General features: G+C 39.6%; 3 protein-coding genes across 7 annotated transcripts; 2 read left to right on the top strand and 1 right to left on the bottom strand.

Annotated features, from left to right (window-relative positions):
• Positions 1-10,850: 10,850 nt before the first annotated feature.
• Positions 10,851-22,388, top strand: FAM118A (family with sequence similarity 118 member A). Of its 4 annotated transcripts, none has more exons than XM_056514665.1 (8): positions 10,851-11,028; positions 13,909-13,964; positions 15,193-15,445; positions 16,387-16,608; positions 17,233-17,361; positions 18,124-18,409; positions 20,757-20,789; positions 22,135-22,388. In XM_056514665.1, the coding sequence occupies exons 2-8, from the start codon at positions 13,918-13,920 to the stop codon at positions 22,236-22,238; spliced, it is 1,074 nt and encodes a 357-aa protein (XP_056370640.1). In that variant the 5' UTR covers positions 10,851-11,028; positions 13,909-13,917; the 3' UTR covers positions 22,239-22,388. The 4 variants fall into 4 exon arrangements, with proteins under 4 accessions (XP_056370640.1, XP_056370656.1, XP_056370648.1 ...); XM_056514681.1 differs by lacking the exon at positions 10,851-11,028 and adding an exon at positions 11,503-11,982; XM_056514673.1 differs by lacking the exon at positions 10,851-11,028 and adding an exon at positions 12,012-12,474.
• Positions 22,389-23,890: 1,502 nt separating this feature from the next.
• Positions 23,891-53,809, bottom strand: SMC1B (structural maintenance of chromosomes 1B). The gene is made up of 25 exons (XM_056514623.1): positions 53,474-53,809; positions 52,291-52,479; positions 51,683-51,795; positions 50,774-50,977; positions 50,147-50,385; positions 49,419-49,677; positions 48,307-48,447; positions 46,437-46,519; positions 45,865-46,072; positions 43,485-43,670; positions 40,900-41,079; positions 39,968-40,114; positions 39,251-39,388; positions 38,654-38,770; positions 36,076-36,182; positions 35,190-35,331; positions 34,277-34,422; positions 33,205-33,358; positions 32,019-32,108; positions 30,957-31,113; positions 30,102-30,256; positions 28,632-28,783; positions 28,172-28,241; positions 25,452-25,562; positions 23,891-25,210 (listed from the first exon to the last, which is right to left on the bottom strand). The coding sequence occupies exons 1-25, from the start codon at positions 53,580-53,582 to the stop codon at positions 25,100-25,102; spliced, it is 3,708 nt and encodes a 1,235-aa protein (XP_056370598.1). The 5' UTR covers positions 53,583-53,809; the 3' UTR covers positions 23,891-25,099.
• On the top strand, positions 53,565-70,786 carry RIBC2 (RIB43A domain with coiled-coils 2). Of its 2 annotated transcripts, none has more exons than XM_056514644.1 (8): positions 53,565-54,332; positions 57,691-57,772; positions 59,183-59,527; positions 60,112-60,230; positions 64,777-65,004; positions 66,368-66,534; positions 67,641-67,755; positions 70,537-70,786. In XM_056514644.1, exons 1-7 carry the CDS (start codon positions 54,216-54,218, stop codon positions 67,720-67,722), a joined length of 1,140 nt encoding a protein of 379 aa, XP_056370619.1. In that variant the 5' UTR covers positions 53,565-54,215; the 3' UTR covers positions 67,723-67,755; positions 70,537-70,786. The 2 variants fall into 2 exon arrangements, with proteins under 2 accessions (XP_056370619.1, XP_056370611.1); XM_056514636.1 differs by lacking the exon at positions 70,537-70,786 and adding an exon at positions 69,842-69,891 and having other exon boundaries at positions 53,797-54,332.
• Positions 70,787-71,072: the final 286 nt, after the last annotated feature.

Raw genomic sequence — 71,072 nt, 5'->3', positions numbered from 1 at the left:
CATGGAGCAGTTTGCCACACTCTTCATCTAGTCAAGACTGCAAGGTGGTCATGTAGAATTTTGTCTGAGTGATAAATTCTGAATTTTCTTGATGGCTATGAATGTAAAAAAAAATAAAATTCAGCCTTGAAATCAAAAATTTTCTTGTGATTGTGGGCCTTAAGCTGCTGGTTCTTGAAAATGGTATTTTTCCCCTGCTCAGCTGCAATTTGCATCCCCTTTTTATGGTTTAATGTTGTTTGTTAGAATAGCCTGATCCTCCCTTTTGAACCAGAGCTTTCAGGGGGAAGAGGAGAAAGTTGTTGGGTTTTTTGTTGCTGCTGTTGTTTTTGGGATTTTTTAATAAATATGTTTTTTGGTAACTTTCTTTTTTAGATCAAAGCCCGAAGCCTCAAACTGCATCCTCAAACTGCAGGCCCTCAGTTTGCTACAGTTCCACTCTTACTGCAGTTGCTCTAGAAAAACTTTTTGTATGTTTGACAACTCATAATAAATAATAATAATAATAAACCTAATCATCCACTTGCATGCAGTGAAGGAATCAGGTGAGTGTCTTGCATTGTGCCTCTCTGGAAGGTAACTACATGATGTGACCTTTGCATGAAAGCGTTCACATATGCAAAGGAGTCAGTTTGAATGGGTAAAAAGAGAAAAATCTCTAACTGTAAGACACACAGAACTGAGCCTCTGGTCTTGGTTTTCTTTAGGGTGCTATTATAAAATATAACACAAATACTTTAGTGGTGCTAAAGTAGAGTACTGATACACCGTGCTAGCTGACCTAAGTATGTGTGGAGCAGCACTATTAGCTAACAATGTTTGCCCAGATCTTGCTCATCAAACCAATTGCTCCACATTCTACCTTGTCTTTGTCTAAACATGTAAAAGCCTGAATTCCTCTAAGCAAACCTGCTGAGAGATATTGGGTAGCTGCTGCTGTTTGCTTCATAGAGTAGCTAGCCCTTGCAAGGACTAATTGATTTATCTTTTTTCCAGGTGAAGGCAAGTCATGCTAGACCTGTGGTCAGAGATGCCTGCCACGTGGCTTCATTCATAAAGTGAGTTTCATAACTCTTGGCAGTGACACCACTGGCAAGTGAGTAAGAGCTGCCTTCCCTGTTCCCCACGTTCTGGCACTGTGCAAATGCCACTTAGAGCTCCTCTGTGAGCTGATAGAAATTAAGGCCTTTCTTATTTCACACCCTCTTCCTTGAATGTTGTATGCAGCCTCCTTTTTTGGAGGGGCACAAAGAAAAGACTTTGAGGGGGCAGCAATGAAATTGTTCTGTCTGTTTGCCAATCTTAAAACGTTCACTGCTGGTTGTTGCCACTTTGGATCAAGAGGAAAGAGTAAGCCCTGGCTGGTTGGAAGCTGTAACCACAGACACCATCCCATACAGTCAACACAGACAGTTGTGAATGTGTGGTATTCTGGGATACATCCTGTGTATCACATCTTTATTTGTCTAAGCCAGGCTGCAACAGTATTAGAATTACAAATGAAAGTCTGCTGATAAGTAGTTATAGCTGCAAATATGGTTTGTGTTAGAAATTGCTTCAACCACCTCATCTGCAAATTCTGTGGTGAAAACTTTCTATGCAAATGAGTGAATCTATACCAAATGGAATACTTACAGAGAAATATCTTGTGCTGCTTTTTAAGGCAAGCAGATGCAAACTTGTAACTTGGCAGATTGGGAGAAAATTTGCTTGGATTTGTCTCTGGTCTCTGTCCCTTGTTTGGTCTGCAGGGGAGCACATTGGCTCACCCTTAGATGCCTCCTGGAGCAGAAGGAAAAAATTGAAGAAAACGAAATTTTAATAGCTTATGTTCAGCTTAATTGTAAGAAAATGCATCAGCACACTAAAAAGCGGAGGGTATGAGAAATTTCTGGAAAAGTACTATAACTTTTGGCTCTATCCTTCTTAATGTTACTATCACACTTTACTAACCTAGTCAAGTTAAAAAACAAAAGACTAACACCACTCCAAAAACCTCCCTATTTCTGATTTACCAGAGCCAGGCTAAGAGTTACTGAAGTGGACTGTGAGAGAGCAGGAAGACCTAGTTGTAAGAAGTATTAAAATTTGGGAAAGTAAGCTTAAAGAAAGAGCACGTTTTGGGTAGTATCTGTTTACATGCTATTGGCTCCCATTAAAGACAGGGGTGTCAGAACTTCACTAACTTGAGCACTGACCTCAAGTTATATTTCTAAGCTGTGCCAGAAACTTTTCCCTTCTAAAACAAATTTAATTTTGCATTAGATCAGAGCTAAAAGCATCTCACAACCAACCAGTTGCAGGAACCCTTCTCCAGGAGTACAGCAGAATGCTTTCAAACACAAACTGTTCCCAATGTACCACAGCTTTGGAAAATCTGCCATTCCTCCACTGCTGACTGCACTGAACAGCTGAAGGAGGCTATCAAGAAAAAAAACCCAAAAAACTCCCAGTTATAAAGCTTAAGAGTTGTGCCTTGACTATGCAGCAGAGGAGGTTTCAGAGTTGCATCTAAGCTTGCAAAGGATGCAGTCACGCTTTGCTAGAAGCTGTGAGGGCCTTCAAATGCCACTGGAAGTGCTGGTGCTCCTGGCTGGCCAGAAATGGAGAACCCACACATTGTGATCCTGGGAGCTCCAGGTGCTGTGAGACCAGAGGCCAAAGGGCTGTGCCAAGAGATTAATTGTGACTACAGGAACTCTGTCTTGGCTAAGGGATTAAGTCTGAAAAGGCAGGACTTGCTGGTTTTTCACTGGAGCCATAGATGGGGGAGGGGGGCAGGAGGAGGAGCTGCCTTTGCCACCCTCCTTCCTACTCCAACAGATTCTCTTTGGGAAAGAGGAATCTGAGGAGGATAGCTGCTAAAAACTATTGCTCTGAGTTACACTGAGATCGTTTACAGTTCTGAGGGATAATTGTAAAGAGCTTCACCAACAAATTTACAGGAAGGGGTAGGTTCACTACACAGCCAAACTGGTAACTGATTTTTCATTTGTCTTGGGACTGTTTAAGGGTAAAAGCTAAAGATGCCAATTAAGTACATGGTGAATAGAAAGGCCTAAACTTATTCTAATAGCCTTGTTAAAAAGATCTCTCCTGCAGCAAGTGCAAGAAACTCCATGATGACAGACAGCAGCAGCAAAGTGCTTGACAGCACCTTCCAGCGAGCAAGTGGGGGCAGCTTGGACTTTACAAGGCTGATCTGTTCTGCATACGTAATTTGGGAATTGCCTCCCAGACTTGTAGATGCAGGAGATGTCAGCAAAATTTCTGATACCTCTTCAGAGTGGGGAATGATAGGACTTGCTTGTATGACCCAAACTTTCTAGATGTCTGTAACCCACCTCCTGCATCAGATAAAAAAATTGCAGGTATAATCGTTACTTCTTAAAAGTTGATTTCTGCTCTCAAAACACAGTAGGAAGTAGCAGTGACTGTGTAATGTTCCTTTTAAAGGTAAAATGTGAATTACTTGCCCCTAGCTGAAATGCTCCATTACACATGTAGCTATGAAGGTGTCTGGCTTTGGTCTACAACCTGCTGTGTGATGCTCCAGCAGTGCTGAGCTAGCGCAAGCAAAATTCATTGGCCAGTAGGAAAATTCATATGTGAACTGCTAGATCTGTTTCTATGCTGGCACAGGTCATCTGGTGAGAGCATCCAAGGCAGGTCCCACTCAGAGGGAGGTGCTGGCACAGCCACTGCCACCCAGGAGAACTCAAAGTGTCTCATTCAGGACTGTTGTTTACAGGGTCCCAAGACTGTTGACTTTGGTCACCAGTAAGTTTCCATCCTGGACATAACCTAATAATTGGTAATTACTGGGCTTCTATTCCCAAAGTACAGGAACAATGGTGCCACCCCACTTCAGTCAGGTAAATGGCTTACCAGGGCTATAAAGGATAATTGCTTATCCTTTGTTTCTTGGGAAGCTGATTCTTCCTACCTCTGCCATGCTAGAGCTCCTGGTATGGTCAGGGAGTGCCTCACAGCTGGATTGGTTCACTCACAGGACTCTTCATTCCTCAGACAATTCAGTCAAGGCTTATCAGAAGCCTCTGAGACCCTAGAGCAGGCCCAAGGATGAGAGGAGCATGCGTGCATGCACCCCCAGACCATCACAAGTATCTGTGCATTTAGAGCAAGTTAACTTCTCTAATGTTGCCAGTTCCTTTCTTCACTTCATTGACAAAGGTCCTTGAATTGCCTCTAAAGTCTTACGCACTGAAAACACAGAGTTGAATTTCTTCTGTTTGTCTTGCATAACCTTACCTTACACTTGCAGCAGTGCTAAAAGAATGCTATGGCTGCAAAGTCAAGTTAGTTAAGAGTATAAATCTGTATTACAGATATTTCTGCAATATTCATTTAGCACGTTGTAGGTGTTACGGTACTATTTTGAATTACAGTCACAAATTATTTCTTCTGCATGCTTCTGTGTCTGCTGATCAATCCAATCTGTGTGCCAGATAACACGGCTTTCAATAAGGAATGAAAAAAAAAAATTACAGTCTTGAAGTTCTGGCTACCCATCCCTCCTTGGGAGACAGATTTGGTCTCTTCACTTATCATGGAGTTCTGGTCCTACACTGGACAAAAACACCTGCACAGATTTTCTTTTTTTTTTTGTGATCAGCAAATTGTTATCTGGATCAAAGCCTGAGGATCCAGCTGTGATTTGGAGAAACAATTGAGACAGCTACTGCTGTAGTCAGTGAGAAGCACCTTGAGTATTTAGGGTACTATAATATGCAAAGCAGTAGTACAAAACAGACTCTAGTAAATGGGCAACCAAATTAAGAAATATTATTTTAATTTAACTTCTATATGAATCATTTCCTCTTATCTCACAGGAAGTTTAAAATAAATGGCTTAATAGATTTCATTGCAAATAAATAAGTAGCTTCATCTCCAGCAATGGTTTAGAGAATATGCACTATATTAAGCACAAAAGTTGTACATTTCACAATAATGAGAATTTTTTTGAAGTAAGAACCATCCATCCTGTGTACTAAAAGACAAAGCAGTAGGATGGGGGAAAGAAATATGTGTTCCTATAAAATCCTATCATAGTGTAAATCTGTGGTGAAGCAAATCAGGGATGAACAGATAATGGTGACTTTTATATCTCCTGTCTTCTTAGTAACTGAGCTGGAACCTCACAGTAATGTTCTTGTAAACCTTTTGCAATGGATCTACTTAAATTTGCTTACATTAGCATAGAAACCTTGCAGTAGATTTCTCTAAGACAGTCTGTGTTTTCAGCCTCTAGTTAAACCATTTATTCTCACTCACATTCAGTAACTTAAAATAAATTACCTTTTTTATATTAATATTGAGCATATTTACATAAATGCTCCCATTCAGAGGCATTTAAATCAAATAGTGACTGCTGTATTAAACTCAGTTACTTGTTGTTTAACAATATAGCTAAAATACAGAACTGAACTTGTAAATCCAAGGGATTCTTTCTAAACCTGCACAAAAATTCTTTTGACTCCGGCATCCTGTAGTGTGCAGTGCTTGTATTTGTTCCAGCTAACAGGTGAGGAGAAACTGAGTGAAAAGGAACAATTAGCCACAAAGAGATTTAAGCCTTGGGAAATTCCTCTTAGTCAAACCTTTTTACTTAAAACATATCTTTCACAAAAATCAGGACTAACACTTAGGTAAAACTACCTATAGGTATCTGAATTTCCTCCAAAGGAAATTTTCCACCCAGAACACAGTGCAGAGTTTTGTTTTTTCACTTGGTTTCATGTCTGCTGCTATGAGTCACTGTAAGGGATGTAGCAGGAGGAGGCAGCAATGTATTAGAAAGCTGATTTTTAAAAAGCCACCCATAAACTCACTAGCATTTTCTATATTCAAGACTGCATTAGTAGAATAAACCTAATTCTACTTTTATTGTTTATTATCAGGAATGGGGAATTCTGGAGAGAGCCACATTGCAATATGAGTCAATATTGGAGTGATAACTTGCTCCACAAATCCAGTAAAACTGGAGATTACAGCCTTTTATGCTTTATCTAGTTAAAAAGACTTAGAGAGAGCTAATGAAATAACAGACTAAAAATTTCTTACAGAAACTACTTATTGCCATATATGCTAGAAAAATATTAAAACTCAAAAATATCCTTACAGGTATTTTCTTTCTTTTGTAGAATGCAAGACCTTCATATTATAACTTTTTGAACTTTTCTGGGTTATATAGTGTTCAAATAGTTAAAGATGAGGTCTGAAGACATTGGTGTGATAATTTTGCCTGAAAACTTCTTCCAGTGATACAGGATCTAGGTGGTTCTGAATGAAGGCACAGGTTTTTAAATGTAAAGCAGAAGTCCAATTATCTCTGGGCAGGAATCTGTAATATGTAATGGAATAACAGCATATTTTATATTTTATATATATTTTATAGCAAACCACTTTGTTACAACATGCATTAAAAGAGATTATAACTGAGATCTCACACCAAAAATCATTTACAGTACATAATCTGTTTCTCAGCTGTTGGTGGTGTTAATCCAAGCAAGCATGATGTAAATGAGATACAATGCTTCATTTCTCTTTAGGCATGCTAGGGGGCATAGGGCATAGTAGTTGCTGGATAGACAACTTTCCTTCTGAAGTAAAATTTCTTTTGGATTACATCCCTGGGCTCACAGCTTCCCTTGTAGGCTGGATGCTGACTTCACAGGAATTACAAAGACAGCTACACCCCAGATCAGGAGTTTGCAGAACTATCTAGGCTAGAGGAGAGATCACATTAGCAACCATGTCAAAGCAAAGGTTTGTTTACTGGAAAACTGATGAGTGTTGGCCATTCAGTATCTTTATTCTACAGTTGCACAGTGACCATCAGCACACTGAGTCAGACAGCCAGACTGACTGACCATCACTGTGTAGGCTCACAGGCTCCTGTCCTCAGGGCTTCCTTGTGCTGCACTTCCAGAGAACTCCAAGGTCTTAACCTCTGTCTCTGCACTGCATTCTGCACTTGTGCTGGTTCCTGTTTGTATAAGCTCTCAGTTTGCTGATGTGCAGCTGTGCCTTAGGCTTGTTAAATTCATGCCTGGGTAGAAGAAGTAGCCATTGCACTAAAAAACCCACCAGGCAGGAAAAAACCCACTTTATTATTTAATACCATAGCTGATCTGTTCTAACAGAGCAGAGTAACACCTCTACTTTGTCCCTCATTTATACAGATATTATTTATGAAATTATTTTGGCCAACAGTTTAAATGTCTAATTTTTGACAAACAGAAAAGAGTGTTTTACCAGTTCACCAAAAAGTTAATATGATAATATTCCCAAGGCTCATTTCCCTGACCTAGTTAAGTTCTTTAAGAATAGCAACTTTTTCAAGCAGAATTTGAGTATTTGCAACTTCCTGACTGGCTTTTTCTCTCCCCATTCTTTACAGTACTATGTTTGGTTTAAATCCATTCCTTCCAGGCTTCAGAATGTTTTATTTCTTTTTACCTTCTTTCTCTCTCTCTTTTTTGTTGTTGTTGTTTTGTGTGTGTGTGTGTGTGTGTGTGTGTGTGTGTGTGTGTGTGTGTCTTCTCTCTGGTTTTGTTTTGCTCCCTTTTTCCATTACAGTTCTGCCTCTCTGCAGTGGTTTTCCTCCCTTTCCCACTGCTGCACACATTGCTGCTGTTCAAAACATAAAAACCTTGTGACAGAGTTTCCTTGTTGTTTCGTTGTTGTTGGGGTTTTTTTGTCAGAAAAATGCTCAATACAAACTCTTTAATCAAAGGATACCCCCATTTAGTTACATTCCTTAGTTTTTCATAGCAAACTCATGTATTCAGACTTCCTTATATACAAGTTCAAACTAAAGTCAAGGTCAGAAAGAGGGCAGTTAGCAGAGTTCATTTCCCCTCACATTTACCCTTTTAATATGTACTTTTTTACATGTGATGTACTGAAATGATCACACTTTCAATGTTGCTAATAGAAGGCAGGTGTGAGAGAGGCAGGTGCAAAGTAAAGCAAAACGTGATGGTAATTACACCCTGTTGGGTAAGAGCTGACAGTAGTGAGACCTTGTTGGTGCAAATGTGTTAAACACTTGCAGATTTAAAAATACAGTTGCAGTCACATCCAGAGTTATTTTACAGATCATGTCACTCTGCAGGGCATACACACAAATAGGGCTGCAAGTCAAAGGTTATCTTTGAAAATTAATCTTTACATTCTACCATGTTGAACTGACCATGTGAACTGGCATTGGCTTTTGAGAACATACTTTGAATTTCTGAAAGTATCTTTCTTCTTCACGGTATTTTATAAACTATTCTGTTTACCAAGATGACAAACTAGCAAAATCCAGCCAGCTCCAAGTTAGAAAAGAGTAATCCCCTAATGGGGAGGAACTGGCAGTTCCATTGTGCAAGGAATTTTATCTCAATCAACAGGGGCAGATTGGCTTCCTGCTGTGGAAAAAAATAAGGCACAAGTTAGTTTAAAAATACCTTTTAGCCAGCTCAATATGCTTTCATTATGAGTTTTGCTTGGTTTATTTCAAACCAGCAGGATCTGGCATAATGTAGCCTTGGATTTACTTTATCATAACTTCTCAAAGAGCAAGATGTCAAACATGTAATGTAATCAACATTACATCTCAGTTCATAGAACCACAGCTGAATAATCAGATGCATTGCTTCTTGCAGCCAAAACCAACCAGCTGCACTTCTCAGCCTGATTACATCCTTTTGAGTGTTATTTCCAAAGTTGGCAACAAACCCCCAAATAAGAAACTGCCTTAATGTGTTGTTTAGTACACTTGGACAAGCAGATTTACTATCAGAGATAAATCTGAGGTTGAATCAAGCGTTGAACTGGTGTAGTTATTTGTTTTAAGTGTGTTTTACCTCTCAGACATCCTCAATTGCCTTTCTTTGTTGCTTCTTGAAAGAAACCCCTTTATTTTTCAAAGTTCATGGGTTTCAACTCACTTCACAATTCTTGTTTTCACTGTGACTTTTTGCTCCTGAACTTTGTCAGTTTTCTCATAATGGTGTTGGTCTGTCACTGTCATTAATTGTTCATATTTTAAAATAATAACATGAAGATTTAATGGATAATAACACATTATTACTTCTTATTGTACATTTGGAAAAGTATCTAAGCCTCCTTTTGATTTTACTTTATGTAGTTAATTTTGTACTGTGGAAAGTATTTGGTTGGAAAGTATTGGTATTCTTTGTCCCTAGTAAATTCCCAACTCCTTGCAGGGGAATCCAGAGCTTACAAAAAGTACTGTTGTTTGACTGCTCTTGGGGTTTTAAAATAATAGTGTAGTTTAAGAATATGAAAGGAGCATGGCTTACAGGAAAAGATAATAACACCAGATTAATTGATTCAGACTGAAAAATGGAAAGGCTTCCAAAGGCCTTTCTTCACAAAAATTTCCTCTCACGTTTCTTTTTAAATGAATGTGAAATAAAGAATATTATCCTTTCTAAATATACAGGATGGGCCAGACGTTGAGCCACAAGCTCAGGCAAATATTTAGCAAGTCTTTGTAATTCCTATCTACAGCTGAAAAAATATTCTAAGATAGGCAAGAAATTCTTTAGTAATACACTCCAGCGTTAGTACAATACAGTGTCAAATAGCATTCCAAACTGGATTTCATACATAGTTGCTGGGTTTAGAGAGAAGAATATCACCTAGTTCTTTTAAAACACAGTGTCTTTGACCTTCAGGTTTACAAAACCCTCAATATCAGCATGTTGAAATTCCTTGCTGCTTGACTGGCAGCAGTGAAGGGTGGAAGGCAAAGAGCTGGAAAAACTTTAGAGTTTCCCCAACTCAATCATGTGTCCGTTTTCAGGTGAGGCTACTCACATTCTTCCTTTCCTTCCCTGTTCTCATTGATTCTACCCTCCATCTACCTTTTGCTAGGAATACAATTCTCCAAATATTTGTCTAGCCTTTCCAGAGGTTGCAATATAGCAATATAAGACTAATAGCAAAGCAAGAACTGTTGTCTGGGACTATAAATAACACAGACAGTTCACAAGGACACAGTGTTCTTACACAGACTGAAAGTCAGTGATTTCACAGTGCTCAATACAATTGTTCTCTTCAAAACACTGGATATGGAGTAAAAACTGTGCTTATATGTCATCTTTAAACCTGGGTATAATCACCAAAATTCTTCCTAAAACTATTACAGAATATCAATCCAACTCTGGCATTTCATGAACATAACAGAATGGTCAAATCTATCACATGGACATGCAAAACCTGTGCGTCCTGACTGTACCCAAAAACAATGGAAATGGCTGACTAGAGAAACAAAGGAAAGGGGGAACCTTGTGCCAAGAAATTCCTCAGGTCTTCAAAAGTCTATAAAATGGTATCATGAGCAGAATCATAAAATCACAGACTGGTTGGTATTGGAAGGGACTTTAAAGCTCATCTTGTTCCACCCTCTGCCATGGATACCTTTCATTATCCCAGGTTGCTCCAAGCCCTGTTCTTGGACACTGCCAGGGATGGGGCAGCCACAGCTTCTCTGGGCAACTTGTCCCAGGGCCTTATTAGCCTCACAGCAAAGAATTCCTTCTGCACATAGTTTTGAAAACTCCAGTTATGGAATTAAAACCGGAGAACTATGCATTTTCAATGCAGCTTTGCAACTGGAATTTGGGGGTACAGGTCTGTTACAGCCTCCTTTGGAACAATCACAGCCCTTACCCACCCGACTGCCGGGATTAAAGCAAGGCGCTTCAAAGGGAGGTGGGACCTGGAAGCTTTTTTACACTCTGGCTTTAAGATACTAAAAACTTAACGAAAAAAAAAAAAAAAAAAAAAAGAGGGTTGGAAGGGAGGAGGCGCTGTGGGTGTGACTCGCTGAGGAGAGGCAGCTGTGTGGGCGCCGCGCTGCCCCGCTGTCCTGCTCTCCTCGCAGGTGGCCGTGCCCGCTGGCCCGTGTCACCGCTGTCACAGCGCCCGCCTCACGATGCCGCGGCCGCCCCCGCCAGCCCCGCCGTGCCGCCGCTAGAGCCGTCCAAGGTAACGCGGCCGTCTAGCCCTTCTTTTTTTTTCTTTTTTTGGTTTTGTTTTGCATTCTCCTCACCGCAATGTTTTTCATCTAAAACGCCTCTATCACCAGTACGTTTTCAGACTACTAACTGCTTAACGTGCGGGTTACCCAGTTCGCTTTTTCCTGTAAGAGAGCTGGCTGCTGGGTTTCACACAGAGCCGCACTGGGTGCTCTTGCCTCTCAGGGCGTTTTTAGGGAGCGCGGACAGTCCTGTGCCCGTTCCCGGACTGGAACCTAGGGGACAGACCCGTTCACCTCCCCGCCGACAGCCCCGGGGGTTTGAGGAACGATTTTAATTGGAATGTGCATTTCGGAGCCGTGCGGAACCTCGGCGGCGGGGCTGCTGTTTCCCGGTCGGAGGGAAGGCTGGGCACAGAGCCCGTCCGGGTCGCTCCCGGAAGCCGTCAGGGAATTGGGGCCGGCGGGAGCAGCGGCCCCGGCCCTGCTTTTCCTCAGAGGAATTACGAGGCGTTCTTTTCCCGCGGCTGCCTTTGCGGTCAATTTTTAGGCCGTTTTCAGATATGAAAGTGCCTGGAAGCACTCGCTTCGTCGAGTCAGCCCGGTGACCCGGAGTTTCAACCGGTGAACAGAGCTATTTTTTCACTGATACAAACGGAGTGTGTGGAGCAGGAACGATGTGAGATTAAAAGTTGTTCCGATACCCCTCGTTGTGCTGGATAAGGAGCCAGCTCCCATCCCGGCTGTCAGGCATCCCTGGATCACAGCGGGCTCACGCTCCCAGCCTGCCGCGAGGAATCCTTGTGGGAACACTGTTGTCAGAGTTTCAGTGTTTCCTTGTGGAAAAGCGGCTGCGGTGTCCGGAGCAGCTCCGGACGACCGGGAGATTTGACCTCCATCGCTTTGATGCCTAGAGAGGCTGACCTGGAGCAGAGACTAGACAGAGCAAAAAAAGAATAAAATAGGTATTGAAAGGCCTTGGGCAGTGCAAGATCCTGGCCGGGGCTACACCCAGGATGGATCCAAGATGGATCCCAGTCACAAGTTTTTACACTTTTATAAGTTTTGGTTCATCTACGTATTGGGGTTAATTATCCAACCACAGCCCCAGGCCATGAAGTCTCAACCCCCTGGTTTACCCCTTCCCTTCACCAGTTATGGTTTTTGGGTAAGGATTGTCCTTGATTCTCTAGCTGGGAAGGGATTGTTGTGTCTAACTATCCTGGGAAGAGAACTCACTAACACCTGATATGAAGTTTCACAGTTACATACCAGGCACCAGATAATCTGAAAAATGTAAAAGCTAAAACCCAAGGCATCAGCTTATGGCAGCTATTTCTCTGTGAGGATTGAGGGAACATTGCTCCCACTTCCTTGCACATCGGGCCTTCCAGAAAGCACCTTTGGGGGCTAAAAGGGAACAGCGAGGTCTGAAATGCTATTGACAGCAGCCCGTGGTGAGATGCTTTTATTAAATTTGGGGAGTTGTAATTAATAAAGCTTTCTTGAATGGGGTTAGAAAATAAGAACTATCTTTTCCAGAAAAGTAAGCTGCCCTTCCTTCCTGTGTTGTTTTTGCATTGTGCACTCATAATGTTCCCATGTGTGAAGGAGTCTTGTGGCACCTGGGAGCATGTTTTATGGTGATTATGGTGATGCAAGGGTGGTGGCCTTGATGACCTGGAAGGTTTCTGCCAGCCTTGATGGTTCTGTGTGATTTTGAAGTGCTTTGCCCTAGAAGATTATTGTCCTTATTTTTGGATATGCTAATAATCAAAGTGGGGTACCTCCGTAGGATACTATGGGTCAGGGAAGGGAGTACAGAGAAAATGAGTATTACAAGGAAATATTTTTCCACCTTAAAAGACACCCTGAGTGCATTTGCTGAAGACATCTGTGGTTTAGGGGTGGGTTTTTTTGTTTGTTTGTTTTTGGGGGAGGTTGTTTTGGCTTTTTTAGTGGGTTGGTTAGTTGGAGGTTTTTTGTGAGTTTTTAAATTTTGGTTTTTTTGTGTAGGGGGGTCAGAGTAGTTTGCTTTTTTTTTTTTTTTTTTTTTTTTTTTGTTAGGTTTGGGGATTTTTGTTAGTCAAATACTCTCTGAACTTGGAGCCTCTTGCTTCCAGATTATCTTTCAGCACATGCATGTGAGAGCTGGCAACTACCTTAGGAGCCCTAAGGTCTGGCACAATGTTTATTTGAGGGATTAGGGACTGCAGTTTGCCATCACCACCACCAAAAACTATCACAAAGCCAAACAACAAATACATCCTCATAAAAAAATAAATCCATGTAATGAAACTTGGGGATTTCTAAATAATGATCCCATAGCCAGTTCTCCTGCCAAAGACAGAGTCTTTCTCGCATTTCAGACAAAATAGATGATACAGAAATAAGTTGTTTTTTTCTCAGCAAGTATTTTAAATAAAATATCCTGCAGTCTGGTCATGTAGCCAGGTGGCTCTCAGAGGACTTCTTGTGAGCAGGATGTCATGTGGAAGTCTGATTTCCACAAACTGGATTGAATAAACTGCTGAAAAAAAAAAAAAAATCAAGGAACTCATTCATTGACTTGAAATTACTTGTCGTTTTAGTGAGTATGATAAATTTTATCTTGAATTTAGACACAAGTATTTTTTAGCTGCATGAATAGCTGCATCTCTGTTGTCTCAGTCCTATGGCATTTGGAAGCTTAACTGGAGCTGTGCTGAGTTTGCACGCTTGTCCTTTGGTAGGTTTGTTTCCATCAGTGCCTTGCTTGACTGGAATGTGTCACATGGAGCCTTGATACTAAAATAGTTGATAGGAATAAAGAGAAAAATACATCTGATTTTGGTTTTGGCTTTTTCTAAGGTAGAAGCATTACGAATTATTTTACTTTTTGTTTTATTCAGGGCTCAGAGATGGATTCACCAGAAGGGGCCACAATTAGAAGTGAGCAGAAATTCAGGTAACTTGTATTAGAGTTGATACAAAACTGTCTTTTAATGCAAATCTGAAACCATGGTGGGAATAAACTACTGGATATTGAATGCAAGAACAACATCATGCCTGAAAACTTGAAATTATCCTGGAAGCTACTAGCTTCTTCACTGACCAAGTACTTCATGCTCACTGAAGTTGTTTATGAGGAATAAATAATCTGAGGAAACAATTTGGGCTAAATGTAGCAGGAAGGCATGGTGTCATCAAACACATTTCATTTGTAGGCACTAGCTGGCAGCCATACCTACATGTTTATTGCTTTGCCTGAGGCTGTTTCAAGTTGAACATTATAGTTTGACCTAGACAGTTTCAGGGGATTGTGAAATAAGAGGTGTTAATAATCTTTATTACCATGTTACCAGGAACTGAAAATCTGTAACAGTAGTTTGGAAAGTCAGGGGAGTTCTGTGTTTCTGTACTACTGAAATCCTTGTTTGTACAGAAGTGATTTTGCTATATGGTTTATATGCATTTTCACTTCTTTGCTGAGTAATCATGAAAGGCAGATTTTTCTCACAGTTCCCTGTGCAGATTTGTGCAGAGACTATGGATGTAACACCAACACACCTCTGAGAGGGATCTGTGGGTAGTAATGTCTAAATAGTGAGTTGGATGAACCTTTGATCTGAAGCAGCATGACTGCTATGTTCACATATCGTACAGGGATCATAAATGAGAATAAAATATTTCACTTTTTCCCAGAAAAAGCCCAAAGGTTTGTTTTCTTGAAACATTGTGACTTGTCCCTTTGAAATAGTTCTACTTCCTTTCTATCACATGTTTTAGTTCAGTCAGTGGACAATCTTTTGCCTACTTCTTTCAATATTTCATTGGAAGTGGTGTTTGGCTTGCCCAGTGGCCTGGAAATTGGCAATTGTGAATTTGTATTTCAGAGATAGTAGTGATTTGAAGTTGTTGCCATTTTTTTGGCTGGCATTGACCATTCACATTTATTTGTCTGAAATGGCAAAAAGGCTTCAAGGTTATTGTTGGTTAGGGAGAGGCCTTGAGCTTCTTGTGGCTGCCCATTTCATTCCTTGTGTAGGAATGGAGAACTCTGTTCCTGTTGGTTGGTTGGTGTTTTGCAGAAGCTTTAATGGCTCAGGTGAACTTCTGGAATCAGTCCCTGAGCTCCTCAGGCAAGCCAGGAAACACGCTGTGAACAATGAACACTTTTGTTTTCTGTGTTCAAGAAAATTCTTAAAAAGTCTCGTAAGAAAGCAGCCTCGGGACCTTCTCCTGGTGATTGGGACTGGGGTGAGTGCTGCAGTAGCCCCAGGAATCCCAGCACTCTGTTCCTGGAGAAGCTGCATTGAGGCTGTCCTTGGAGCAGCTGAGCAGCTGGAGGTGCTGCACCCGGGGGATGTTGCTGAATTCCGTAAGAAAGTAATCAAAGAGAGAGACCTGCTTGTGGTTGCACATGATCTCATCAGGAAGATGTCACCAGTGAGTATGTTTATAACATCTGTTAATTTCTACACCTAGTTTGTACATACTAGTTCTGTATAACAGAACTTTTGTTCTAAGGAAGCACTACTTCCAAAAGTTGAATATTTTCTAGTAAAAATGGAAATTTTGTGAGTAATCATACAGCACATTGTACATTTTGGGGAGGCTGAAAAATCCCTGAGTTTTAGTATAAGTAACTATTCATCAGAATTAATGCAAACAAGAGTCCTGACTATTAAATATTTGAAGTGAAAGAGGAATTTCTATATCTGTGGCTATAACAGGAGAGACCCTGGAAGTGCATGTTGACCTTGAGCCACACATTGAGAATCACCGGTGCAGCTCACACTTCCCTGAGGACACCTCATGCATGCCCAGTCTCAGTCATCCGAGTTTCCAGAGGTTTTCAAACTGTGTTAAACTTTGCCAAGTCTTCCTTCCAGCTGAAATAATCTGGGTGACAGACATAGTGCTTAACTGTAGGCTGGGCCTCTCAACAGGCCGAGTGTGACAATAAGTCTGCATGTGTTCATAGCAGATTTAATCATTAATAAAGTTTTCTCAACCAGGAATGAAAAAACAGAAACCTCCCCCTCTCCCTTTAATAGTATATCCCAGGGATATCCAGGATATATTGAATAGCTGAATACTGATAAAACACAGGTATGTCTGAATCCAGGGTAAGCTAATTTTAGTGTTGTTTTATTGTACTTGTATTACAAGCTCTCTTGAGACACCCAGACAATTGTTTGGAGCTACACTAAAAAGAGGCAAGAGCACTGGAACAAACAGAGATTTGTTTTGGGTGATTTTGGTTGGTGTGCTGTTCAAGGCCTCTCTTAAAGGAATGCTGTGGCATTAAGTAGCCCGATGGTGTGGATTCCTATGGGAGGCAGTTGTAACAGAGCCTGATGGATGTTCCTCTCCTCTTTCCTCAGCGTACCGGAGACACGAAGCCCAACTTCTTCCAGGATTGCTTAATGGAGGTGTTTGATAATTTAGAACAACACATTCAGAACCCTGTGGTTCTGCAATCCATCCTGAGGCTGATGGAGAGAGGCACAATGGTTCTGACTACAAACTATGATAATTTGCTTGAAATATTTGGTCAGCAACAGGGTAAACCTATGGAATCTTTAGACCTTAAAGATAAGGATAAGGTATGATGAGAGCAGTAACATCATTAGATTTAATATATGACAAGTTAGCACATAAGCTGCACTGAAAGATGTTTTCCTGTTTAAAGAATCAAGACTAAAAGTTGTTAATTATTAAAGCATGTCTATAAGCTACAGCAGATGCCCAAACATTTCTTTTACGTATCTCTTTATTATGAATAATCTGGTAACAGTTACCAAGGAGAATTTCATGTGACATACTTGTTAACCAGTTCCCTGTCATTTACTGGGAAAAACCCACAAATTGCTTAACTTATATAAAGTCATTGTTAAAATTCCAAATAGAATTTCATCTGGCTGGTAGTTAATTTGCTGTTCATACCTTTTCTGTCAGTGCTCCTGGAAGTTGCTTCTTGGTTGACTGGCTGTTTAACCCAAAAAGCCAAAGACAGCTGCAGTATCAGCCATCACCTTTTTGTTATGATTTAAAGTGAGCTGTGTAATTGGTAATTGCAATCTCTTGCTGTAGGAAAGTGCAAAAGGACTTATTTCTGCTTTAAGGACTTTAAGGACTTGTTTAAGTCAGTTCAGTTGTATAGTTTCGCAGATTCATGGTGAATGTGGCATATTATAACAAAGGGATGTATCTTGCATGATCTGTTTTAGGTTCTTCAGTGGGCAAGGGGCCATGTAAAATATGGAGTTCTTCATATTCACGGCTTATATACAGATCCCTGTGGAATGGTGCTTGATCCCTCGGGATATAAAGATGTTACTCAAGATCCTGAAGTCATGGTTTGTGTGATTTTTAAGATTTTGACTATGTTTTGCAAAACAGTTCTCTTGTAATCACTGCAGACAAGATACATAAGGCTCTGTGGGATCATATAAATCAGAGGGAGACCAGAGGGATTATTCAGAAAGGTGACTCTGTTGCAAGGGCAATCTATGCCCTTGGGTACTGTGGCTGTGTAAATCACAACCAAACCCCTCAGCTGGATGTCAGAGTTTGTATTTATCCTTTGAAAGAACAGGACCCTCAAAATACTGGACACCAGGACAAGGATTCATCATCATATGATTGCTAGGTTTCTTAGGGGGTTTCAACTGGTATCAGCTCTGGATCCTGGACTTAATGTTGTCTTAGCTGTCATAGGAAGTGAAACTTTTGGTCAAGAATATTAATTTTCCTTATTTAGAGACTGACCTAACAGGATCACTGTATTCTGTCACCCTAATTCTTTCCATTTAAATTCCCTTGCTGGCAACACTTACATGCCTATTGAAATTCCATGGAATGGCTTGGGTTGGAAGGGGCCTTAAAGATCATCCTGTTGCAACAAAATTGTATTTGCATTATAATTTTGCCTTTTTTGTGTAGGAACAGTGGTTATGAAATGTCAGTTTGGCCTGGTCCTAAAACATTTGTTTTTTTCAGGTCACTAGTGAGGTTCTGCTCTGCTGGTCCTTTTCTGGCTGATGTACTTTAAAAGTTCTGACCTTGGCTTTTGTCTGCTGAAGTAAATGTGACTCTTCTTTGTTTCTATTCCTTCTCAGGAGGTTCTTCAGAACTTGTACCGAAGCAAATCTTTTTTGTTTTTGGGTTGTGGAGAGACTCTGCGTGACCAGATATTCCAAGCTCTTTTTCTTTACACAGTAAAGAACAAAGTGGATCTAGAACATTACATGTTGGTGCTTAAAGAAAATGAAGACCACTTTTTTAAGCTGCAGGCAGATATGCTGCTGCATGGAATAAAAGTGGTGTCCTATGGGGACTGCTTCCAACAATTCCCAGAGTATGTCCAGGATCTGACTGCTCAAATCTGCAAACAGAGAAGTCCAGGTAATGTGGCCTCTTCAACAGCACAATCTGGAACAAGTACTGGGCAGTTTGCCCTGCCTGAGCACTGCAGCTGATCTGAGGCACTCGTGTGCAGCTTTGTTGCTTGTGGGGGACATGCAGAGTTGAAACATGTGGCCAAACTGTAATTTTTTTTTTTAAATCTGTGGATTTTGGAGGTCTGTGGATTCATGCAAATTTCATCTTGAATTCTGGATTTGTCTCTTTGTTAGTATTTGGTAAAGGTATTTACTTAACATGTATTTATAATGTGAACTGCTTCCAGAAATCTGACTTGTCAGGGACAGAGACTAGGAATTGAAGGGATTAAATGGTGGGATAAGCTGGTTGAGCTACAGTATCTGACTGAGCATGGAATGGGAAATTAAATCAGTGCATCCAGTAAGCATTTGGCTTAGTACACTAAGAGTTACAAAGAGAATGAAGAGAAACAGCTGTATGTCTAAAGAAGGAGATTTCTTTAATGTTTTCCAAACAAGGACAATTCTGTTTTGGTTTATCCAGAGAACAGAGGAAAATAACTAAATGACCTTGGGAAGCATTGCTATTTGACAGCTCTTTTATTTATAATTTCAGTGAAACTGTTTTTTCCAAAATTATTTCTAGGTGGTGCATAGCAGGAACCTTTTCCTGAAAGTTAATCACCAAATTAATATCCTCGTTTTTGTGACTTGATGAATATTCCAATTAGACTGCATTATGTTCTTTCCATGAAGGCTAGAAAAAAATATTTATCATACAAGTGAGATTTGAGGCAGTTTGACTTGCAAGAGGAGGGACCTTACTCAGATTTAAAAATCTCATCTCATTTACAAGTCAAGATCCCAAGCAAAACTATTTTCAGGTGTGCAGAACTGCTCTGTACATCAACAGTCAGGGTTTGGTTTTTTATGCCTGTTTACAAACTCTCTTCTAAAATGTAGCAAGAAGAGTTTGTTAAAAGTGTTATATTAAAGAAATGAGAAACGCAGAACCAAAATAAGCCTGATGCACACTGGGGGGACTACAGGGCCCTGGACACTCACTGGGAAAGGAACATAGGAAACCACAGGCAGTCCAGGAATCCTGGAATGCCTTGAGGACCACTTCCTAGGAGAGGTAATGGAGAGCTCAACAGAGAGGCTCAGCTGGACCTGAGGTCAGGGTTGGTAGTAGCCTGGGCTGGAGTAACCATGTCCTGGTGGAATTCTCAATCTGCTAAGCCATGATGAAGTTGCTTAGCCATATTTGAAAAGTTGTGTCAACTGGGGAAGTTCCCACTGACTGAAAACGGGAAACGTAACCTCCACTTTTAAAAGGGGAAAAAAGAAAGACTTGGGGGATGTGGTAAAAAATGGGCTTGATGGTCACACTGTGATCAATGGTTTTATGTGTGGATGGAAACTGATGGAAGCTGTCTCCCAGGAGTCTGTATTAGGACCAGGACCATGTAATGGCTTTGATTGGTATGTAGACTATGAGCTCATGTGTGTCCTCAGCAGATAACAGCAAGCTGAGGGCTGTGATTGTAGGGAAGGGCTCACATCAGGGAGACCTGGATAGGCTGGAGAGGGAGGGCTGTGCAATCACCAAGTTTAGCAAGGCCAAGGTTCTGCAGCTGGGTCAGAGCAATTGCAAGCACAAATCCAGGCTGGGGATGAGCAGATGGAGCAACCCTGGGTGGGGGGGGGACTTGGGGGTGCTGGTGGCTGAGAGCTGGACAGGCCCCATCCCAGAAACTCCCCTGTGCTGGGCTGAGACCCCAGCGTGGGCAGAGGGGGCTTTCTGCTCCTCTGCCCTGCTCAGGTGAGACCCCACCTGCAGAGCTGCACATCAGACATGGAGCTGCTGAAGTGGGTCCAGAGGTGAGCAGTAAAGATTATCAGAGGCTGGAGTACCTCTGCTTTGGAAACAGCCTGTGAGAACCTAGGGTGTTCAGCCTGGAGAAGGCTCTAGGGAGATCTTAACAGCAGCCTTCCAGTGCCTAAAGGGGCAACCAGAGAGTTGGAGAGGAACTTTTGGACAAGGACAAATGGCTGCAAACTGAAAGAGCATAGATTTAGATTAAAGAGGATGTGTTTGTACGACCAGAGTGGTGGGACCCTGGCACAGGTTGCCTAGAGAAGCTGTGGCTGCCCATCCCTGCCAGGCTGGATGGGGCTTAGAGCAACCTGGAATAATGTCCCTGCCCATGGCAGGTTGGGTGGAACTGGATGAGTTTTAACATCTCTTTCAACCTAGACTATTCTGAGATTCTAAATACAAGTTTGCTGTTTTGGGATGGTGCATAAAAGTATAAAAACTTCCTGGATGCTCATGTGAGTTGCTGATGTCTCTTACACTTCTCTAGATGCTGATCGGGTGGACAGCACAACGCTGTTGGGTAAGTAACATTTTTATTTCACAGACAGCTCCACAATCCTACCAACACCAGAAAAATACCCCTCTTATTTCCAAAGTAATTTGTGTCCAGAGCTCTGATTTAGCTCTTGAAGTTTGCTAAAGGCTCTTTTTTTACTCTCTGGTTTTCTTCCTGCCTAGCAGCAGGTAGCTGATGGCCTTTTCAGGTCTATCAAATGACAAATTATAGTATTACCACAGAGTACTCTGGTCGATGTTAGTAACTTTTCATATACCTTTTCTGGAGCTTTTACATGCTAACATCATTAATATATTAGGCTTAGATTTCCAAATACAGGTTTCTGTTCTAAAGGCCTTCCTTAAGGGGGTCAGGAAGAGTGAATCTCAAGGGTGTGGTTCAGATTTCTTTGTGGTATTTCTGTGAATAACCTGAGTAATAATACATTCTAATTGACAGAAAAAATACAGCAAACTAATTTTAAAAGATTCCACTTCTGAGAGATCTGTGCTGCTGCAGCCAACATCAGAATTGTATAGAAACACCATCCGGTACTGCATGTAAGGGTCTTTCACCTCCTGCACTGCCAAAAACCCCTGCTCTTTCCCAATAAAGAAAGTACACAAGCTCTAATACACTTGTGTGCAGGTGTAAAGCCTCAGATTAGTTTTGTAATTTCAGTGGGATTTTATACTTACCCTTCTCTCAACTGAGTTCATAAATTCCATTTTCAATAAAGTACAATTGGGTAGAAAAGAAACCAAAACCTTGAGTACAATTTATTGGAGTTCTTCTTAACATCCCTCTTAACAGTCTTTAGTAACTTGTTAGCACCATCTTTAGGCAGTTTTAGCACCTGTTTACTTGTAGTTCAGAATACAGACCAAGCAAAAAACCCAAGAGGATTACTGTGCATAATACTCCCTAAAATGTAAGCTAATGTTCTGGTTTTGAAGAAATTTTTATTCCATCCATGTTACTCTCTCTTTACACTGTTTATGTACTTCCAACAGCAGCTTACACCGAGGATTTTTATTGCAGACTTCAGGAATGGTCAATTTGGGACCACTGGAGTAATCTATTTCAACCCTCCAGCTCAAGCTGGGGCATCTGAATAAGGGATCCAGACTCAAATGTGAGCTCCACAAGCGTTAGCTTTGGCAAAAGGCAGCTGAATCCTGAGCTGTTTTTTGTGTCAGTACTAGAGACCAGTTTGGGGGGGAAGAGCTTGAGCCCAGAATCCAAGTATGAGAACCTCAGGGGAACCAGGATTGTGTTTATCTTGCTAGCTGGTGCTTATAATAAAAAATACACCAAGCACATGGATGTAGGAGTATTAATGTGTTTTCTTTCCCCTCTCTCACCCCAGGAACTTCATGTGTGGACTGTGCTAAAAGGAAGTTAGGAGAAAGCAGCACTGATTCTCCTAAGAGGGTCAAGCAGCCAGATAATGATATACCCAGTCTTGAATGAAAAAGCCCCAAGCGCACAAGGCCCACCCCAGAAGCTTTTTTACAGCAGGTGTTTTACATCTGCTGCATGGAAAGTTTTGAGTTGGTATTTCCATGATTTTATGTGGAATAAAATTGTACATACTAGCTTTCTCTTTTCTAAAGCCATAAATGTGTCACGTGTGTAAAGCTTGAGAGTCAAGTGAGTCATTCCCCCTGGCACTGCGAGACCACTCGGGCAGGACCTGCAGGGTCAGACAAAAGCAGATGCAACTTCTTTTTGCGTTTATGTGAAGCCACCTGGACCAAATTCTTCCAAACAACATTTGAATCTGTCAGAAGTGCCTCGAAAAAGAGGGGCTTCAGTTCTCCCAGCAGCTGGTGTGTTTCTAGATTCTTCAGGGGTCTTGCAGGCTTTAGTCTCTGAACTCCAAGTCCTGCAGAACAGTGCTGTTCCACATTTATGGAACCTACAGCATGATGACCCATCTGCTTTCCACTTTTGACATGAGGATTTTTTTTTTCCTTTGATAAGGCACAAGTTCACCTGGGGAGGGAAGGCTGGAAGAGAGCTGCATCTGCAGGGACAGACTACAGGGCAGGCACACCCTGACTTCTCTGCAGTGGGTTCCTGTGGAAATATTTTAAATACTGCTACATCACAGACTGTGCTGCCTTCTGCTTGGACAGTACATAACAGTCTTGCAGTGGAATGAAACCCAGTCAGTATCAAAGGATCCATCTGCAGGTAATTCCTAGTAAGTTTGCCTTTGGTTGAACTGCTCCCAGGGTGAAGGGCGATGCCCAGCAGTACCTGCTACTTCCCCCATCTACATCATCCTGGCAAAATGACAGAATTCCCACTGCAGCTGCCAGCACTGGTACACACCTGTAGCTTCCCAGTCAGCTGGCTCTCACCTCAGTGAATACAGGAGAACATGTCCAGGGCTGTTCATTGTGCTGATGCCAGCACATGTACCAGGCAGGACTGAAGGATTACTCCTGTCAGGTTTTCCTGTGGCTGTTTCCTAAGGATTTCTGTAATGCCTCCTGAGAGCAGGTCACATGGTATTGGGATTTTACAGGAAGGGCAAGGGGTGGGTCTGGCAGGTGATCTTTTTCTCTGAACTGTGGTTTGGCAGGTCTTAACTCCCTTGTCAAACAAGCACTTTCTACAGCTCCCTGGGACAAAAAGCTTCAGTGAGGTGCACTGTTAGGATGCTGCTGTGCTCCTGCAGACCTTCAGGCAGCCCACAGCCACCCTGTTCCTCTTAAAGGATCTATTTACACAAAGATCACTTCTGAAAGTTGTCTTTTAGCATCACAGAGTATTATCTGTGAGATTAGCCTCTAACATAAACTTCTGCAGCATGAACAGGCTGCTTTGGAAACTTGATAATCAAGCTCTTTTGAATCCTGATGATCAGCTCAGAACACTTCACCTGTTGCTTCAAGCTGAAGCAAAATCCATCACTACCACTGGGGTATTTATGACCCTGGTTTACTACCACTATTTAAACACTAAAGTTGTGCAACTCCTTATCATGTGCTTGAAGCTGGGTGACAGTAGGAAATCCCTCCCCTTTGGTAAAGATCAGCTTACACCCACCCAGCACTGGTGATTCTTCCCTTACAGATACTGCTGCACTGTAGCTTGTCAAGCAGCCTCCCATCTCGAGGGCCATCTATTTTATCCTCAAAAGCAGAAGAACAAGGGGTCATTTAATCTCCTAACACCTCTGTTATGGACTCTGAATTAAGGCACTGATGCTGACTCATGCCTCAGAGTAAATTTATTCAATGAAGTGTAGCAATAACACAAGTATTTGATGAACATCTGTATTCCTGTGAAACATGTTAACACTCCTGCTCAGATAATCTTCCTCCCTGGGGCTGGATCCCCACAGGCCCAGCACAAGCCAGGGCTCATAGCACATGACAAGACAGGTATGTGTAAGCAACCCCCAAGGAACCTGCTCAGTGAACACAAGATATAATTATTATGAACAACCACAAACCAAGGGAAGCTCTTCAGCACACACAGAGGTGGAACATAAGCCAGATAAAGTGATTCCAGCTTTCAGTTTTCTTTAACCAACTTCAATTTCTTTAATCAACTTTAGATGAAAAGTTCCTTAACTTTCATCGCTTAGATGAAAAAGTAACCAGCAAAATAACTTCAGTGTACTGGGACAACTGCATAATAACATTACGTTTTTCTATATTTCATATATATTTCATTTGCCTCTATAGCATCTGACTCATTCTTTCCAATTCTGGTGAGGTGAAATAGCTCAAAGGTGAAATTTTTCAAGGTTACATTGCAGCTCTAGAGCTGCATTGCAAGTTTTTGTACAGTTAACTAATACTTGTTTAAGACTGCAGTAGTAAAGTCTTTGTGGTTGTCAGAGAAGTCACCCAAGATAATGAACACATTCCATTACCTTACTCTTTAGAAAAGTGGAAATAATCCTATCTGAAGGCAACCAGATGCAGCTACAAAACAAAAGGTCCTCACTGGAGCAGTGAGCACCTGAACAGTGCTATGGTGCTATGGACTATTCCTAAGAGAAGCAAGACGCTTGTTCTTTGGGATACTGTACTTATGGAACTGAACCTGCAGCCCTTCGTACAGCTGAAATACTCAGAATGCAAGCTTTGGGTACCAGTGTGCACACCTCAGAAATAGCCTCGCTAATAGCCTCTATAACAAAACTGCATCAAGGAGTAGCAGTTGATTCCCTTAATATTTTGCAAAACTGCTTCCCTTGAAAAGCAAACATTTCCTTGTCAACTTCTAATAGCCACATTCAAACTCAGATTTGTAACAATCAGCTGTGAACCCAGTTCCTGTTGTCACCTGGCCCTAACACCATCCATGCACTATTCGAAGAGAGAACCATGGCTGGGCTGCTCTGCTGTATCTTGCTCTTCCTCCTCTTGGTACTCAGTAAGATCCAACGTCAGGACTTGGCTGAACATAATATCATCGTGCTGAGAAGAAGGAGAATCACACTATGTAACACACTTCTGGTACATGAAATAAAGATTTCATAACTATTAGATGCAATCATGAGTTTGAGCTCCCCAAAGGATGTTCCCTGGAGCCAGTGCCTACACATCAAGACACAGCCAGGCACCAACTGTGTGTGCATGATTCACTGGAGCAACACTTCAGGTGCAACCCAGTACTTCAACAACCCCATGTGCATTATTTACCATAATTAATTGTTACCTCAGGACACACTCCTATCAATGCATCTGCCTTGCAAAAAAACTCTTCCTTCAGGGAAATGACTATCATTTGGGACTGTTCATGTGCCTGTTCTCTAATGAAACGCGAGACCTTTGGAGAGAAACCAAGTATTTCAGTTAGTTCTGGCAACCTGAAACAATGCTGTAATTAGGGAATGGTGAGGGAAGAACTGAACTGTGCTAGCTGCAGAATTCCATCATGAAATAAGACTGCTAAAATGAGAAATAAATCAGTATTAAAAGCCAGGTATTTTGCATGGTTTTAAGACAAGCCCCCTCAGTTGTGCTGCTTTTTGAAAACATTTAAGAAAATAATCGTTCAGTCCAATGAATAAAGCTACAAAAAACACCAGTGCCAATGAACAACAATTTTACTTTCTGTAACTAGAGAGGAAGGTGGAAATTCCTAAGTAAGTTTTTTTTTAAAAGGTGAAAAGTTTGCTACTGGCTGTGTAAGAACTTAAATTAGTTCACTGCAGACAGCAGCAAGTTTCTCAATGATAATGCAACTTAAAGGTACAAAATTTAAGTTACTAATGAGTATTCAATGTCCCCCAATATAAATGAAATGCTGCATAAAGGAAAACCAGTACATTTTTAATGAGCCCTCTGCCTGCACAGTTCTATCTATATGACATGGCAATTAGTTTAACAGAAGACCTGTTAGTAAGTTACAGGAAGAACTGTTGTTAGTAACTTACAAACTTCTATTTGTTCTATTATTTTTATCATAATTTCAGAGTATAGTTCCAATTATGAGAGATCTGCTTTAATACATCATCAATCAAAGAAAGGAAAGAAACAGATTAATTTCTTATGATAAAAAATGGATGCCAATGAGTACCAGCAACAATCTTTCACAGATCAGTTTTGCTCACTTGCAGTATTTAATTTTAGCTCTCTTTGAATTGAGAAATCCAGGTGCATAGAGGCAAAATCACCTCTGTTTCCAGTACTTTGACAAGAATGGTGCTTAGCACATCCTTAGGTGTGAAGGGGACTTCTCTTCTGCCAGGCAGAATGAGTCTCCTCAGAGAGGCAAAGTACGGCAAAGTGCCTAGTGCACTCTACCATCAGATCTGTTAATGCATCACAGGTAGCCTGTATGGAAAGCTGGCAACATCCCAGAAATCCTCACCTTCATTCAATGTGTACAGGATTGGGGCATGTCTAACTGCAAAAGGAACTTATTTAGATTAGTAAAGTCATCCAGGTAACAACCAGGCAAGGGCATGATCCAGGTCCCTGTCCAGCTCCAAGACACAGCTAGGAAACACGCCAGCCAGCCACCCCAGAGAGCGCAGAGATGGGCAGTGCTCATCACCTGGCACACCACAGCTTCCATGAAAAGCAGAAATGAAGTCCAGCAGTAAATGATGTAACACCAAAGGAAAGCCTGGAATCAGCTTGCACTGCTGCAAGTCATCAGCCTTGAGACATCTGAGTCCAGAAAGAAAGCAACACAGAAAACACAACACTGGTATTTAACCAGAATCCATCATCTTAGAGTGGTCCCAACTGAGACTCATCAGCAGAGCAGCATCTGACAGAAGCTCAGCTCACAGAGGTTCTTTAATCTTGTTTTTGCTCATGTCACTGAGAGCCAAACCCTAATGCTTCCTTAGGGATCTTCATTATAGCCACACTACATCCCATCTAATGCTGCTGAAACACCGCACCAGGATAAAACAACCTCAGAGGCAGGGTAACCCTTGTGGACTTGCATCCCAAGGATTATTTAGGGAATTCAGGTTCAGGAACATCTCAGTGAGTCAGTAATCTCCAAGAAGGAACTGAATTCTATCTGGCAGACAAGTGGTAGAGCTTCCCAGCTAACTATTCCAGAGGTACCCTCCAAGCAAGCTCTGGGGTACTCGGTGCATCATAGTTAATGCCATAAGGGGAAAAACTAAAATGTTTGGTGTTGAAACAACTGCTTTTGTTTGTTAGGCTCTACCAAGACTGACATTAGCAGTAATGCTAGTAGAAATACTGAAATTCTGGAAAAAAAAAAAAAGCTTCCTCAGAAGAAAATCCAGGCTTATGTGGAAAGCTTGAAGAGTCCTCCCTACAAACAATCCCCCCTGTTCTGAGCCTCCTCCTCCCAGGGGCTGCCACGCACAGCTTCAATCTCTGCTGTTTGTCCTCCAGCCTCAGTTCTTGTTACATTGAACTGTTATCGGCAAAAAGGGAAGGATAAATTGAGAGGGTGGGAAGGTGTTTTAATCAAGAAAAGTCATGTGACTAAAATGACTGGAGCAACAGCTTAATTGGTGCTAATGCAAAAAATAGTTACTAAGCCAATTATATGAAACACTCCAGTGACAGAACGACTTAGTTTCCACATGCAGATGCTTCTTGGAGCCAAGGGAACTCCAAGGCCTTACCAATTCTAAGCAGCACAATTCCCAGGTGCCCTCCAGATCAGACTGCCACATGGGGCTACAGAACATACCTGTACACCTTCACACTCCTCACCACCTCCTCTCATCTTTGCAATTTAGAGACCAGTCAAACACACTTGAATTAAGCATTTAAATTTTTCCCATATCCCACAGACTCATTACTTCAGCCCTAATACAATCTAATCTAAAACAGGTTCAGTCAGGCTAATCAATCTTTGTATCCCAACACCCTGCAATGGAAGTAGCCACCCTTCTGCAAAAGTTACCAGATATTATCAGCAGAAGAGCAACTTACTTTATCAATGTTTGTGTTGTCCAGTGGAGCATCTATCTCATCCAAAACGAAAAAAGGAGCTGGACGAAAGCTGCAGAAGACAAGACAATATTTTGAACTGAAATACTAAAATGTTAATCAACATTCTAATTACTTACTTATTCCATAAATAAAGTTGATAGTATTTTGCAATATTAGTCTCATATTATATTTATTATAATTAAATAAGTATCATCTAACATTTAATATTAAATAATATACAAGAAATTAACAGTTAATATTTTAATTGACATGAAATTCTACACTGAATATATAAACTAACAACAGATAAAGGACTTCAGCAATGCTTGATTTAGGAGAATTTTTTTAACATGTGTAAATGCAACACCGTCTATTTCTACCACCTACTTGGCCAGACACTTGGAGAATACCCTAGTATTTCTTTTTTTCCCCCTGGATAATCCCAGAACAGTTCTTTTACCTGTGTATGGCAAACACAAGAGCCAGGGCTGCCACTGTTCTTTCCCCTCCTGACAAACTGTCCATTGGCATGAAGCGCTTGCCCGGAGCCACACAGTGAAAGCCAATGCCTTCCAGATAGGGCTCCTCAGGATTTTCAAGACTAAGGAATGCCTGAAACAAATACATTTAATTGTTAATAGTGAGATTTATCAAAGTATTTAGAAAGGTATTTTTTAGGTTTAAATACTGCCTGAGCTAGTGAGGAAACCAGTGAGTTTGCTTCATTTTTAGAGAACCCGCTCATCCATTCTGAGAGCAACAGTATCCAGTTCCCAGAGAATATGGTGCCACATATTTGTTAATTCCAAACTTTCAACTACTGAACAAACTTGATTTTATCACTTTTTATGTAACTGCTTTGATTTTTTTAGTTATTAAAATGTTAAGACTTCAGAAGCAGATTTCTTCTTTTCTGGCCTGGAGGACAGTATTTTTGCAAAACTGCCCTTTTTTGGTGAATTTGGTGAAAGGTTAGCTTTACAGAACCTAGCTTTGAGTTGGACAAAGACTGCTTGTATTAAAGTCTTTCTCTGTACTTTATATCCCAGCTCCCAGGGACAAAATTTAAAAGCATTATTTTAAAGGAACCACATTTTTCCTAACCACTAAAGGTATGATGGGCAAGATCTTTCCTACATGGTTTATTTTTCTCATTAACAGAATAGACAAAATAATACAGATTCTTCCCCTTCACACACAGGTAAGAAAAATTTCCTTACTTCACCCTCATTTCAAATGTCTCCTCTCAGATTACAGATATCATGAAAGAAAATCGAACCGACACAACATGCTGAAGGAAAACACAGAATCTCAAGACAGATGAGAGTTCAATCCTTTAAACATTTCCACAGTCCACAGAATTTGACATAACCAAAGCATTTGGGAGTTCCCTCTTGACTTCTGGTATTAATACAGGAACAGTAACAGAAGATAATTGTGAGACAATTTTTCTACATGTTTCTTAAAAGTTGCAAACTATTATGTCTTTTTATGTTTTCTAAATATTTAAGTGGGGTAGAAGGCACTTCAAGACCTTGTACAAAACACTGGCACTGATTTACACTTTTCAGTTGTTTATACTAATTATTATTATTTGTGTAACTTGATGTGTAAGCCAATGTTATTTTTAAATGAAGTACTCAATTACATTTCACACTTATGTACTGATAATTTACAAGTCTGCTAAAAGCAAAGAGTAAAACTAAACCAAGCTGAATAGTTCCCAATTTTGCTTGCACATTACCTCTAATGTCAAGCATACTTAGGCTTATGCCTATTCTTTCCCTGACCCTAAACTTCTGTAGTCCTTATTTCTGTAATTTTCTTTTTAAGGACTGAGACTGTCTTTGGAAACCACAAGTGCTATTTTATTCTAGGTAACAAAGCATCCAGTAAGGCTTTTAAGGCAAAGCCCCTGAGCACTACACACCTGAGCACTATTGTCCCTGCAAAGCCTCTTGTAGATCTTGTCAATGGCTACGGAGGCATGCTCAAAGCACCGGGTAAACTGCTCATATCTCCTTTTTTGCACCTCTACAAATTCCTGCTTGCATATTCTGGCCTCTCTTCTGCTGGTCTCAAAAGCTACAGAAAAAAATAAAATCATAGGAATTGAATTAAGGAGTCTGAGCAAATACACAGAACAAATATATACTGGGTACAATGAGCAGCATCCAAGAAAACCTTATTGCAGAAAAAGGAACAGAGCAATGTAACATGAGTTTCCTTCCAGATTTCAAATGGAGGATCCACAAACCAGCAAAGTTGTCATGGATTCAATCTGCTCTGTGCCACATTTGTCTGGAGCAAGGAACCATATTCTCCTAATTCCTTTCAGGAGCCAGGTAGCCCTAAGCAGCATCAGCACTGACCTGGTACAGGTCCAGAACCCCTTAAGGTTCTTACATTGTTAATATCTTCAAAACTCTCTGAAGGTAGTAATTTTGCAGAAATGCTCACATCTGAGTTTTGGACAACATACACAGTTCCTTCAGTTATATAAGAAAAATTTAAGCAATTTCAACACTGAAGTCAGTACTTCTCAGAAACCAAGTAAAGCTTTATGATGTCACATGGGGATAAAGTATCTTCCCAATCATTCCAACTGTATTTCAAGAAACTACTGCACACTCATGTGTACGTTAATGAATTGTGTACATATAATTAAAAAGATAACTGAGGATAAACACTTGAGCACAAAATCAGCAGGACCAACCCCAAGAAGAGGAATTTCAATTAGGATGAAATCACAAAAGTAACTGACATGAAAGACACTAAGTGTTACCGTCTATTGATTCTTGAAACTTGTCCCGAGCTATCTGTAACTTCTCTCCTGCTCTCAGGTTTGGAGCAGCTGTCTTCATCAATGCGACCTCTTTAGATTTGATTTCCTGCTGCATTTGCTTCACATGATCCTCAATATCTTCATCAGATTCTAGTTCCTAAAGAAAAACAAAAAAAAAAAACCAAAAAAAACAGAGCAATCTAATTTGCTTTTAGGCCAAGACATTTCAATACATACAGCAAGCTATCATGGTTCCTGAAATAATTAGCCCACTCATTAATAGTTCAAACTTGAAACACAACTCACAACTGAGAATGCCACCCAGGTCTTAGTTCTTGAAATGAATCTACCAGGCCCTCATTCTTCTTCCCCAAGACCTTTAAAAACAGGGAGCCAATTATTTTCTCTTGATTCTGTTTTTAAAATACAACATAGGAGCAGGATTAGTGCTTCACTGCTTGATTTTTAAAGACTAGGTTCTCAGTGAATTCTTTGAGATAAGTTCAAGAGATGACAGATTCATCCTTTGCTTTGTGCTTAGCCGCTGACATTCAACTATTTTCCTCAAGATTAAAAAGGAGAAAGTATTACAAAACCTGCTGAGAAAATGTTACCTAATGGGATTGTTAGACAGGGAAGGATGGAAAGTCTCAGACTCTGTAAATACCACAAACAGAAGGCAAACAACCCCCCACAGCCATCCTCGGGTTCTGGAGTTTTCAGATGTAACATACAAAGTAGGAACTTCAAGGAAAAAAGTGAAGGAGGAAGAGGAAAAAAAAAAAAAAAAAAAATCAAGGCTATATTAAGTATTTTTGTGTTTCAGGTAAGTGGAAGTTAAAGCCAGTTATATGGGAAACTGACCTATCTAGAAATCCCACACATCAACACTATGTCACGAGTACAAAGCCAGAGCACATACACATGCACTTCAGCTTGGAAGTGGTTTTACCAAGTATCACTTAAAGACCAGGGGTGAAGAACAAAATAAACAATAAAATATTTCACAAAAATAAAAATCAAACACTCCATTCTCCAGTAACTTCTGACAGAAAACATTACCTTTAGATTGACTTCCAGGGTGCTGTAGTCTATCTGAATTCCCTCTTCCCTTTCATAGATCCCTGATGGAGTCTGGGTTTCAGTTCCTAGCTACAAGATGAAGGACATTCCAGTTCACAAAAGTAACAGTTAACTTTGAAACTGCAAAATCAATTCATTAAAAGGTTTTAAGATTAAGAGTCAGTGGTAATAAGGTACAAGGTAAGCTTAATTCACAGCTCTTCCCCTGGCCCAAATGGAGTGAACAGTTTAGATCTCATGAGCCTAACACACACACCTGTTAAATGAAGATGAAAACCATCTGCAAAAACTCAGCTTGAAACTATGTTAAAAGCAGCAGCAATCTGTTTATTGCATATTTACAACACTGTACATCTCCTGACTGGAAAGATGTACACTGCCTGATACCTCAATCCCTTCCAAGGGAAGGCTGAAGTATGTATGCTGAGGCATTTCTTCCACTCTTAACTCAAAAGAATAGAGGAGCTTCAGTTCTATATGGCATAAGCAGAGAATCTTCTACTCCTCGTAGCCTGAATTTCAGTCACTTTCCCTCAAATATAACATGGGCTATCTCTCATTACTTTCCAAATTCACACACTTTTACAAGTTCTTCAAAACCCACAGCTCATTTCTTTTGCAACAGCGCAGAAAGTTTATTTCTCCTCACAAAAGGTATATTGGAAAAAGAGGGAAGATGGAGACAAATAGTAAGGGGCAGTCATCAGATAGAAGCAATGTTTCTGTTTTAGCCTATCCCTGATTTCTGTGAATATCTACATCTACTGAACACAAAAGGATGATTCTACATACAGCATTTATTTTATGGATGACAGACCAAATATGATCCCAACCCTCCCATGTGCCATACTTATTTACATTTCCGAACTGACCCCCACATATCCTCTTACTTATCTTTATACCCATTTTCTTGTACCACAAGATTTTATATATTTCACAAGAGTATGTTTCAAGCACAAGCAAAAACACTTGCAAAAAGTATTTCTGTCTACAAAAATAAAAGTAAGTCCTTCTTTTGAATGAAAGAGACCTGATCAAAAGAATAGAGTGTATTGGTTTGAACATTACTATGTAAGAGAAACACAGTCTTGTAAGGAAAGTAAAGGATCTTTAAATTCCTAAGTGTTCCTCCATGATATCTATCTTCTGTAAACACTTTAAGTACCTCTACTTCACTGATGTCATCCAGTGATCCAAACAGTAACTGGATTTTCAGGTCCTGCACCTTGCATTCAAGCAGCAGATTATGTCTCCTTAATCTCTTCTCTTCCAGAGTGGTTTCTAGAGCTGCAGCTTTCCTCTGCAACTCTGTGGCTTCTCTACACGCACAAACCACAGAAAACAACTCAAGAGTGGAAACACCACTGCTAATAACATCCACAGACATACGACATGATAAATGCAGCATAGAAAACAGATTGCAAGCACCAAGAGGGTTGTTTTCTCTGCTATAATAAACCCCATCAAACATAAAGGAAAATGGAGCTGTACTTCTGCCATCCCTTCCATTCTCCCGAATTACACCAGAGGAAGCCTCAGTCTCAGTATATTGCCAAGCTCACTTCAAAGCACATTCAAATACTCATCTTTCCTAATTACAGCCTACCTCTGTTCAACTCTAGTGAACATGTATGGAGATTTGATCTTTTAACATGTAATCAAGTATATTTATCATTACTCTCCTTGAAACAGCTTGATTCTTTGCAACCAATTTCTCTGACAGCATCAAGTTACCATCAGCATAAACTGTCCACAAAGGAGCTGATTTAATATAACAGTACGACAAAATAATGACCTAAAGTTAGTATCAGTTTAAGGTATCCAACACATGAAAAGTCTGCAAAAATAACAGTGAAATTAGAAAATAAAATTCTTCCCATTAGTCAGACCCACTGTACAGCTCAAACTAAATTCAAACTATGATGGAAGTTCACGTATCCCCAGTCAAGATGTAAGCTACTATATACTCACCAAAAGAGATGAGAGATCTGTGGTCAGAGATCACAGTGAGACTTAAGACTGGGTAGATATAAAATATTTCTATATGATTTATGGCATGGGTCTCTTGAAATACTCTCCTTCACACTGAATTAGTAATACTGTCAAACTACAGATGCAAATCACTGTCTCTAATAAATCTTTCACAAGAAAACAAGAGAAATCCAAACATGTGATCAGTAAATCCCTTATAAATATTATCCCTTTTATCATCTCCCTGGAGTAGAAGTCAGAATTACCTATTAAGAGCTAACACTGTCTTTCTGAACTCTTCAACTTCTTTTTGGCTTTTTGTAAGCTCAGATTTATGAACACTTAATCTCTCCTTAAGTTGTTGCTGCTCCTCCAACAGGTCATTCACTTTTTTTAGAAGCTTTTCCTCATCCTGCATAGAAATATTTAAAATTTTAACCTCCCACCAAGAATCTAGATCTGGAAACTCTACTATACAGAAAAAAGGAGTTAAAGTTTAAACTTGTTACATTCAAACATGTTATAGCACAAGATCTGAAAGGCACTGGGGAGGGAGGGTTTTCCCCACTTTGTGACACTTTAATACATTTCACTTCTTGGTTTTTGTTCAAAGCACAGATTTTCTCCTTCCCTTTTCTGTGAACAAGCACAAGCTTGTTTCTTTAACAAGCACCATCAGCAAAATGCACAATAAAGAACACTGTGAAGGAGGAACCCATACATATTACTTCAACTAAAAATCCAACTTGGTTTCATAGCCTTATTTTAAATGTATTAGTGGCTGTGAAGTAGCTTAAAGATGTAAAGAGTTGTTTGCTCTTCGTCGTAAAATCTTCTGCTGAACCTGAGCCACCTGCTGCCGGTTTTATCTATAGTTGTATGTTGCCTTTTTGTATCAACAGAACACATTAACTGAACAAAATGTAAACTAATACTGTACAGATGTAAACCAGAACTTAACTCTTAGTAAGATTATTATTAATAATAACTAAGCATCCAAATACGGCAGTTTATTCTAAGGTTAAAATGCAATATGCATCTGCATTTTTCTATGTAATTACAAAGTCAACACTGAACTGACCCCTTGAAAAATTAATCCACAACATCAACTACATTCATTCAAAACTGGAGCTGAGAGGAACGAATGCACTGAATTAGAGAAATTGATTTCATTATTACCTTCTGCAGCTTGATAATCTCGGCTTCATCTTTATGAACTGTCTCCCTCAACTTGCTGACTGAGTTTGTTAATTTTTGTAGATGATCACGATTATATTCCAGCTGAATGTTCAGTCGCGTCCTCTGATTTTCAAACTCCAGTCTAGTCAAAGTACAGAATTTAAAACCAGTTCTTACCAAGCAGGCTACTAACTGTGATTGAACTCTATGTGAACACAAATATCTGCATTACATTGATTCTACTACATCCTGCAGATATATGGGAAATCACAAAGATATAGCAATACTGGTTTGAACAACTACAATACAGAATATGGCCACATTAATACAGAACGTGACACTAACTTCAATCATCAGTTCATTTTAGTAATCTCCTAAGACACAAATCTGTGGTGAAGAGACATGTCTGTGAGAGAAACACTAGCTGAGGCTGCCTGTGAAAAACTCAAGAACCTGTTTTCCTTATACGAGTATGCTCTTATACCAAACACCTGCATCTTACACCCAGTTCTTAACATTTTTCACACATGAGCAACCCTTCATGCTATTCTCAATCTGGGACACTGCCATTTTTCAATGTGGGTATTAGATAACTATATTTTTCTATTTTTACAATTGTGTACCAAAATATTAAATGTTACCTTTCAAGTTTGTTGCAAGCTGTCACTGACTCAGTCTAACAAACCCAACCCATAGCAGTGATCTAACTAATCCTTGTTTAACTAATCTATAGCCTAACTAATAGCACTGGCCTAACTACAGTGACAGGGAGAACCTTCTACATTTTCCTAGGACTTCATGTTGTTTCCTGGGATGAAGTTTCTCAAGTACCAGTGTGCCCAATCTAATACCAACCACTGGTTTACATTTAATTGATATATACCACCTTTTCTTATCAATCTCCTCTTGTTGTCTCACATGTTCTTGCTCATACACACGAATATTTTCTATACCAATTTCTTCACAGAATTCTTGGAAAACATCATCTTCAACCTTTGAAAACAGAAATGAAACAAAAAAAAGATTATACTATTTTGAAAGTCACAGATGTAAAATATCCAATCACTTCATGCTACAGACTAGATTTTTAAGGTACTTCAAGAAAACAGTTAACAACTATGGAGAAGTAACTTGTACTCAAAATTTTCAAATAACACTCTCAGTCCAAATGCCATCTATAAGGCATATGTGCCTGTGATCTACCAAGTGAAACTCTAATCTGAGCTCTTCTTGACAGCACCTAGCTATTCTGAAGACAAAAGTCATCTTATTGTAACCAGCCTCCCTGGTTTTACCTGTTCCCAGAGAGCTGAAAAAGAGAAAGTTGGACAGGACATTAATTAGATACACCAGATTTCTTGGGGGTGTAGTTCATTTCTTTAATTTGAATCCTTTCAAGAGACCCATAAATATTAACTACTGTGCTCTGTTTATAGAAAAGGCATAGGCACAAGCTCTGCCATGGAATATCTCATTTCTAATTATACAGTAGATACAAACAAAAGCATCAGACAAAACCAATTCTAAAATTTTAAAGAAAAAATCAAGCAGGCAAATACTAGGTACAGTGTATATGATTGGACTGAAGGAAAAAATAGCAACAGTCCATTCCTATAAATTCCTATTTAAAAGGAAACTCAATGGACTGAACAAAATTTTAAGAGAACTCTACAGGTCAAAGCCTAGTATTGTTAATAATGTTTTAGTATTCAGGCTTTTTTAGCCAGGTAGCAAATATTACATCAAACCAAGTTATACTATCCAAGTTACACTACTCTTGGTTCCAAATGATAGCCTCTATGTTTTTGTTTTTTCAGAACAAGCAAAAGAAAAGTTCCTGTATCTGGAATTCCTACACGGTTAACCATCAGTGACTTTCTCAGTGTTTGCAGATGACAGACATCTGCACTCCCTCATGCCTGCACCCCAAGCAAGACAGAGAACAGGCAGCAATTTTGGCTTGTTCTTACATGTAGAATTCCAGTCATGGATTAATCCCAGACTGACTGATGAGAATTGGGTCAGAAGCCAGGAACTAAATTACAGATGTACGATACAGCCTGCGTTACTGCAAACGGTGGTGAGGAATCTCTCCTTTTCCAGCAATATACATTTACACCAGCATCTAAGTCCTGGGCTGTGAACTTTCCAGATAAAACTGAAGTACCATTTTACCACAACTTATACCAGATTTCTTTGTTTGACAAGAGTAGGAACAAAGGCAGCCTCAAGATACAGGTAGAGATGAGGTGCCTATTTCCCCAAGAGGTCAGTTACTGCCTACTCTAGCAGAAGACAGCAGGAAACCTCTCTTGGCATCACATTAGGCTTTACTAACATTCCTTTCACTGAATGCCTTTAGTCTCTTCATGACAACCCTGCTCTAAAATCTAAAATACACTGTCTGTATAAACTGTTCTGGGGATCACTGGAAGACTAGTAAATGACAGAAACTGAGGGATGAGATGGCAGAAGTGTCTACACAAAAAATAGCTCAGAAACCTAAGTGGTGGATCACGTACCACAGAACTTTTCCTGCTGCTGGTAAGAAGCAGACAGGAGCAGATTCTAAAGACAAAACTGTTTAGTACCATAACAGATAACAAATTTGGACAGGTGGGGATAGAACAAGATCTCCATGTTCTACATCACCTACACCTTTAAAGAGAGAATGAGCAAAGAACACTCAGTTATATCACAAGCTAGCTTCATTTTCCACAAACTGGACTTGAATACAGGTATACAACGGTCCTAAAAAACCCCCAAAACCAACAAAATACTAAAAACAAGCCCCAAAAACCACAATATACAAAAAGAACCTTCTTCCCACCCAGCAAAGAAAAAACCAAACAAAATAATCACAAAAAGAAAACCTCTACAGAAACAAACAAATCCCCCAAAAAAGTGAAATAGGAATTTGCTGACAACCATCATGCACACCTCAGCCATTCTCCCAGGGTAATGACAGCACAGAGAAAAATGAACAAATACCAGCTACTTCCCAAGAGAAAGGAACCTTCAGACTATGCTATTTTTCATCTACTTTCCAAGCATACAGGCCATCCCCCAGACATGTCACCTGTAGAGTTCAGAACAAAGCCCTCTCACAGCACTGAGGACTGTTTTTAGCTCTAGAAAGCTGTGTATATTAAGCAAAGCTTCATCTGTTTGAGACATAGATGGATTTGGTTGGTTGGATTTGTGTTTAGCACTTGACAGTCACAGAACTTTGACTCTAAGGAAACTGATTTGCAAAGCTATGACTCGTATACACTAACATTCTCTGTTCACAGATACCTTGGTAAGAAAGTTAGAGGATGTGGAGAGATTGCTGGAAGAATGTACAAGCCTTGCTGACAAAGCAGTTTTCAAAGTTAAAAGTTGTCCAGGTCTAAACAACAGTAAAACTTAAGTTTCTGTAGCCTAACAGTATGAGCTCTCAAAGCTCTGACAAAAGGCATTACCTCGTTAATTTTTCTCTGAAATTCTTCTATTTTTTCTTTTCTTTGTACTATTCCTTCATTCAGCATATCATACTGAGCCTCAATATTTACCAGTTCACTTTCCAGTTTTGATTTTTCCTAGACAGAGAGGAAAAAGATGGTAATTTTTCTTAATAGGATGATTAACATTCTAGAAACTGGGACAGCTCTGTTTCAGGTTAACTGTTTTTTCTGATTAAAAACATTAAATATTTTCTTCTCAAATGGCACTTAGCCACTTTTATTGCCAATCTGCATGTTACAATTACAGTTTTAATGAGTGAAAAGCAAACCTAAAAAAGCACATAAAGTGCACTTTGACTTACAGACCTCTGAAGGTTACTAAATGATAAACTAAGCTTATCCAGAAAACCAAGTTATAAAACCACAATAGAAAAAAGCCTCATGTAAAGTACACTGCAATCTTGTTTTTTATATTTTAACAATTCCTCAGTTGTAACTGCTTATGTAAAACTTCAACTGAACTTTAAAAACTATGTAAGGAAGTAGCATTACTTGATCAGGAGTTGTTAAAACAAAATAATTAAACATGAAAATTATAAAGTATTAATACTATACCATGAAGAGATTAGCAAGATGTTTCTTTTTAATAAGGTCTAATTCACTCTGTGAATATTTAAGTCGTGTCTGAGTTCCTTGGCACTGAGCATGCAATTGCTTCAAGTCAGCCTCCTTCCGTCTGATCTTCATTAAGCCCTGCAAAAGTGTTATGGTGGGAGAAAAAGCTTTTTAAACAGAAAGTGAACTACTTGAAAATTATTTATTTTCAGATTTTAAAGCTAGCCTCACTGACATAGGCCTCATTCAAGGTAAAGCCTGATAGCACAGGTCACATTCAATATTAATACTATAATGGACTTATCTCTCCCAAGAAAGCAGCCACTCACAGATTACATTACACCTCCACCCCTCTTAAAAAAAGCCAACACTAACGGTATGACAAATCATTTCACACTGGCAGATTTTGGTTCATGCTAACATTCCCATTTTGACACAATCACATTGTCATTTTCACTACAAGTCTTTAGGCACTCTTATCTTATTCCTGAAGGGAGCTTGGACCAACAGTGTCATCCTGTATTTCTGCCTGCAAACTGAGAACCACAGCTCAGAACACAGATGCAGAGTTCATTATTAACTCGAAGAGGATGAACAGCTTTTATGTCCTGTCTGCATCTTCTAGAAGCTTTGCAAATTACATTTTTAGAAAATCACCTTCCCAGAACTGTTAGACACAGCATGACTTCTGCTGTTAAGTGCTTTTAAGAGACCTACCTTTAACTCATTAATCAAGCTATCTCTTCTTTCTTTCATTTTAGTAATTTCCTTCTCATCCCAACATCTAGCTTTAACTCTTAAATCACTTGATCCTCCAGAAATAACTCCAGATTTCAGAAATAAAGTTCCATCAAGAGCCACTGTCTGGAAGAAAATAATATATATCCAAATAAATCTGAAAAAACCTCAGCTGAAATACCCCATGCACTAGCAACCAAGATATGGTAGTTAAACAAGTAACAAGCACATCTAAGTTAGACTCAAATTGTTTTCTCTTCCAAACCTGCTAACACAAGACATTTGAAGAGAAATTCTGTTTTACTTTCTTCTGTTTCCTCCAAAGAGGAGTTCTTAATTTCAAATAAAAATGACACTCACCTTCAACTTAAAGCTGTCTTCATTAAAATTTTACATAGTTTATTATTAGTTTATTTTAGAAAGAATAAAACACTGTGTGCAGCAATAGAGACATGAATAAGAAGAAACTGCAGGAAGTGACAGAGAAGCTTCCAGCCCTTCACATGATTTATATCTACAACCAAGAAATTCTGGCAGATATTTTAAAGAATTTTGAAAGCATTTCTTCGAAGAAAATCTTGCAAGATAAAGTCTGTATTTTTAAATCAGACAGTTTTATAAGTAGGATTATCTATCCCTCCTACTCTTCATCACAAGGACCATATCAAGAATTATATTTGTACACTAACTATCCTTTCATTTGCCTTTTCCCAGGACACTGCTTCAACTTACTATCAGAGGAAAACACAGCCATGTGAAGCACCTAGTGCTTTGTTTCTGTGGGATTAGATAGCATAGTACAAACTCTGTGTTTATCTGCAATACTCCGGCATGCTTACGGAAGAATTATTTAATGGCATCAAACATGTAACTGCTGCAATGAAAAATGTATGCAACAAACTTTGGCTTACTTTCAACCTCACTGGTCCATCAAATGCAATGTGTTTTGCTTCCTTAACAGTTTCACAAATCAAGGCATTCCCACTCACAAACTGAATCACTTTTTTCAGCGCAGGAAATTGTGTTTGTACAACATCCACCATCATTTTAGCTCCTCTTATCTCCCTTAGCTTCTCATTAATTGGTTTAACCTGTAAAGCAAACAAGCAGTGATTAGAATCCATGTTGTTAGAGCAAAGCATGTCCAAATCTGAGTAGTCTGGGGACAGGATGTACAGATGTATGCAACAAGGGAGCTCAATCACTGCAAGGCTAGAAACAGATCTGCACCACTGTCCCTCAATCTGTGTAACCTATGGATTACTATTTATGATGCATTAAGATACTATTGTATAACCTAGGCATCTCAAAGGACACCAGTACACGGAGAATAAACAAGGGAGTTCAAGATGTCTGTGGTTGCAGTGCTACCACCTTGTCCAGAGAAGCTGTGGCTTCCCCATCCCTTCAAGTGTTCAAGGTCAGGGAGTAGGAGCAACCTGGTCTAGTGGAAGGTGTCCCTGCCCATGGAAGGCGTGGAACAGGATGAGCTTTAAGATCCATCCTAAACCAGTCTGTGATTATATGATTTTTTGGGGTCAAGAAGACATGGTCAGATAGTTCCTAGAGCTGGAGCTGTGCCATGGAGGAAAACAGGCTTTTTGGGAAGACAGGTGAGGTGGTGACGAGGAGGTGAAGTTCCCCTTTATGTGAGAGAACAGCTGGAATGCATGGAGGTTTTCCTGGGGAAAGAAGATGACCCATTTGGGAGCTCATAGGTGAGGACTGAGGGGCCTGGTAAAGGCAACACTGCAATGGGTGTCTGCTACATGCTGCCTGATCAGGAAGGACAAATGAATGAGGCTTTTAAGAGACAGCTAAAAGAACAACAAGAAAGGGCATAAGCAATCCATGATGTTCCTGAGAAGCACTGATGACCAGTTCCTTGCTCAAACAGCAGATATGCTGGAAGGTGGGAACATGAGGTGTGCTAGACCTCACAGTCAAATGGGAAAGGCTTGTAGGGGATGGGAAAGCCAAAAGCAGTCCTGGCTGCAGTAAGCATGACACAAAAGGGTTCAGCATCCTGAGAGTAGGCACCAGGGCAAAAGGCAAGCTCAGAGCCCTGGACTTTGGCATCTTCATGGAACAAGACCTCCAAATGAAGACAGGCCCAAGAATCCTGTTCAGTGTTCCAGGATCAGCTCCTCCAGTCTTAAGAGTGTTAACATACCAACAAGAAAGAAGTCAGGCAAAAATGCCACGAGGATAAAGAGTGAGCTCCTGGCAAAACTCAGATGCAAAAAGGAAACAAACAAAAGGTGGAAGCAGGAACAGGTAGTCTCAAAGGAATCCAGAAGCACTGTATAAGCATGCAAGTATGAGGTTAAAAAAGCCAAAACTCAGCTGAAACCAAATGTGACAAGGGATGTTGAAGAAATGGCATCTCTAAATGCACTTTTGGCACTGTAAATACACAGTGATAAAAGCAAAACTAAGGAAGATGCGAGCTTGCTACTGAATGAGGCAGAGGCCTTGGTGGCACAGCATATAGAACAGATTAAGGTACTGAATTCTTTACACCTCTGTCTTTACTTGCAAGACTAGCCTCTGGGAATCCAGGCAAGAGCTCAAGGGGGAGTCTAGAACAAGGAATACATATTCTTGCAAGGAAAGAGTCTGTCAGGCAAACTTTAGCAAACTGGACGCATGTAAATGCGCATGCCCTGGTGCAATGTGACCAGCAGAGCTGAAGGATGTCATTACAAGGTCACTTTCACTGCACCTTTGAATGATTATGGCAACTGAAAGAGGTGCCTAAGGATTAGGGGAAAACAATTGTCACTCCTGTGCTCAAGAAGGGGCAAGGAAGTAGACCAAGAAACTACAGGATGATCAGCCTCATGTTGATCAAGGAAAAGATGACAGAGCAACTTATCCTACAAACCAGTTCTAGGCATATAAACACAAAACTCTTGAAGAAGTAGTCAGCATGGACTCATCATGTCAGTCATGCATTATTAACAGCCTAACAATAGAAATGACTGGCCTGGCAGACCAAGGGAGAACAGTGAATATTATCTACCTAGACTCTAAACAGGCTTTTAACACTGTCTCCCCTAAGATCATCACGGAGAAGCTGATGAAATAGGGCCTGGATGAACAGTGAGGTGCAGTGAACACTGTCAGAACAGCCAAGCCCACAGGGTGCTGACTGGTAGCACAGCTGGAGGCCAGTAGGTAGCCATGCCAATACTGGGACAGATCCTGTTTAATGTCTTCATTAATCACGTGGATGACGCAGAAGAATGCACCCTCAGCGTTTGCTGATCACAAACAACTGGGAGGAATGGCTGATATGCCAGATGGTCACACCACCATCCAGAGGGACCTCCAGCTGGCTGGCAAAGTGGGCCAACAGGAGCCTCACAAAATTCACTCCCCAAGTCCTGTGCCTTAACAATTAAGCTGCTTTTAGCTAAACTTAAATGAGTCAGTATCAAGACTTACAAGTGTATTAGCTTCCTGATGACAGGAGAAAGAAAAACATACTTACATCAAGGTAATCCAAAGCAAGGAAAGTTTCAGGTTCAGCTCGTTCTTGTTTTAGAAACTGAATGCAATCTCTTGCTGTTTTCTCAGTGGCAACAACAATAGCAGTCATGTACTTGCTGAATACCTTGGTAACAGCAAGCTGGTATTTTTTATGAATAGGATGACACAGGTCAAGCAATCTTCCAAACTGAAGATTAAAATATAGAGAGATAATATTTTAGATATCAAAAATGGTTTTGCATACAAGATACGTTTCCCTCTTACTGCTTCAGTATTACTTATCAGCTGCACTCTCACAACAGATGTACATCAGAAAAAACTGAAATCATAGCAGTCATCAACCCAACTTATAAAGTGTACCTTAAAAATCTGAAAGGATCTCTTTTTCTCTAAGGTTACAGGTACATATCAATGTTTTACTCAGAATCTCTCATGCACTTCTAGAAGCATGACAGAGTGACAAAGTGAGCTAAGCACACTTTCTGGAGAGTAAGAAAGTAAGACTAAGTAACATCTTAAAATGACAATAACATCTTAGATAAACAGACTCATTACCTGCAAAATGGCAGCAAGAGGTACCATTTCAGTTTCAACACAAAAATGAAGAAGCATGAAATTAAAAAAAACTACTTTTCTTGTACTGTATAGTCCAAATGATCAAACCTCTTTTTCCATGTGTTGAAATAACATCTCCAGAGAGAAAATTATAGTTTTGTTGTACATGCTTCCTAAAGGTTTCTTTTCTGTAATTATAGTCAGAGCTGAACTTTCTCTGAATGTGCATCAGTAGATCATTCTGAATATTATTACCTGTGAATTCATGCAAAAACAATTTTCCTGCTTCTTGACGTGTAGCTACTCACCTCTTCTTGCACAACTACAGTGTTATTCTTATCAAATTTACTACTTGCAATGTTCACTCACCATTATAAGCATGTTTTAACAGAACAGAAGCTCTAAGATAGATGTAGGAATTGAACATTTAGAAGCTGTCTGCCATTTCTACCCATGAAATCCAGAAGACCAACACAAAGATTTCCTTCAGTTCTGCCAGCAGACAAAATGTATCTTCACCCTTCTGTCCTAAAACTGTGATTTAGGTTGTGTTCACTCATCTGGAAGTAGTACACCCAAGCATTAAGAAGCAGTTCAGAAACAACTACATTGCGTCAGTATGCTGATGTCAGGAAAACTACTGCAGGAACAAGGGTAACCGAAGCAGGCAACACTAAGCCTTCCTGTAACAGGATAAGTTTATGTAATGGACTGCACTTCTCATTTTTGTTAGAAGCCATCCTATCTCTAAGTACTCTCAAATTTGCAGTTCCTACAAGAAAAATCACAAAATATTCCTCAACACCAACCTTCCCTAAGCCAATGAGGCATGACCATCTGATCCAGGTCTTTTCCAACAGGGATATAAAACTAGAAGTAAGCAAAAAGAGATATGAAAGACTTGATTTGCTTTTTTTTGCACCATCTTGCTAAGTTGGAGGGACAAAATTCTAAAGAGCAGCTGAAAAGCAAATTTCTTACTCTCTGGAGAAAATAACAGGATCAAATGCTTGCCATGTTCTGAGGAGGTTTTTGCAAAAGACCAAGAAGCAAAAAGCATTTTAATTTTCATGTTCTAAAGGCAACACTTGAAAGCTGAGTAAACATTAAAAAAAGATTTCCAGCTTGTACATCTCATATGACTATGCATATCAAAAGGGACCAATTACACTGAGTCATACTCACAGACCAACTATTTAATTGACTATATTTATTAAAAATTTTTTAACTGAAATGGCTTTAAGTGTTGGAGTCCGTCTACCTTTTTGATGCCACTAAAAAGATGTAAAGGTGCTTCATAAACCAGTTAATGTCTGCTGACAATTCAGAATCAATAGACAAAACCCTTAATGGCATTACTGAAGTTTAATTTAGGGGAAATATGTAAAATATCCTAACTTACAAAGACAGACCATTTGATAATATAAAAAACTGTCTTTCAGAAGTACTTGTTCCAGAACAAATGGTCTCATGGCTAACCTTCCCATTAATTTGTTCAAAATAATGAAGTCAAAAAGGAGAACATAAGAAAACAAAAGCAGATAAGGAAAAAATTAATTAATTAAACACCACTAAATCATATGAGATCAAAATTACTATTTGATGTGAGCAATAATCCTTTCATTTTTGGAACCTGTGAAAAAATAATGCCAGTATATGTTCCAATTCTTCCAGTAATACTATTTCATCAAATACACTCAAGCCAGAACAAAATTTAAAAGGATATTCCAGATCATCCAATTTACTCCAGCTGTTTACTTAGTCTAATGCAGACCTTGTAAGTCTTAACTCTAAAATAAAGCATGTAAATGATGCCATCCCATTACCACAGAATCCGGATATAGCCTTTTTAGACTTTCCAGGATCTCTGCTCTCATCTGCTCACGCCTTCCTTCATGGTAATCAATTTTGGCATTCTGCAGTTCATCAACTACTTGGTTCAAGTCTTTGTTGACTTCAGCCATTTGTATTGTTGCATTCTCAATTTCCTTAGCCAGCACTTCCTCCTGCTGTTTTTTTTCTGTTAATGATCCCCTTTGAACAGGAGCAAAAATAATAAGCAACTCACAATTTTATTTATACACACTTTCAGTATAAATTATGGTCATTCTGCAGTCACCTAATTTCACAAGGAATAAATATCAGTCAGAAGACAAGACCCAGGAGGGAAGAACAAAGCTGTGCTAATACACAATGTAAATATCAATGCCTTCTAGAGCAGCACAACTACAAAACTGTCCTGTTTGTTTGCTGAGAATCAGTAAAAATTCTAGTTATTAAAATTTCAAAGAAAATAATTGGAAGGATATAGAATAATTAGAAGGAAATAGAAATCTGCTATGCTTTGAAAATGATTAATACCCAAGAAATCCAGTTAGCTTTTAATTTTTACACGTACATGCATATTTTAACATATTCTTCCAACTTCTCTATGCGTTTTTCATGCTCTTCTATCTGTTCCACAGTCTGCTTTATGGTTTCCTATGCAATCACAAACAGAATATGTTAAAAATAAACCAGAGTGAAGTGACAGTTTTAAGATATACAGTTCTACATTCAGAACAAGTACTGAATGTACTTTTCTTCTTTATTGCAACTTCACGGTGAAGTAACAGCATCTCTTTTGCAAGAGTAGGTGCCAAGGAGCAACTAAACAAATATAGAAAAATTATCTTACTATGGCCACTATTGGATTTTCCATGTTCAGCTACAGTTTAGGGAAAGCCTCTTCAGCACAGAGAATCATGACACCAACAAATAAAAAAAACTTTAAACAAAGAGCCAAGAAATTATAGGTCTTGAAACAGAAGAGATGATATTCTTGACCCTACATCAATAGTTTTTTCCAAAGAAGTTGACACAGTTTCCAAAATGAAAAAAAATTGTGGTAAAAAAAACCCCACCAATGGTAAATAAATTTTCCATCACTCAAATTTATTAAAAACACATTAACTGAAGCAAGTGGAGAAAAAAAATAATACTGCTACCTACACAGTTTATTAAGCCTTGATTTAACTCTTGAACTCCCTGTGACCTTTTAAATAGCCCTAGGGATGGAGAGTTAGCCTCTTCTTGCACCCACTACAATGTCTGCATATTCATGTTTCATGCACTTTTAAGTATTTCTTATTCCTTTCTCAACAACACAATGGGACTTGCTCAGTTTAAGAAGCACAGGCAACAGAATTTTTTTCACTTCTAGATATTTACTACGTTTTCCTGGTAACTACTAATTAATAAAGAAATAGTATTTTATGAAGAAAAAATGGATGTAGGAATATTAGCTTAGCTATTATGGTAAGAATAACTTCATAGCCTCATAAACATGGAGTAAAATATAAACTTGCTTCTATGGAAAAGTCTGTATGTTCAAGAATGATGTGTTTGGAACTCTATCGCTCATAACATCTCAGATGAGACATTTATAAGCTTTCTGAACAGCAGCCTTCCTCAACCTTGACTCTGTAAGAAAATGCTGAAGAAATGCATGCTGCCTCTCTAACTTCTTAGTACGTGACAAAAATGTAAGTTTGCAGAGTCTGAAGACAAAAAACAAAACAAAACAAAAAACCAAACAAAAAACACCCAGGAAACCCAACACCTAACAGGATGAGGTTTCCAGCAAAACAGAAATCATTAACTGAGCTTCTGCCCTTTTTAGTTCTATTAGAACCAGTTATCAGGCATGGAAACCAAGCCAGAGCGAAAAATGTATGTGTTTTATTGTTACGTTTGAATCCGCAACGCTGAAATATATCGGAATCAAAATTACTGCAACTCTGTTCATACAAAAAAGCTGCCTCTGAAGTGCAAGAGAAGAGTGGACACTGAGGTTTTTCCAACACAACACAGTCTTACACACAACTGACCTTAAAACCATCTCAGCAAAAAGGTAGCTGTAATCAAAATACACCTCTGCAGGGTGTGAGTGTCATACACATACAACAGCAGTGGGGCACCTCAGAAAGACTACACTTACAAATCCAGAAACTGATGACAATTAAGCCAGTAGCTGTAAAAAATCAGAGCCAAAGATTTCAAAGCCAAATCCCCAGTGTGGGCCCACACAATGATTTCTGAACAAATTCAGAGGCCATTTTGCTAAACCTGCTGCAACATGGAAACTGAGTTAATGTGTGCCATGTACCTCTTCTGTTGAGGACTTCATTACATCAAAGCACTGAATGCATTTATGTGGACAGCTATACCAGAGAGAACAGCAGAGACATTTTGCACATAAAAACCTCCTTTTAGTTTGATACAGATACCTCAATTTCCTTTTTCTTCCTGCGATTAAGTTTCAACCTTTCTTGATCTCCTTTATCCTCCCAACGAAGTTTTTCCAGCTGCTGGGCTAATATAGCTACTTTCTTTCTTGCCATTTCCTTTAGCTCTTTGTACCGTTCTAACTGGACAAAAAGAAATTAAAAAAAATTCACTCCCTCCTTGGAAAGTGAGAAGACTCATGTTGTTACAGCCTTAAGTAACTTTACCCACCTAAATTTTATGAAACCTATCCAATTCGCCACAAGATTCCTGTAGCTACTTATTGCATTATAACTAGCTATATTTTTTTAGAGAAAGATTCAATCCAAAGCTTACACCCAAAAGTTCTCACCTACAGTAATATTCTTAGCCTTTTTATTACTCTTATTGTTCAGGGAACAATACAGTACTTCCCATTCAACCTGAAGGTTAACACTTTTTTTTTGCATAGCCCAAAATTAGTGCAATATATTCAGCACTCTTATGTTATTAGAAGACTTCATCTAGTAAGTGAAATATAATTATTTTAAACAAATCTAAGTGATGACTAACTGACCAAATGCCTCTAAAGTCATGAAGGAAGATTCACAAACTAAGGTAATAATCCTGCAGGTTCTGCATTAATTTATCAGAAACTATTTTAAGGAGCAGACAGTGGAAAGAAAGCTATCATGTAGTTTTACAAACATTCGTGGCCATGTGGTTGCTTCTTCTGGAGTGAATTTACTATTAAGGGACATAGTCTTTTCCTTCTCAAATGAGCTACCTCAGTTTCAGACTCAGATCCACAGCAGATGGTATTTATACTACCAGATCCAGCTCAGTTTTTTGTCTTCATTGGTTTTCCCTAATTGATACCTCAGATGAAAAGCCAGTTCTCAAAAATCACTCACTCTGAGAACCTGACAAATGTTTTCTGTCCTACCTTCCCACAATGCACCAGGTGTCTAAATAAAACACAGAATTTTGGCTTTGTTTGAGTTCAAGGGAAAAAAGATCACTAAAAAAATCACATGTTATCACAACTGTTATTTGGTGAAATAACAGTTTCCATGTAATCAGGAGTATTTTTGGACTTCTCTGGTAAACAGTATTTTGGGGCCTCCTGGTTCACCTGACTTTCTCCCAGCTCAATATCTTCTGCTCTCTGCTTTCTCTCTTCCTCTGTTTTCTCCTCAAAGGCTCTCCATGCTTTCTCAATGTCAATCAATTCTTTCTCTAGTTCTTTTATGTTCTGCTTTTCCTTATCACACAATTTCTCCTTGTCCCTTAGAGACTTTTTAGACATTTCTACTTTCTTTATTTGGTAGGATGTGTTTTCCTTTGCTTTTATATAGAGAGGTCTCTGCTGAACCAGTGATTCTTCCAGAGTCCTAAAAAACAAAACCAGAAACAAACCCAAAACAACCAACTCCGACAAGAAACAGCCAAAACAATAAAGCCACAGGAAAAGGGAAGAGAGGGAAGATGGAAAAGACACCTCCTCTCCCCCTGCAGACCACATATGCAAACTATCGCTTTCCAGCTCTAAGGTTAAGGCCTACACTGTGGGTATGCCCACAGAGGATTTTTTTTAAATATCCATTGAAAATAGTAATTTAAGAAGTGAAACTAAAGTGTAAGAGCAAACAAGTATTTATATAAGGAAATATGTACATAGGTGTAGTAGAGAAGGTAAAAACCACTTCTAGATTTTAGTTTAGTGAACCGCTAGGAAATGACTTCCACAGCACTGGGCTATCACCCAAATTTCTACCGGGATATGCCAAGCCTAATACCATGCCACTCCCAGAGCAGATAACACTTTAGTCAACTATCACAGACTCTAATTGGAAAACCTACTTCATTTCTTTTTCCATATGCTGTTGGTCCCTGTTTAGTATCCCAAACATTTTTTTCTTGACTTTAAAAGAATCTTCTGCTGTAGAAAGAGATTCCTTCTTGACATAAACCTCCATATTCTTTTCATCCAAATTGTTTTTCAGAAAGTCAGTTTGTTTTTCATTGTGATAAAGGTGAAAAAGCTGCAGCTGTATCCTTTCTTCATCCAGTTCCTTGATTAGCATCTGGTAATGCTCTGCCTATCAACATTAAAATTTAATTTATAAAAAACTATTTTCCATCATTAGCTGACTAATTTCAAGGCCAAAGTGATGTAAGATGACATACAAGTAGCTGTAATTCCAGTAATAGTCACTAATCATAAAATTCAAATATTTAAGTCAATACTTAGGTTAATTATATGGGAAATCCTATACCTTCTTTTATTTAGATTACATGTATTTCTCCACCTTTCTCAACAATAATAAATTATTACATAGTATATTGAAAAAATTACTAGACTAAAACCAAGAAAAATTTGTGGGTTTGTTTTGTTGGTTAGTCGTGCTTTTTTAAACACTATTGAAGTTCACAAGAGATGCAAAATCCAACAACTTATCATGAAAAAATGGACCAACTTGAAGTTACCTCCTCTTTTTCTATCTTTGCTTGTTTGCGCTCTGCTGCCACACCTTTTTTCCTGTTATAATTAAACTGTGTATCCTCTTGTGCTTGCTGCATTTTCTTCTTCTTTTGTTCATACTCTTCAGCATATTCCCACGAATTACTAATTTGTTCAAAAAGTTGAGTTCTCTCCTTTGGCTTCTTCATTGCAATGGATTCTACTGTTCCCTAAAGCAAAATTGAAAATAATTAAATTTTGCAGCACTGTAGATCATTCTGATGCCCTATGAATTTAAGAGCATATAGTAGAGATTGACCTCTGTATATACTTACAGTGAGCACAGCCAGTGGAAATGCATCTAAATTCAAACACAAGGAAAAATTTAGTGCCAAAACGAGCATCACCTAGCCACTCAGGTTTCTACAAATGTCTCTGTAAGAGGAAAAATCCATTCTTCCTTAGGAATTTTTGTCAGCAGCTCTAAGGAAGATGATTTTGTGAAGTGGATTATTCATCAAAAGCTTAAGGCCTGTGTCATTAAATTCGAGGAAACTAATAGCTGAGTAGAATTTTCAACCCCTCAATCTTTACATTTTCAGGTGCCTTTACTAACAGGAGTGTTAAGATAACACTAGCACTCCTACAATTAAATACACTAAGCATTTATACAGATCCATAGTTTTTTATCTATTCTAAATAACAGATGCACGCAACTTCTTGCAGATTACCTCCTTTCTTACTAGCGTATGAATATACATACAAACCCCATAAAATATGTTTTGTAGTCTTGTAGCTCTTGGCAAGGTCAAGAAAAAATAAGCTGCTTTTTAGCTGGCTAAGGGTGCTCTCATTTGTAGACAAACTCAACTGCATATTCTATGAAATAACCTAAGAACCTTTTGTTTTCTTTTATAAGTACCTCAAATGCTCACCTGAAAAACAAGGCAATTTCTGGCCTTGACAAGAATGCCTACTTTTTCAAGCTCAGATATGTATGCAGATCGGCTGACAGATTTGTCATTGAAAAGAAACTCAGAACAACTACCTAAAAGAGGAAAGGGGAAAAAAATTACTGCTAAAAATGGCTACAATAAAAAAATTGTTGGGAAAGAATTAAACTAGCAGAATAATTTAACAGCAATTTTCGCAAAGAACACAGATTTCAATTATTCATTTAATCCTTTCAGTAATTTATTTTTTGCTGTTTGAAAACTCTAGTTTCTAATTTTAGTACTTTCTAAAGGAACTGAAACACTTATGGTGCTCACACTTAGAACAAGGTATCAGACCCCATCTCCTAGAGAAAATCATCATCTACAGACCCCAAGGAAATATCTAGAGAAATACTGAGCAAGGAACATATTAAATCAAATATTTTTTTTCAATTATATCACTACTAAAATGCTATCTCAAAGACTATACTAATCTGTCCAACTATGAATATTTGGCATCTGAAATTCCAAATTGGGTAGTTTTGATCTCCATTTCTTTAGACATCAGACAATAGACAGTACGTGCAACAGAATCTACTACTACCTACCACGGATAACTCTTGAAAATGTTTTTTCTTCCCCATCTTCCTCACAATATACCATCTTCACACTAGCTGTAGAAGAAACAGGTTTTCCAACATGTGCTCCATGAATAAGTTCTCGAACACTTTTCACTCGCAAATTTGATGTCTTTTCACACATTGCAAAGCTAACAGCATCCATTATGTTAGATTTTCCTTAAAAAGTAAAAAAAAAAAAGCCAAGACATTTTTGACATGACATAAATGGAAGCATTTTACTAAGAATTAAAGAATCTGGAGAATTGCCAAAGTCTTTTAAAATTCTATTTCTAATTATGTGGTTTTTATTCTTTTAGGAAGAAATTCTTCCCTGTGAGGGTGGTGAGATAGCGGCAACTGGAAAATGTATCATAATTACAATACAGAACATGGGGATAGGACAATAAAGAGAATGATAACAACGCTAAATATATTCAACTTACATTCATAGCTCTTACTTCAATCAGGTAAGTGAGGATACTACAGGGTCTAGAAATCTGAATTATAAATTAAATCATTACCAGACTAAGGAACTAAATCAAAATCTTAAAACCCATCCCTCTTGCTCTGTTAAGAACAGCCCTCACCTCCTATCACTTTGACAAACAGATATAAAATGCCCTTTGATGAAGCTTTCTGAAGCAGAGATAAAATTTTAACAAGTTCCAGCACCTCGGCATCACGACGAGGCGCGGCACCTACACAGCCCGTGGTGCGAGCACGACGTCCCGGCAGCCGCCATTTCGCAGAGCCGCTCTCCCATTCCCGGAGGAAAGCAAAACCCACAGACTCCCATCAAGAAGCAGGTTTCCACCGGTACAGCCCGGAATATTAAAATAAAACCGCCTTTATGCAATCTCTGCAAGCTGAGGTGGCTAAGACAAGGTGTGCTGTTTGCAAACTAGGCTTTCTGCTTAAGCTGGAAAGCACCAGGTCAACTCGGAATTAAAATTCCATCAACCTCCTCTCTCCTCCCAGCCTGTTCCTGCCCTTCCATGCCGGAAAAATGCAGCTAAGAATTACAGAGCAGGTGCCTCCAAAGCTTCATTTGTGCTGCCAGGCCTTCTGGTGCACACGAGGAGATTTTCAGCAGGCCCATGAGGCTAAATCCCACCAAACTGAGCCCTCAATGTCGACAGCTCACGGAGCAGCTGCCCCACACCCACACTACCTGATCCATTGGGCCCGATGATGCAGTTGAACCTCATGAAGGGGCCGATAACCACCTGCCCCCTCCACGACTTAAAGTCCTTCATCACCAGAAGCTTCAGGTAACCCATCGCCGCAGGGAGCCGGGGTCAGGAGCTCCTGAGCTCCGCTCCTCAACTTCCCCCCTCAAAAATCCGAGGAGGATAATTCAACCGCCCATCGACGAGCAGAACGACGCCCCGAACCAGTGCCCCTCTTCCACAACTTTATAGCTTCAAACAGACGGGCAGTCCCGCCCCGCCCTCACAGCCTGCGCGCCTCGTGCAGCGGCTCCGCCCCGCCCCGCCCCGCGGTGTGTCCCGGCCGGTCACCGCCGCTCCCATTCCCATCGCCACGGGCCGCGGTGTGTCCGTTCCCATCGCGACGGGCTGCGCTGTGTCCCGGCCGGTCACCGCCGCTCCCATTCCCATCGCCACGGGCCGCGGTGTGTCCTGGCTGGTCGCCGCCCCCGTTCCCATCGCGACGGGCCGCGGCGTGTCCCGGCCGGTCACCGCCGCTCCCGTTCCTATCGCGACGGGCCGCAGCGTGTCCCGGCCGCCGCCGCTCCCGTTCCCGTCGCCACGGGCAGCGCTGTGTCCCGGCTGGCCGCCGCCGCTCTCGTTCCCATCGCGACGGGCCGCGGTGTATCCCGGCTGGACGCCGCCGCTGCTCCCGTCCACCGCTCTCACTCCGGCCCCGCCGTCCCGCCGTTCGCTCTCGGCGCCATGAGCGGGCTGGGGCCGCAGCGGGAACTGGAGGAGGCCGCCGCCCTGGAGCGCCGGCGGCGGCGGGAGCTGTTTCGGCGGGGCCGCATCTTCAATGCACGGATCCGCACCATTGGGGTGAGGGCGGGCAGGAAGGGAGGGAAGGCGCCGTGTCCCCCGCCGCTCCCAGGAGTTCTGAGGAGAAGGGCTTAACGCGGGGGCGACCCCAGTGCGGGGCAGGCAGGGAAGAAGCGGCTGAGGCCGTCCGGGCGGGCCAGGACTGACCCCTCCTCAGGTGTGTGCGTGAGGGGGAGCAAGCAGGAAGGGAGGGTGCAGGTGCAACTTTAGAGTCGCGCTTCAAGTTACTGATGAAAGACATCACAAAATATTTAGGGTTGGAAAGGACCTCTGAAGATCATACACTCCAACCCCCCCGCCATGGCAGGGTCACCCAGAGCAGGTGACACAGGAACATGTCCAGGTGGGTTTGGAATATCTTCATGGGAAAAGACTCCATGACCTCCCTGGGCAGCTGTTCGGTGCTCTGCCACCCTCGATGGAAAGAGGCTCTTCCTCCTGCTGAAGCAAAACTTACTGTGTTTTACTTTATAGCCATTGCTTCTTGTGTGTACCTGTACCCCACTGCTCTGGATTCAAGGGCAAGGTGTCACTGACCCCTAACAGCCCAGAGGGATCAAGCCCTGTGTTGTATCTCTGTGTAGGAGTCCTTTGAGGGAAGCCAAGACCTTCCAGAGTCAGCTTATGTAATGTGGCTGAAACAAGTAATTGTTTTTTACCTCTCAGCTCTGTGATACTGCCTTATCTGCTGGGAACTTGCTAGAATTGATGCTCTGAGAGATTTACTGCTGTAAGTGTCCTGCAATTAGTCCGCATTTTGCATCAGACAAAATAGGACAGATACATCCTTGTTTATGTATGTGTAATTAATTGTTGTCTCTGATTTTTCTTGGTGTGGATGTGTAAATGTGAACACCTTTCAGGCTAGTGGATTTTCTCCAGAGTTTACTATGCAGTTTGCATCCTGAATGTCAGGAAATAATGTGCTCTATACCTGTTTGACTTTGGATGCAATAATATATTGAATCTCCCTGTGATATTTCCAAAGGCCCACATTAGGATTTTGTGAGTGTGCACGGAGGGAAGAGTGCTGTGATGTGATTTCATTGAGCTGGTAGAACTGCAACAGATGTCAGTTGGATCCCCTTTTCTTAGATACAGAAACATATCTCAAGTAGTGGAAAAATATCTTCACGTTATCTCTGAGAGGGCCTTGAAGTTTTTCTTGTTGCTCTTATGCAAGAGCCATTGTAGGTGCAGAGCAATTAGCCATTCCCACTCACTGAACATGACAAATGTGTCCACCTGGTACAGCATCCCGACACATACCAACAATATACGTAAGTGCCCAACAACATAATTAAGTGGAAGGAGCTAATAACATTTTTTACCAGTTGTGGGATGGGTTAGGATACTTCATCAGAAAGCACATATTTTCTCTATAAACTGGCTTTTCTAGAGCCTTAAAAATGAACTGCAAACCATAAATTCTCAGTTAATGAAATAGCAGACAACTAATATAGCATGGTTTGTTTTATTGAGCCATACTGGAGTACACCATCTGAAGGTTTTACCCAAATACTTTTGTAGAATTGACTTGTTTTGTAGAACTGACTCAGGCAGGTTTTGATAGATCTGTTTACATTAGACAAACATCTAAAATGAAGGAGAGCTCATCTGGAGAATTTTGATTAACAGTTTATTTTGATTTAACATCCTTCAATGTACCTGAAAATTATGCTGAAAGAAGGGACTGTTCTTATGCTTTGAAGTTAGGCCAGGTCTGAACTGTAAAGAGCCGGGAAATCTTTACAGACATATTCTATATCATTATTTCTTTGTGGTTTTAAGATTCTTTGCTTCTGTTCTCTGACCAGTTTACCTGAGTGGCAGTCACTGAGAAAATTTAAAAATCAAGACAGTATTTGACCAGAAATCCTAAATCAGGGTTTGAATAGTTTAAGAACACGGAGTTAATAAAGCAGTATGGGAATCTAGATTTTTTTTTTCCTTGATAATTTCTGGTTTTATTATTACTTTGACTTCTGCATCTGTTTTGTCATATGAGTAATGAAAACATAAGGTAATGCGTCTTCAGTTACAGATTGAAGAATTTATCCTCAGTAAATCGATGATTTTTCTAAAGAGTTCAGATGAGTAATCCAAATGAGATACTACTTTCAATTTACTTGTAAATTTTATACATGAATAGAATCAGTTTAGAAATCAGCTGCCTCAAACTATTTGTAGATTTTTTATTTAAACACTACAAAGTGAAACCTGTAGTTTTATGTGACTGGGAATGTCTGGTTTTGGGATGTTTTTATGTTGAGTGAAAGTGTTTTGAATAGAACATCCAATAGCGTAACACAAGTCAATTCACTCTTATTAGTGCCAGAATACTAAGAGCTTGTATTGAATTTCTCTTAACAGTATTTCCTGTAGTTATATTGTCAGCTTGGCTTTCCCAATGAGACCTCTGGAACAGTTGATATTTAGTGCCCACAACACCATTGTTTTTGGAGGATAGAATTCTTGATGGTTTCACCCTTGCTTACAAACTTACCTCTTTGCCTGATTGCTATTGTCAGTTGTCCATTACAGCACTAACCATATGTATTTTTAGCCATGATCTGTTTTTGTTTTCATCTGAATAGGTTTTAGACAAAGACTATTAAAATTGTTTACCAGATTCTTGAAGATTTGTCATTGTATTTTTTGGCAAAATTTTTTAAGATGTGAAGCAACTTGATAGTAACAAAAAAATAAAATATGTAAAATCCATGTTTCTGCCTAGTAATTTGCCACCATCTGCCAACAAATGTGGGCCACATTCTTTTGCCTAAAATGGAGGTATATGCTCCCATTTGATGATGTGGCTTATATTGTCCTTTGCTCAAATTCCGCTCACCATGGAAGTGGACGTTCTGTACCATATCTGTCAGTTCATCACAGATCATGCACCCTGTAGTGCATTTTGGCAACCATGTGAATCTCTCTGATAAGACGTACTTACAGTGAGCCCTTTGTATTTTTTTCAAATATGAATTATTACAACTTCCTGCCATCATTACTGTTAATACTTAGCTGCTTTATAAATGAAAGCAGAACAATAAAATAAAATTGCCAGCTGTAACGGGGAAACGTGTAATGCAGCTGAAAATATATATAGATCTATGTATCATAAACGTAGTGTTTTCATCTGATTAGATGCAAGAGATAGCTATCATTATTAAAGCAAGCAAACGATAATGTTTCTGGATTTTGTTTTACCTACATTAGTAATGTGTATATATTCTGTTGCTAGTGGGGTTATATCTGTTGTGTGCAACTGTGAGTCAATGTAGCTTGACAATACCTGTTTTAATTTTTCAAACACAGTATCTCCTAAAGTGCTGTTTTTTTCTCATTTTAATAGGTTGATAAAGATGCATTGGATGCACAGGTCAAGGAGAGGAAAATTAAAGAAGCAGTTGAAAAAGCAGAACATGAAAGATTTGGTATATTCCTAGATACTATGATATTTCCTGTGAATAGTTAAATGTTTTAAACCATTTCCTGCTTTCTTTTATCCCTTCATATATTCTCTCAATTTAGTCATCCAGTTTATGTCCTATTTATATTCATGCATCCATCTACATTGCACAGTATGTATTCTGCTTGTTGTCTTAAGATTTATATTGACATGATTAAACTGGGATACATTGCCTAATAGGCCAGAATTTTCAGTGTTTTCTTTTAAAAGATATTGACGAATAACATAATTTAAAAACCTGAATATGCAGCAGGATTTAAAAAAAATTACTTACCACTGACTTTTTAAGTGTAGTATATGTATATGGCTAATCTGTTTTAGTTGCTTTCTTGTAGAGTGAGGTCATCTTCTGTCTAGCCATTCTTCCATAGAATGTATAGATTCTGTAAAATCCTCTCTAGATTGTTATTGCTGGAAGTATGAGTCATGTATAGTAAGGCAATAAAAGGGGCCATTGCTGATCAGAACTCACAGCCACAAAAATATTTCATGCTGTGTCCTGACCTCAAATCCTTTGTGGTGTTCTGTGCTTGGCATGCTTTCCTATGCTATCAGGAGAAAAGATTCCGCAGCCTGAGCTCTCTGTGTGCCTCAGGAGGAGCTAAAATGGAGCTGCCAGTTTCCATGCTGTGCTTCTACTACAGCTGCTTGTGAATTTCCTGGCTGGAAAATACACCTGTCAGGGTCTGACTCTTGGGAAACGACAAGCAGCAATGTGGAGTCTTGCAAAAGAGGAAATAATCTTTTCTAGCAAATTATTTAAAATAACTAAAACGTCTGGTTGGGTGGGAGTTTTGTTATTTGTTTTTTCTTAAAAATGCTCTAGTATGTTTAGTTTCAATGAAATGGGCAGGAGCTCTTAAGCTGCTCAAAACTTAATGGCAGCCAATTATTTTAGTGCTATGGGTAAAAAAAATCATTTGAACTATGGAAGAGCTATCTATATTCCTTTTAGCTGCAGCCCAGTTTTGGTTTTCTTCCTGACAAGTAACAGTATATTTCAGCTGTAGCTGTAAACTAATAGTAAGTAAATAGGAACAACTGGTTTACTGTACATTTCTTGTGTTCCTGCAGGTTTTCACCAAACTAAACCTCATAGTTCTAGTACTTATTATTGCATTTGTTTCAAATGCATGTATTTCATTGTAATATTAATAAAGTATTAGTTTGTATTATTTGATATCTAAAAAGCCAAAAATATTAGGGTGTTTGCTGGGCTAGTACTTATGGATCAAATACTCTCCTAAGGAATAATAGTTTGAAGACTTACATTCTGTTTATTCATCTTGACAATTTTATTTTCACCTTATGTGTGCACTCCAATGGCTTGTGCACCTCTAAGAGTCATGGTTTCATTGTGTTCATTTTTGTCTAGCTCATGATATGAAGAAAAACGACAAGCTCATGTGTCTGTTGGAAGAACGACAGAAAAATGAAACCAAAGACTTGAATAGGGCTCTCGTTGAATTTCAGAAGAATTTTCAAAAGCCGGAAACAAGACGTGAATTTGATCTGAATGATCCGCAAGCCCTAAAGAAAGACAGACCTGCTCGAGTTTCAGACGATGATCCTCGGTGTACTATATCTGGCATGCAGAAGTTTATGGGTGAAGACTTAAACCATGATCAGAGGATGAAGTTTCAAAAGGAGCAGATAAGGGAGTGGTCTCTTCAGCAACAGAAAGACTTGAAAAATGCATTAGCTGACCAAAAATTGGCAGGTAACAAAAAAAGATAATGTAGTTTTAATCTTCGTTTTCTGAAGTTGTGATGTATCTGATGAAAATATGGTATACCTTATTGCATATTTAACTTCTAGAAATACTAGAGCAGTTTTTACTTTATAAGTTCTAATGTATTCACTATTTCTCTTAGGAAATCTCTATGTCATAATATGTGGTTGTGATTTCACCCAGGTTTCATTTCTGGTTTATGCCTCCTGTTGGTATGCTTACTTCATAAGGCCAAACTGTCCAATCTGTGCTGTCCTAGTGCAAAAAAAATAATACTGATTTTTCTTTCCCATCTTGTCATGAAACATTATTTTCTGCAGCATTTAACATACTTATTTCATTTTAACACTAACTGTTTAGACAAGATAGGTAGCATATTAAACAGGTAGGTAAGATAGGTAATAGATTCATGAGTCACCTGAAAGCCCAAGATGGACAGCTTTGATGGTAGGATTTGGAAATGGTTATTCAGCCTACTGTATCTGTAGCTCCTCCCCACCTCTTCCTCTGGTTGACTTATATGGCATGTCATGTTCATGAATATTGATTAAATTTCATTTAATCTAATTTAGATGATCTTTATGACAAGTTCAGGGTTGAGCTTGACCGAAAGATTATGGAGGAGCAAAAAAAAGAAGAGGAAAGCAGGCGTGCAGTTTGTACAGCTACTAAAAATTTCAATAGAATCCAGGTAAATTAAGTTTGTTTGTTGTTTTTTTAGAAAACGTGGAGACAGAGAAGGAAAAGAAGATGCACAAAATCACAATGAGTTTCTTAGCAGCTGACTTCCAATGTTGTTTCAGCTTGTAACAAGATAAATTTTATGCACTTTGCCAAGTAAACAATGGGTGCAAGGATCTAGATGTCCTCTGTCAAGTTATTCTCTGCCAAAATTGTCTCTCCTGGCTCTCAGCTTGCTGGCTGGTTGGCAGAAACAGCTCCTCAGTCATGCAGGGGTTTTGAACTGGTAAACTGGGGTACAGCAAAAGCGTTCCATGCTTCTTTCTGGGCTTATATCGGTCCTCCCATACTCTTACTGTTTCTGTCTGCTTTTCTTTGCACTTGTGTGGAAACACTGCTAACAGTTGCTTTTCATCCTTGTTATTTACGTTAATTCCCCACAACCACTATTTTTGGCACTTCGGCTGTTTCATGGGTATTTGTGTGCAATGTCTCTTGGTTGTTTACTGACCTTGCTTTGGAACCTGTCTTAGTGCCATTATCTGTCACGCTCTAGTTCTTACTGCAGAGGGTTTTTTTTCTTTTCAGCTTCTACATGCAACTCAAAGGGCTACATGGATGCTATTAGCTTGGTTAAACTTATTTGTTTATAATATGTAAACTATATTTGTTGTGACTTAGCTTTAAATGTATTTAGTCACATCAAAATAAATCACATTAGAATTACCTACATTAGGTATGGTACTTTTTGGTTTAGTTGTACGAGCATGCAAGTCTCTAATGTTGCTTGAGCCTTTGGGGAGGCATTTGTCATATAATTTTGTTTATAGACAGACCACGTTAATTGAAAATAAAAATGTAAAAGTGCAGGAGCAAGCTGTCCCCATGTGCTGAAAGCCAAGCCAGTGGTGAAGACCAGCCTGGCTGAACAAACAGCTTTGGGTGGAGCTCAGGGAGAAAAAGAGGGTTTATTACATTTGGAATAAGGAGTAGGCAGCTCAGGAGGACTGCAATAATATGAGGTTATGCAGGGAGAAAATTAGAAGAGGCTAAAGCCCATCTAGAACTTAATCTTGCTACTGCTGTCAAAGACAATGAAAAATGTTTCTAAAACTACATCAGCAGCAAAAGAAAGGCAAGGAGAATCTCTATCCTATGTTTGGGGGGAAATATAGTGACAGAGCATAAGGAGAAGTCTTAATATAAGGAGGCACTTAATATTTTCTCTGCTTCGGTCTTCAACCCCCTGAGCTGGAAGGCATGGGCAGGGACCTGAATGAAGCTCCTATATTCCAGGAGAGGATGCTCAGAGAACTTCTTTGCAACTTAGACCCACGAAAGTCCACGGGGCTAGATGGGATCCACCCAAGGGTACTGAGGGAGCTGGTGGCAGTGCTCATGCAGCCACTTTCCATCATTTCCTGGCTCACTGGTGAGGTCCCAGGTGAAGGGAAATGTGACACTGCTGTAAAAAGGGCTGGAAAGAGGATCCAGGGAACTCCAGGCCTGTCAGCCTGACCTTGGTGCTAGGAAAGGTCATGGAGCAAATCCTCTTGAGTGCCATCATGAACACATGCTGGACAACCAGGGCATCAGCCCAGCCAGCCAGGGTTTGTGACAGGCAGGTCCTGCTTGACCCACCTAGGACAGAGTGACCCCCTCAGTGGATGTGTCTGCCTGGACTTTAGGAAAGCCTTTGATACTTTTCCACAGCATTTTCCTCATGGCTTGGACAGGGACACACACTGTTCACTGGGTAAAAGACTGGCTGGACGTTTGGGCCCAGAGAGTGGTGGGGAATGGAGCTGGGGCCAGGCACCAATGTTGTTCCCAAGGCTCAGAACTGGGGTTAGCTTTTAAACATCTTCAACAATGACCTGGACAAGGGGATCAAAGCACTTTGTAGATGGCACCAAGTCTTCTAGAAGGTAGGAAGGCTCTGCAGAGGGATCTGGATGGCTGGAATGGTGGGCCTAGGCCAGTGGTCTGAGTTTCAGCAAGGCCAAGTTCTGGATTTTGCACTTGGGTCACAACAACCCCCTACAGCTTCAAGATGGAGACAGTGGCTGGGAGGTGCCTGACAGGAAAGGCCCTGGGGTGCTGGTGACAGTGGTTGAACATGAGCTAGCTGTGCCTAGGTAGGCAAGAGGCCAGTCATACCTGGCCTGCATCAAAGTAGTGAAGCCAGCAGGACTTGGATTAGGAAGATAAATCTGATGTGTTTAAAATCTTGACGTTCATCATCATGGCATAGTAGTGTGACATGCATGGCTATGCATTGAGCTGGGAGTTTCGTTCAGTAAGATTTTCAGACAGCTTGGAAACTTTATGGTCTCCCTCTCAAAGAGATATCTGAGTTACAGTATTGAAGTGCCTTGATCTGTTGCTAGAGCACAGTGGAGTGGCATTGAGAAAGTGATCTAAATAATAATTGCACATTTTAAGCTTCAAGGCCAGCAATTATGTGAGATCTGTCCAAAATTATTTTCTGTTAAATGTGATGTACTCTGGAGCTTTTTCCAAACTACAAATAATTGCTCAATTCATAGTATTAATAAAAGTACATAGCCAGATGTTCTGGTTCAGTGTTCCAGAAATACTGGATGATTGAATATCTTTGGGTATTTGGGTTTTAAAAATTGTCATGTCATAGTTCCTTTTAGGTACTTAATTGACTCTTCTTGAGGAAAAAAACCACCAATTAATGAAAATACATTTTGAATTTAAAAAATTTCTTTAACTTTCTGGTAAAAGTCATGCTCACTAACATCCAAGATAGAAAAGTGGCCTTTAATTCCTGCTGTATTAGTCCATGTTGTGATGATGATAATTCCTAGATCTGAAGTTGATGTTTGTCACATGAATCTTGACTTGCCTGAGGTTTTTGCTTTGTGTAAAAGTAGGCATGTATTTTTTTTGCTCTATAGTTTGTGTTCCTGTTGGGTCTAGACATTTCTAAATATGAGGTTTTCAGCATTGTCTAAGTTGAATTGTGGCTTAGCTAATGTATAATTTTAAAAAATTAATTAATCTTTTATTGCTTTCTTTACACATCAAATACTTCTGTTATTTTCATGGAAACCACAAGGCTGTTTTCAACCAAGGAATTTATTAATCTAGAATATGGTACTTTGTTGTTTCTTCTGCCCCATCACTGACAGGTGGTTTTCCATGTTTGCTTTGAGCAAACACAAGTCACTCACTGCAGTCTTCTGGCCTGATGTTTGGGACAACCACTGTTATCCAGACGCAAAGTCTGTAATTACAAATGTAGAGATAATTCCAGTTTAGCAGTCTCCTCTGGTAGCATAGATCACCCTGCTTGCTCATTGTTTTCCTTAACAAGTGCAGAGGAACAAGTTCTCACACGTGTCTGTCATCATGTCATTCTTAGTTGTTTTTATCTTCTAGTTACTCTGCCTGCTTATGTTCAGCTTTACCTTCTGTGGCACAGAAGACTTCACCTGCTCTTTCTTAATGGAAAACCTTTCTGTTTGCATTTGTCCTGATATACTTTGCCAATGTGTATGTGCCAACCAGTGAACTACTGATCAGCAAGCTGTTCTACATAAGTGAATATGCTCAAGGCAGTGGTTATTTTTAACAGCACATTTTGGTCAAAGTGGAGACAGAATTGCCTACTGATCTATGGCAGTCAGAATAGATGTGTAAAGAGACAGGTCTGGTAGCCTGTGCTCTGTGTGCCCTAGTAAGCAGGAGGTTTTCTGTCCTCTGTCCACTGGAAGTTGGAACCAGGCATTGTTCCAGATAGATTAGTTTTTGCATTACAGAAGAATCATACAGTATCAGAAATGAAAGATGCATAGCATTATCATTCTTACTTCAGATTAGTTTAGTTAGTCTAATTCTTCCTTGAAAGATAATTACATTCAGTAAGATCATTATATTTTATTTCTGGAGTATTGTAAGGGGAAAATTTCCTTTGAATAGGAGACTGTGCCTTGTAGTGAACATTAGGAACAGTGATTTCCATAGAAAATGCATACTGTGATCTCCAGTATTTCAGATACATTCATGTAATATGATTCAAGTTTGCATTTTGTATCAGCAAAGAGAATCAAGGCTGCATCTTCAGACTTTAATTGGACATCTTTTGTCTGTCTGTTTTGAGGGCTTACCCATGCTCTTCACCTAGATTCAGTATGTAATATATAAATCAAGCCTAGTGATTTCAGATTGTAATTTTTTATTGTAAATTTCTTCCATATTGTTTCTGTCTGCCCAATATATACTGGTTATTTACTTGGGGATAAATGTTGAATTATTTTTCATTTAATTCTCTATTTTCTTATAAAACCAAGGTTTTTTTCCACCAGTTTACTTGCTATGTGTGAATGACAACATTAAAGAATTGTTTGATATTAGGCTTTTGATCTTGGCCAATAAGACAATGATTACAGTATTTGTATGTGATGCTTTTGACAACTGTATGCAGGTTGGAAAGATATCTGTTATGATGTGTTAACATTTTTTCATCCCTTAGTTCATGTTTCTGTTGGAAAAAACATCACCTCTTGTCTTTCCATTGAATTTAGGCTGCTGAACTAGATCAAAAAAATGAATTGGAAAAGGCTCAAAAAATAAAAGATGACATGGATGAAATTACCTGCCTCCTTCGAGGAGACTTCCTTTCTGAAAACCCTAACCAAGCAATCGGTCCCTGGGGTAAACATAATGTGCTGGTGAATCGCTGGAAGGGAATGAGTCAGGAGCAGCTGATGGCAATTCGTGAATTTCAAAAGGAGCAAGCTCTGGAGAAACTGGTATTTAAGCTCACATGCGTTTTCATGCATTTTCTGTTTTCTTGGTTGTAATAATACTATAGACAATGTTTGTAGAAGAAGAATACCATTCTTTACCCTGGACATGCCAATATGAGACTGTGTTTTCCATTGATCTGCATTTCACCCAAACTTTAATCAGTCTAACTGAACATACATAACTGAAGCACCTGGGAGATGTCATGCAGTAGGCTGGAGCCCTGGACTTGGACTGGGAGGAAGGTTGCTGAGGAGCCCAGGGCCAAGGGAATCTTAGGGCATGGTCCATGATGGTCCAGCTGAGCAGCAAAGTCCTGCCCAGCCCAAGACCCAGGCTTCATGGTGCAGTTCAGGACCTGAGAGTACACAAGCTGCCTGCAAGGAGTGGGCTGCTTCATAGGGGAAGAAGCTGAAGGTGAAAGCAGGGCAGGCCAAAGCAGTATTCTCATGCTCAAGGGTACACAAGCAAGACAAATAGAGCAGGTCTAGTGACCTTGCTCATGCATATTTCAGAGGCCTAAAAGTTCATGAATGTAAGAATGTAATGGAGTTTCATTTCTACCATCCCCACCCAACTATGTGCCATGCTGTAGAATTTCAATGGTAATAGTTGCTGCTCTAGAGGTATATAGAAGCTGGCAGTCAAAATGAAGACATCTAGTCTCCTATGAAGTCAAGAGTGTCCAGGCTTAGATGTTGTGAAGGAGGAAGTGACTTGCCTCCCTCAGTGCAGAGGCTGCGTTTATGTCGGTGAAGAAATAGTATTTGATTTTATCTCTTAGTCCTTACAAGACTGTAGGCTATACTATATCTTACCTAGTACTGTTATTAAAGCTGAAGGTAGAATTGTCATTTTTCTGCCTCTCCTATTCTCTGAACTCATTCAAGTCATTAGGCTGGCTGAAAATAAATACAACCAAAAAAAGTAAAGTTTTTTTGCAGGCCTGATTTTTTAAATTCTGTTCAGTGGGGTGTCAGACAAGAAATGAGGCACGGAAAAAACCAGTTTTAACTCACATGGTGTTTGTGCCTCCGCTATTATACTGAGTTAGCCATATTATAATCCATACTGATGTCTATGCACTTCTTGCCTCAAGGGGTTTCAACTCTTGCTAACAAGAATAATAAAAAAAAAGTCTGTCTTGCTGCTCTGGGTTTTTACAGAGAGAAAAGAATAGCTCTTTCATTGGCTGTATCTTTCTTCTGCCTAGTTTAGAAATCCTTGCTCCCTTCTCCCCATTTCAAATGCTACCCCTAGTGTTCAATAAAGGCAAGCAAGTTTGCTTGGATGAACTTACCCATGACACTTTATATACAGTTCCATCTTTGAAAGAGAGAAAATGAAGCCTTTTTCTCACTCCTGCAGAGAGTAAGAGAGCAGGAACGCCAGAGAGATGCTGAATGGGACAGGCAATGTCTACAGGCTGCAAGAGCCCAGCTGCTTTGGGAGCGGCACCAGCAGCGGCAGAATCAGGAGCAGCGCCGAGGTTTAGATTTCATGAACGCAGTGCTCTCTCAGGAGCAAAAAGCAAAGTAAGTACCAAACCAGCGTTGTTCAAATATCAATCAAGCTATTAACTTAATAGCTTGGCTTTCAAAGAGCTTTTTTACTTGTTCTGGTTGTAACTTCTTTAATACACTTGTTACAAGTTCATGCTTTTTAAAAAAATCAACCTGAAGTGAGTTTTCCAGTATTGTCTAATCAATCTACAAAGAGTAGGTTTTGAGTGTTACTGACTGACATGAATGAATTAGGATCTGGAATTCTTAAAAGTATTCCACTGACAACAGACTGTTTATATAGATGGCAAAATAGTGTATAAATATAATCAGCTATGCAGAAAATGATATTAGGTTAAAACCAGTACATGTTTCTTTATTTTAGTTTTCTGAAGCAAAAAAGGATGAACTGTCTGTAGAGCTGACAGTTTCTGATAGCTCAAGGTTAAGCTAGGAACACTGCATTTCCATTATGTATGAGAGTCATTGATGATTCTTTAACTAACCACTGGATGTGTCTTCATGGGCATTTCTTATGTCTGCTGTTATGGGAAAGGAGGAAGATAATACATGCAGGAAAAGAAAAACAAATTAATGGTTTGGTGTTCTATTTTTCCAGTTCCTTTTTTTCCTTTCTTTTTTGGGGTGGTGGGGGGGCATGATTACAGAATCACAAAATAGTCAGAATTGGAAGGGACGTCAAGTTAGAAGGGTCATCAAATCCAGCACTTAAATGAATGGCTCATATGGAGATTGAGCCCGTGACCTTGGCATTATTCGCACCATGCTCTGACCAACTGAGCCACTCTCAGGTTCGTACATACCTTCTGCAAATGAATTTGCAATACATGAGGTCTTCTTCTTATGAAAAAAGTTTGGAATTGTGTTAATTCAGGCTTTTTTACTGTTGAGATTTTTGGAGGGATAAATCAGAAAGAAATAACCTAAGTTTGTTATATTGAGATGTGGCACATATTTTGCAGAAAAAGTTCTAGTTATGTTGAATTCCATTTCTAATAATTTATGAATTTTTATGGGTGTTAATGCATTATATCTTTTTTAGGTTTCTCAAGCTACTTCTGAATAATAGCAAGAAAACATTTACTAATGGATTTTAAAAAACTTTTATTTATTTCTAGGAACATTTCTCTTAAAGAGGAAGAATATTCAAATATTCCAACAGATGAGTTTTATGCACAGTTTAATACAACCACCCGGTGACAATCTGGATAAATCAGCCTGAATTATACAGAAGTATGTAGACACATTAAAATTTTCAGTTGAGCAATCCCATGTTTTATTGTTTTTATCTGTTCCCTGCCATGTTCAAACACTGAACTCAAACTAAAGGACAGTCTGCTAGGCCAGATCTGTTCTAAGAAAAACATGTATAATAATTTTTAAACATGATTGTTGTTCTGAAAGAACTAGTAGAATCAGTAGTAGATTGTTTGACTCTTGTGTCTCAGACTTAGCTGTAATATTTACATTATTCATTTCTATAGAAATTAATTTCTGCAAAGAAGTCTGAGTTTTAACTACAGTGCTGCTTTATGCAACTCAGCTAGAGGGAAGTGCTGCCTCCCATAGACCACAAGTGATGCACTTCTCTGGGAGGGAAGAAAGGTGACCTAGGCAGAAAATTTTGGGTTGGTTTGTTTGTGGTTTGTTTTTGGGTTTTTTGTTTTGGATTTTCTTAAAGCAAAAAAAAACTAGCCAGACATAAAGGCAAGAAAAAAGGAAGAAGTGGTCAGGTTGGTCAGAAACTTTGTTTTTATTTTGTGAACAGTGGTAGTAGGGAGATAAGAGTTCAATAGTCATCGAGGTGATTAGTGCACTGAGGCATGGCACTGAAACAGAATGTGTATTAGAGTTAGTGTGGAAAAGCAAGGAGGGAAGGTATTCCTCCATACACCCCCACATGTAATGCAAGCAGGTAATGTGCTGCTGAAGGACAGTGGGGACAATTCACAGGTGTGACAGAAAGGGGTGAAAAAGCAGGTGTGCACCAAACAAAGTCAAGGAAAAACTCTCAGCTTGTGCAGGGTGATTCAGGGAACCTGTGTTCTTCGTGTCTTCATGGTGACAGTATTGGCTTAGCAATTAAAGAGCCAGTCACTGGCGTTTGAAACATGGGCAAGCACAACACAGAGGAAGAAAATATGGAGAAGCAGTGTAGGAAACTAAATGCGTAAGAGAAATGGATGGTGGAGCTAACAAGAAAATGAAAGAGAAGGAGCTGACCTGGAAAGGGCTGCAAAAAGGGTTAGACTAACCCTAAGAGTCATAAGATCTGAAAGAGGAGAAAAAATGAGTCAGATGATTCAGCTAAGAATCAAAGACCTCTAATGTTGTGAACCTTTAATAAAAATAGAGCTGATTTATGAGAATAGATATCAAACTGTAACTTGCCAGCATATGGGACAGAAATCTGAGCTAAAAAACATCTTGGTGATCTTGGCTTGGAGTCCACTGATTGTTCATTGTCTCAGCAATAATGGTTATGTTGAATGAACTTTGTGGTGAAATAGGTTGAAGATGCCTCCACCAAACAAAAGTGGAAAGATGCTTTAAAAAACCCAAGGGCTGAAGTGAACTCAAATGTGTTATTCTTATCTCTGTGAAAATAGTGTAGAATGCATGGCTCTTGAGAAATGTAGGAGCATTTTAACATGTTTGAAGGAAGCATTTTTTGAAAGGGGACTGTTCAAACAGGTCTGTTTGCTCAGCTGAAATAGTGCCCTCTGGGATCATCCTGATAAAATCTTGGTGCCTGATTCAAAATGCTGATTAAAGAGAAGTTTGGAAAAGAGCCATTATGTTAATGCCTTTAGATAAAAAGGTGAAAGAAAATCAAGAACATTCAAATGGTTAAAGAAGTGCCTCTTAACATGATTATCTTGAGCAAAAAGATATATATCCCAATTTTAGTACACTGATACAATTAGAATTAATTTAGTACAGATAGAAGCTAAGTAGAAAAGCAGTGTGGCTGAAATACAGGAACTGAGAAAAGCTGGAAATTGAAGTTGAGCGGAGATCACACTTGCACTGTTAATAATGAGCTAGTCTATAAAGAAGTAAGAAGGAATGATATTCAAGAGATTCCGATGGGATGCCATTTGGATATCCATTTGTCAGACATATGGCTGGATCTCTTTGGAGTATTACCTAATACTGTATTAAATTGACAACCTCAGGAGTGCAGGTGTGTGTCTTGGAATAGACAGGCCATCAAATGAGTGGATTAATATACCATCTCTAGTAGTTCTCACATCACTAAAGTTGAGTTTGATCTGTGTTGAATATCTCAAACTCTGACTGTTTCTTTTTTACCTAGAATTGTAATTACCTGACAGAAAAAATGAATAAAGCATGTGCTGAAAAGTTCATGAAGTTGTCTTCATTTGTCCAACTCGTGTGACTAGATGCTTGCAGACTTTACAACAGCTCTACAGTTTAACTAAATGATGCTGGACCTCGTCAGATGATGTTTGAGTTTCCTTCAGGAAAGACTATGTGTTTAAAGCCTTTTTGCATTACCTTTTTGTTTGCTTGGAAACATTTTATATGAAGTCAGAGAAGGATAGGTTTCTCAGTTGTACTCTGAATAACCCTTTAGATGGAAATACAAGTAAGACTGACAGGTCAATAATTGGGTAGGATTAAGCATCACGGTGTTTCCTAGAAAACTTTCAGCATCCTCAATCTTATTTGCAAAAACAGCCACATTCCATTGATATTTTATACTAACTTTTATCTTGCACTGAAACAAGCCATGTTTTCAGTGGGTATTATCACTTGAGTAAGTGATGATAAAGAGTTTAAGTGCAGGAACTCCTCAAGCCTGTATGGCTTTGTAACAAATAAGCTGTAAGTAGTATCTTCACCTTTTGAAACATCACTCTCTTAACTTTTAATAATGAGTTTTGAAATAAGTAGAGCAGATAAATTAAAAAGAGTCTTAGCTGGTTGTAGGTGCTGTTTGAAAATGTTGAAATTGCTGAGGTAATCTATTTTTTGTGATATTTGTAGATATTTCACAGCAGTGAAAAAGACAATGTCTTCTGTGTGATGATATGATCAGCTATCTGGAATGAGTACAAATCACAGCTGCTGTGTAGAGGGATAGCAACCATCTCTTCCTAAAACAAACTTACATATATTTTCTGCTTCTTAAGAAAGACTTTTTTTAAACTGTGAGTATGGCATAAGAACTTTCTAACATTTATCAGTTCTTACAATGATCCTTCAAAATAAGAACAATAAATTAGATTAAATGGTCTTCATGGAGTTTCACTGAAGTACTTTGGGTAAGAAATGTGTGCTAGGACATGATTTCAGAGAGGAAAATGATGATCAGTACCTATCATCTTTAAATTTGTGGTTTATATTCACAGAGTTTCCCACACTTCTTTGGATCAACAATTTGGGAAAAGAGTAGGTATTTAAAATTTAAAAAAGAAGTTGCAGTAAGTAAGTCCAGTATTCTACTTTCTCTTGGGACTATTTACTCTAATATTTATAGTATTTATCTGTTTTTTCTCTGGAGCAAAAGTCTGACCCAAGGA

This window comes from Oenanthe melanoleuca, chromosome 1A, assembly GCF_029582105.1.
Source record: "Oenanthe melanoleuca isolate GR-GAL-2019-014 chromosome 1A, OMel1.0, whole genome shotgun sequence".
Classification (NCBI taxonomy): domain Eukaryota; kingdom Metazoa; phylum Chordata; class Aves; order Passeriformes; family Muscicapidae; genus Oenanthe; species Oenanthe melanoleuca.
The sequence above is the reverse complement of the archived record's forward strand: the minus strand, read 5'-3'. Positions and strand labels throughout refer to the sequence as shown.

What these genes read in the sequence shown, in the direction of transcription:
- FAM118A (XM_056514657.1), top strand. Translation starts at nt 15,047, where the DNA reads ATGGAGAACTCTGTTCCTGTTGGTTGGTTGGTGTTTTGCAGAAGCTTT. An exon ending in ACCTTAAAGATAAGGATAAG is followed by an intron (nt 16,609 to 17,232) that starts GTATGATGAGAG and finishes GATCTGTTTTAG; the next exon opens with GTTCTTCAGTGGGCAAGGGG. An exon ending in CTCAAGATCCTGAAGTCATG is followed by an intron (nt 17,362 to 18,123) that starts GTTTGTGTGATT and finishes ATTCCTTCTCAG; the next exon opens with GAGGTTCTTCAGAACTTGTA.
- SMC1B (XM_056514623.1), bottom strand. Translation starts at nt 53,582, where the DNA reads ATGGGTTACCTGAAGCTTCTGGTGATGAAGGACTTTAAGTCGTGGAGG. An exon ending in GAATATGTTAAAATATGCAT is followed by an intron (nt 46,073 to 46,436) that starts GTACGTGTAAAA and finishes TCCTGTTCAAAG; the next exon opens with GGGATCATTAACAGAAAAAA. An exon ending in ATGACATCAGTGAAGTAGAG is followed by an intron (nt 32,109 to 33,204) that starts GTACTTAAAGTG and finishes TTCATCTTGTAG; the next exon opens with CTAGGAACTGAAACCCAGAC.
- RIBC2 (XM_056514644.1), top strand. Translation starts at nt 54,216, where the DNA reads ATGAGCGGGCTGGGGCCGCAGCGGGAACTGGAGGAGGCCGCCGCCCTG. An exon ending in AGCAGAACATGAAAGATTTG is followed by an intron (nt 57,773 to 59,182) that starts GTATATTCCTAG and finishes ATTTTTGTCTAG; the next exon opens with CTCATGATATGAAGAAAAAC. An exon ending in AGCTGACCAAAAATTGGCAG is followed by an intron (nt 59,528 to 60,111) that starts GTAACAAAAAAA and finishes AATCTAATTTAG; the next exon opens with ATGATCTTTATGACAAGTTC.